Source organism: Lipophrys pholis, assembly GCF_963383615.2.
Source record: "Lipophrys pholis genome assembly, chromosome: 23".
In the NCBI taxonomy this organism is placed as follows: domain Eukaryota; kingdom Metazoa; phylum Chordata; class Actinopteri; order Blenniiformes; family Blenniidae; genus Lipophrys; species Lipophrys pholis.
This window is the reverse complement of record NC_137645.1, coordinates 4,929,478-5,001,120: the sequence shown is the minus strand read 5'-3', so window position 1 is coordinate 5,001,120 and position 71,643 is coordinate 4,929,478. Positions and strand designations below refer to the sequence as shown.

At 45.5% G+C, this 71,643-nt stretch overlaps 2 protein-coding genes across 7 annotated transcripts; both read left to right on the top strand.

The window, feature by feature from the left end:
• Positions 1-31,966: 31,966 nt before the first annotated feature.
• Positions 31,967-50,888, top strand: LOC308127750 (sodium- and chloride-dependent GABA transporter 2-like). Of its 6 annotated transcripts, none has more exons than XM_080493029.1 (16): positions 32,135-32,194; positions 41,245-41,383; positions 43,384-43,628; positions 44,734-44,868; positions 45,781-45,921; positions 46,010-46,103; positions 46,186-46,318; positions 46,447-46,581; positions 47,152-47,255; positions 47,723-47,847; positions 48,765-48,877; positions 48,951-49,088; positions 49,179-49,281; positions 49,523-49,623; positions 49,696-49,866; positions 50,477-50,888. In XM_080493029.1, the coding sequence occupies exons 2-16, from the start codon at positions 41,247-41,249 to the stop codon at positions 50,630-50,632; spliced, it is 2,031 nt and encodes a 676-aa protein (XP_080349155.1). In that variant the 5' UTR covers positions 32,135-32,194; positions 41,245-41,246; the 3' UTR covers positions 50,633-50,888. The 6 variants fall into 6 exon arrangements, with proteins under 6 accessions (XP_080349157.1, XP_080349155.1, XP_080349159.1 ...); XM_080493028.1 differs by lacking the exon at positions 32,135-32,194 and adding an exon at positions 41,070-41,139; XM_080493031.1 differs by lacking the exon at positions 41,245-41,383 and having other exon boundaries at positions 31,967-32,194.
• Positions 50,889-54,779: 3,891 nt separating this feature from the next.
• adamts5 (ADAM metallopeptidase with thrombospondin type 1 motif, 5 (aggrecanase-2)) lies at positions 54,780-70,288 on the top strand. Its single transcript, XM_080492761.1, has 8 exons — positions 54,780-56,050; positions 62,521-62,653; positions 62,871-63,038; positions 63,186-63,469; positions 64,674-64,857; positions 64,938-65,113; positions 65,189-65,364; positions 65,600-70,288. The coding sequence occupies exons 1-8, from the start codon at positions 54,956-54,958 to the stop codon at positions 66,264-66,266; spliced, it is 2,883 nt and encodes a 960-aa protein (XP_080348887.1). The 5' UTR covers positions 54,780-54,955; the 3' UTR covers positions 66,267-70,288.
• The last annotated feature ends 1,355 nt before the right edge of the window (positions 70,289-71,643 follow it).

Genomic DNA, 71,643 nt, shown 5'->3' with positions numbered 1-71,643 from the left:
CCCGACGATGTCGGACCCAAACCTCAGAGAGGCTCCGGGCCCCGAGCTGCAGGTGAGAGTCTCGTCGCGTCAGAGCGATGGAACAGGAGGGACACAACTGAGTCCTCCAACCGTCCCAAAGACTCTTAACGCTCGAGACTCTTCTAGGAAATCCCCGCAAAAGAACTAAGGCCACGTTTACAGATTTGGAAAAACTCAGTGTCTCCAGTTGCATCTAAAAGAAGGGAAGGTGGAGATTTACATCACATTTCATGACGTCATGTTTTATCATGGCTTCATGCTTCTCGTTACACTGCCCCCTACAGGTTTGGCTGCTCATAGTAGCTCTGAACCAGGTGTGTATGTGGGCCCGTGTAAATGAAGATTTTCTTGTAAACACAGAGGTGGAAATATCTGTTTTTGTAAAAAACCCAGGTCCTTAATATCAGTGTGGGATTGTCAAAAAATAACTTATGGAAGCCTTGTTTTGCACAATTTGTGACCTGTTTACGCTTTCCAATAAAAATATTTGAAACAATATCAGTGTGGTGAGACCCCCACATGTAAAATGTTTACTCTTATATCACAATTTCTATATTAAATTTGACAAATTTCCCCCTGGACTATTCTTAAAAGACTTTTGATTACCTCCACCCTTCTATTTATTGTAAAGAATTTGCAGCATTATTCTAAATTTATCAGTATCTTCCAAACTATACGATACGGCTGTTGTTTATTGTTATTTACAAAAGCGTGGCTGAACTAAATGATGCTTTCACTCACTCTGAAAATGCAGAATGGCAGACTTAAAGTAGGAAATGGGAAAGAAAAGAGCAATCGATTGCAATAATATCACAAAAATAGGAGAAAAAACTGTATTATAAAGGAAAAAAAAGAAAACCTAGATGGAGTACATTAGTGACAAGAGAAAGCACACTGTTAGAAAGTATTTAATATAGATTTATCACTGGTTTACTGTGAGATTCTGGCTGAGTGGGAACTATTGGTTGTACAAATGACGACACGTCTCGAAGCGGGAGGCTCCTGTTTATCGTCGTTTATTAGCCTCACAGTTTCAAACCAGTCGGACCTCCTGGGAACCGCGAGCGTCTCGCTCTGGTTTGATGGATCCCTCGCTGCGCCGTCCTGACAGAACCACTGATAAAACCGACGGCAGAGCCCATCTGTCTCCTGTTAGGCCCAACGCCGACCCCTGAACTCACCGGGACCCAGCAGGTTCCGCTTCTTGGGTTATTGTGCGTACATCCTCCGAGCTCGGGAGCGTATCTCTTACACAGACAGCCACGAGGAAGAGTTTACGGCCGTATGCATTGTACTCTGGGATTCGTTTTCAGCTCAAGCTCGGAGGTTGACTGATGGGTCCATTATTGTAATACATCACAGGCTATCAGCGCTCGGGGGGGGGGGTTCTGTTTGTTCAGCGTTCTGTTTGGTTCCTAGAAAGCACAACGCAGAACAAATGGAAAAAACATGGTGGAACCAGGACAACAGACGCCGTGGAAGCAGTTATAGAAGTCGCAATAAAGGAGGAATAATGGAAACAGCAGAGCGAATATAAAGTGGCGAAGATATAACTTTGTGAAATAATACAGATGGCCTGGAACTTGAAGGCACGTTTAAATATTTGCTTCCTGGTGCAAAATATGTTCAAATGTCCAAAAACCACAGCTGATACTTCCTCTTTGAATCTTCTTGTGTGCAAAAACACAACGAATCACTTTGTGCACTATTATTGAGTAATTCTGCAGGAAGATGTGACATTTTCTCTACCAATAACTTTCTAATCAGGTTTTTTTAAATAAGACGTGGCTGATTCTTCGTCATATTTCATGGATTTCTCAGTGTTGATGCTAATGCTTACTAAAGCAGCTCCTTTTAAATGTCATTATGATTTTTATTTTCATGTGACCAAATATGAATTTTATTTGTTTTCAGAGGTTATTTTCTTGATGCTGTGTCATGCTACGTTAACGTTCTCGCTCCTTAAGCGTCAGCTGACTTTCCACCAGGTACTAGAAGTGACCTCATCTCAAAGTTTTCCACTGCAGGTTCGCCGCTGCGTCGATGTTGTGTGGGCGTCTTGGGAGATATGCAGAAAGAAAAAGTCGATACTCCCTCCCCCAATGGACGTCCACTTCATGCAAGGGGTTTAATTAGGCAAATGCATTTTAACTGGGACCGTCCCGCCTCACGGTGAAGATCGAAGGTCAGACACCAACGTCATTCTCAGACTGCACGAGGTTGAGTCAACATTTGTTCAGCTTCACCTCCGATTGGGTTTTGGAGATTCAGTCTAATTTTACCCCCAAAAATCCCTGAAATGCCCAAATAGCAGCAGAAAAAGGCACCAAAGCAGCAAAACGTTGCATTAATTGCTTCCTGTGTGTATTCCGAGTCGCTCAACCGTCAGCGTCTGATGGGATAAACTTCTCTGTTTTTCATTTCTGTGCACCTGCTGCTCTTGGCTGCATCCTGTGGGAGGCTGCGCGTTATGCAAGATTACGTTACATACACACACACATTCGCAGTTGCGAATTTCCATCATTAGTAATGGCGGTATCATGTACAGCTGGGAACGTGGGGTAATGTTGGGGACAAAAACACAAAGCCTCTGCAGGAATCTGACAAACATTGACAGATCGCCTGATGGGCGTTAGCTTCGATTTCAGGACTGACGGACTGATTTCACTTTGGGAGCCATAACATGGACCAAGAAATGGGATTAATGACACTCTGTCCTTAGAGACCTTTTTTTTTTTTTTTTTTTTTTCAAAGTGAGGGATCCGTGATGCGTGATTTTGTTTTCAAGAAAAAAAATTGATTACTGCGGACAATAAAACCTTGCATACTAACATTTGTAGCTTCTAAATATCCGAAATACTTAAAACGACTAAAATTGTTAAAACAGTGTAATGGCAGATATGGTTAAGATGGATGGATGAACTTACTGTTTTAGCTGGTTCTGGAATAACTAACACAGCTCAAAGGCTAATAATAATAATAATAATAATAATAATAATAACAATAATAGTGGGAATACATACATACATGGCGATAACGATTCAAACTGCAGAATGCCCCAAAACTCAGTTCTTAGATTTTATATCTCTCAAAAAATATACACTTTTGGTAAATACATCAAAACATTGGGACTTTTTCTTCATACAAATAGCCACATGAATAACACACACACACACACACACACACACACACACACACACACACACACACACACACACACACACACACACACACACACCAAATTGCCTCGTTTTCACCAGCTAATTCCCTCCGATTGTGTGTTAACGGGCAGCGATCAATGGCGATGGTTAACTGTGCAGTGCGGTGGACTTCCTGTCTCACAGGATGTGTCTTAAAGCTCCAACACTTCCCCCAAACAACAAACTCTATTTCATGTAAACCTGCCACCTGGGAGCAATGAGGAAAAGTCGTTCGATTAACTCTTAATACAAACACTGTACGTTTAACAGCTCCAAGTGTCGCTCATGAGCTCAGGTCTGAGTTGCCGTCGTCGCCGGTTCAGCTCCACGGTGGCGCGAGAGAGTGGAAACGGCAGACATTTTCACACACACACGTGATTCAGCTTCTGGCTTTGGAAGGATCTTATAGAGGCGCTGGGGATCGCACGCTATAAACACATTGTAAACATCAGCAGCAGACACTTGTAATAAGAAGCAGAAGCTCAGATTAAACTCCTTTACTCGGGGAAAAGTACTCAATTGCAATCACATGACAACGAGGGAATTATCACATTTATTTCCCTAAAATAAGGAGCAAATGTTCAAGATTAAATAGTTGTACTCGGACGCTGACCCCCCGCCCAGCTTCCTGTAAGTAATTAGGACCAGTTAAAAGCTCTAAAACAGATGATAATCACAAACTAAAAGCCTATTTAAATTTCTCTCAATACCTGAAAAGTAAAAACCTCCTTTCGGTGGCCTACTGTTGTCATTCTAATATTTTCTAATATTTGTCATATCAAGCAGAGATTTGCCGTAGGCTGTTTGGGGAACTTACATGTCTGTGCAGTTAAAACCAGATAGAAGATCCCATCTGTGTCCCAGGTTAACCCAATGCTGGAGAGGGGGAGGGGTTCCCTTAAGTATTTCCTCACTATGTCCAAAGACCAGAATGGAATTATCCCGTCAGCTATTAAATATTAGTGGTATGTTATATAAAATCCCCTGGAGTGGACGCTTGCACTCTGTTAAGTGTCTACAATTCATCCAGTGTGTTTTACTGCAAAACAACGAGGTGCCAGAATCCTGAAGAGCTGTAGTGCCTGAAGAGCAGGGCCTCGTTCTGGGAACATAGCCTTCATTTTTTCCTCTGGAGTTAACACAAGACATGGAAATAATAGTTGGAATTGGTTTAAGATTTTTTTAAATCTTTGTAAATGATGACAAAGTACGGCTTTAAAGGTCTCAAGGCACAAATACATCAACATCATCGGCGTAGTGTTATAACGTTAATGGACAGTATGGCTTGGTGCAGATGTGCAAATTATCAGGCAGCTGTTATAATTATTTAGAAATAAAAACAGCTGTCGAAAATGCCAGTTTTATGTGTAACACAATCCATTTACAACTTAAAAAATAAATAAATAAACAAACAAATACTTTGCTGCAGTTCCAAGACAATCAGAATGTTGGTTCAATAAAAAAAAACCTACATAGGAACTCATAGATTAAAAATAACTTTATTTGTACCTTGGAGAACCGATACCATCTTTTACAACCATTTTGCCTTAAATTAACATTTAAAAATAAAACATGTGATTCGTCAAATCAAGATGGATCCTCCAAACATTTTTTGGACCAAAATATATCAAATCATCAGTTTACTGCATGTAACATGAAATAAAACTGGACCCAGATGAAGGGCTTTTTTTGTTGTTGTTTTATACATCAACAATGTTGCCAGTAACCATGACAACGGCTGGTAGACCACATATAAGTCAGATTTTCTGCTCTTTTGAGGTTTGAGCTGTAGAATGGAAAATATGCCAGGAAATAAAAACAGATTTCCAGAACGTCAACGGGAGACATTAGAAACTTAAAAAGGTCCCGGCAATTTTGTACGTCATGATTTACGTTGAGCTCTAAACAGTCAGCATGTCGTCTCAAACATGGTTTATTTGCTATAATCATGAACTAAACCACCTGATAGTTTCCATGTGCAGGTGCTGTAAAAAAAAAAGTGGAAAAAAACCCTCCTGTCCTTGAACGTGTCTCCAGGTTTTGTGATTCTCCAACCAACAAAGTCGAGCCTCAAACTTAGTCTCTGCGACTTTGTGAAGGTATTTTTCCACTTTAAAACTTCAACACCGGTGAGCTGCACAAAGCGTCCTCTCCAACATCAACAGATTCCTCGGGACAGGCGGAGGTGTAGCGAGCGTTTTCTCCTCCCGCCGCGTGGGAGCAGCTAATGAAGACGCAGCGTGTCCCGAGCAAGGCGGGTGAGTCAGCGCCATGCTGATTAAGGGATTCCGTGAACGGTGGAGCCATCAATCAGGCGCGCAATCACCGGGGTGTTTATCCAGCTGCTGGTCCCGCGGTCTGGACGGAGACCCCCAGCTCCTGTCCTGGCCGTCCGGCCGAGGAGGGGGGCGGGATATTCATCCCATCGCTATTGTAAAATAAAATGTACTTTAGGACTGGAGCTTGTAGTGGCACGGTGCTGCAGTGGTTGGCTCTGCTGCCTCACCTCAAGGAAACCATAGCTGGATTCTGGATTTAAGCTTCTCTACTTGTGGGAAAAGATCTTCATTGGTCATTTATTTTCAGTTTGTGGTGTTTATTTTGAGCCGGATCGGTGTTCTAATCAAGTTAGCGTGACATATGGTTTCCCTCGTGGCCACAACAGATGATCCGTTACTCGTATTGCATGCTGCGAAGTGGACCAGCTTCCTTTGCAATCTGCACGTTCTCTCTGCAACCGCGTGTTTTTCTTCAGATACTTCACCCAAAATCCAAACACATGACAGAAGTACTGGCTTGTGATTGGCTTTATGCCATGTCTCAGCCAATGATGGCGTTTCGGGGCGGGGCTAAGACTGCTTCAGGACGGAACAACGACCAAAATGAAGAAGCAGTGAAAATTTGAAAACAATCCTGAAGCGTTATGAACTGTGTTGCTTCAAATGTGAGATAGTAACCCTAACCCTGCTTCCTGATCATATCACACTTTTAAGCAGCTTAACATTAATGCCCTGGCAGAAGAAAGAAAGCGGGGAACTTTAATTTGACGAGGTTCGAGAGTAAAAATGAGCTGAATGAGATGAAGTCGGCAGAAGGTTTGAGTTGGGCCACATAGCTGCTTCATGGTGTCCACTGGGACGGCAGGCACAGTAAAGCAGGACGATACAGCCACTCACTCCCATGAAATCCCCCAGACTCTTCAGGAAAACACTGCAGACGCTGGGCAGGGTGTGCAGGAACGTTCCTCCGATTTGAAACAGTGATATCCTTCTGCTCATTAATAGCGTGGCCGGCAGTCAAAGTGTCAAGAGTTCCCGACTGTATAAATCCCACCCAGCAGCTGGGGCCAATATTACACATGTCTGACAGAAACCTGGAGAATTCGGATGGATTATATCGAGATATAAATAACTATACTATCCAATATGCCACCTTTTGGTACCAGCCGGTATTACAACACAGTTTGGGCTGTCGCTAGCTGTTGAGCTCATTCATAACTCCACTCCAGAGGAAATCAAACCTTGATCTTTTCACCGTGAGGGAACATTACGACTTATTTAAGTGGCGGTGTCAGTCGTGATAGCACGGAGTGTCTCAGCAGGTAGCTTTGCCTCCACACACACAAGCTTCCACTTAAAAGCTATTTTTAGCCTGTGTAAGTAGCTGTTAGTCTTGGGTACATTACATCCCCCCAAAGTGTGTTTAGCTAAGCAAATTAGTAGGTATAAATATATTTTATAGGTGAAGGCTTTTTTTTGCCAGAGAGATTTTTTTGCCTGTTATTTCATTAACACACACAAAAGCAGCAGACTGATGTGCACCGTCAGCAAGTTCTCACGTCGAACCTTTGTGTTTTCAGACTTCTCCGACTGCGAGCGGTATTCTCAGATCCCACCCTGAACCACACACACACCACACACACACACACACACACACACACACACACACACACACACACACACACACACACACACACACACACACACACACACACACACAGACAAGAAAACACACATTTCTGTACCTCAGGAAGACTTTTCTTTTCCCAGCCTTTTAGTGGGAATACAGCAGCGGTCTGACATCACTCATGTTACTCATTGAGACGGACAGCTGCTCCCACAGGATTAGTCTGGTGTTTCCCACATACACACATACACACATACACATACACACATACACACACACACACACACACGTATATGAATGTGAAAATCTTCCAGTAGACATGCTCGCTTGTGCATATTCACGTTGGTTTTCTCGTTATGGAGAAAGTCTGGGAGGTCACTTGTTCGTGGAAACGCTCTGCGAGTCTCGGCAGCGAACACCTTCAAACTGTCGTGAAGATGACGGTTTATTGGATGCGCTTCCAAAAAACTAATTGCTGAAAACGCAGGAAGTTATAATGAAAAAAAGAGGCTAATTTTATGTGCTATGAAGGTGTAATTACGACGTAAAGATAGTTATTGTGCATCAGAGTGTGGCTAATGCAGGGAAATGTAGTAGCTATTAGAGTCTTTAGTAAATCAAACTTTTTATTGGCAGTATTGGTGGGTTTTGGTGACGTTACTATTTCCTTCTAAGGGATTTTTCTCCAGAGTTGAGGAAGTCATTTGGCCTCTTTAAACTTACACGACACCTATCTTCACACTACTGTAATTTCAGTCGGGGGGGTAGTATTCTATCATCTCCCTCCAGTCTCCCTTTTCTCTCTGTTTTCGTTCTTTCCCTTGTCGCGTCTGGAGAAGAGATTAGAGCGAATGTTCACGTGTGCATATCTATTCTTTCGTTTCTTTCCCCCTCATGTTATCCCCACCACGGTTATTTCCCATCACCCAAACATCCAGCCTAACTCATGTAGCAGCTACTGCTGTTTTCTTTTTTTTGGGGGGGGGGTCTCCGGTTTCGGGCTGCAGCGCTTCACACTGTATGAACTGACCTTGGTGACTGTCTGTCTGGCTCAGCACTTTGTTTTGATCAGGACCAGCCGGATGATTGTAGAACCAGGACACACAGAGCTGACATTGAGGAATGAGTCTGAGATTCTCAACCAGAAAGTAAATCCCTCTGGGCTGTGTGTCTGATGGACGCACTTCTAGGGACTTTACGTCTATGTCTGCCTTGTAAGCTTTAATCAAAGGTGCCGACAGAGGAGTTTTTAGGTGTGTGTGTAGGGAGGAGTAATTCCCAGGCATTAATGGGGCCTCACTGACAGACAGGGATGAATCTCTGTCAGTGCCTGAACGACCAGGGGAGACCGAAAATACTCGCACATACATGAGAAAAGACAGATACAGATCTATGATACACACCTCCAGGAGCTGCTCGCAGGATCAAGCCTGCGATTGTGTTACGTGTGAAATATGTCGGTTATCTGTCAGCAACCTGCTCCCCCCCAGCAGTGCATTTCTTTAAAATTCCTCTTCTTTCTGTCGCTTCCACTATTTGTCGGTGTCATTGTTGAGTTTAGCTCAACATCGAAGGCTAGTGACCTTTACGAGTCACGACAGAAGCACGAAAGAGATGGAAAGAAAGTTGGAAGTCTTCTAAGAGACAATTAGAACTGATTATAGTCCAAATCATAGCAGCAGAAGCCCGACTCCCTAAATCCCTAAAGAAACTTTTGTCTGATGTGCTACTTTTAAAAGATAGTCATTATTGTGGCCAAAAAACACGAGAACCCATTAAAATATAAATTTTATCATAAACTCCAAAACCCTACACTGTTTTTTCTTTAACCCATTTCCAAAGAAAGTGATCTTTTCTCACATGTCGAACATAGAAGTGTTTTGAAAGAGCAATATCGTTTTACTTTTGAGATCTCAAAGTTATTTGGTATATATGTTGGGGACAATAACCTCAGTTTGCAATTTGTGGTGTTTTTTTGTAATTGCATGGGAGCAAATTGGTAAAATTAAGACTTTAATCACAAGTAAAGGAGAAAATTATTTAACTGTGTTGAACTTCATCCTCAGAAGCAGAAACGCTAAGATCGGGTCCTTTTTTTTCTCTCCCTGGATAAATACAACTTCAGGGCCAGTGTATACATACGTCCACACCTCTTCCATCCCAAACGCCGTCCGTCTCGTGGGCTTTAACCCGTGCCAGTCACAACTAACCTCTCACCCTGGACAATCTCTCAGGGACACTCCCTGCTTGATTAGATTTCCTGCTGCAGCGGGAAAACTGACAGAAACATGGCCGGGGAAACCAGCGGGTCAAAAGGAGAGAGGCGAGCGGAGAGGTAGCGGGATTGTGCACCTTCTTCCACCTCGTCGTCTTCGTTTGAGAATATAGGTTATAAAAACACACCCTGGATGTGTGTGCTAAACGGATTTCGGAGGAGGAGATCTGAACACAGTTTGAATCACCTATTTAACAGTAGCAGCAGTAGTCTGGCATCAAATGAATAGAAGAATATCTTGTACGCTGACGATGTTTTGTTATATCTACGAAATCCACATAATAATTCATTGTTACACATCAACTTTTTCATATTATACCTTGAACACTATCCTGCCACTTAACCACAACAGGTTCTATTGTTATCAGAGTAGAGTTAAACGGTAAATATGTTCTTATATCGTCTGCAACTGTCGACACTCTCATGGGTTTGCGCTTAAGCTTAATTCATCATTTAAAATCACTGAAGTTCTGAACTCTAAACATTTTTAAATGCCACATTTTCTACTTCAACCTTCAACAACAACTGTGATTGATGTTATTGCTGCACGGGTTACTCAAAGATGAAATAAAAAAAAATATATATATAGATGCAGTACATGGCCTAAATTCAGTGTTGCACAATATAACAAGACAATACAATAAAATGTAATATGTACCCGAGATAAAAGAGGTTATAATTTGACTCTTTAGCCTGACCGACGCTCCGATCACAGGTTATGATTATCAACTAACGACAGGAGGTAGAAAATGAATCATTAACCGCATCACGTTGAGCAATACTTTCCACTATAACGGACTATCTAATCCTTACATAAATCACAGCAGACTCCCGTTGAGCTTCAGGATTCTCGGGCCAAACCAGTGCAGAGTCCCGCTGTGTTCACAGCTCACATGTATCACATCAGAGCTAATGATGGATTGGACTCCGTAACGTTAACGCTTTTTCCCCCCTCCCTCCAAATAGTCTGAATTGAACAGCAGGAGGAGAATTGTTCGTTTTTCCTCCTGCAGGGCGTGTGGATGTACTGTAGGTTTCCTCCCAGGCCTGTGTTGTTGCACTTTACTGTAAATCAGCCACTCCAAACACATGTTGCTTTTTCAGCCTTCGTACATGCAGTATACCACGTCGTGATTCATTATTCACACTATTTCCAGTCTGGGCTTTGTATCCCACGCCCAGCGCAAAGCAATGCAAACCCCCTCTGGTCCACATTATCCATTCTGCTGAACTGTTTTTGATCAAATTCATCACATAATTACAGTTTCAGGCCAAGTCTTGAATATTATTCCTATTAACTTTCAGCACACATACGTTACGATAAAATAAGTCGTCCGTTTGGTAAGGGGCTGTACTTCTTATTAAATTAATGTAAATAACTATGTTCTTAATGGCTGTTGGAATAAGTAATTAAAAAGCCTTATTATCGCTGGTGTGGTAGTTTGAAAGCGGATTTAAACACCCCAGAAAGCGATTCAGGATTTCGGCGTCAGTCCTCAGATCCCCTCATTTTCAACATTCTTTCTCAAGTCAGTTTCCTGGATCCATTGTGTTGTTTACTGATGATTGTGCTGTTTTCACAGCAACTAGTTAATTACCAAACTTGGCCTGATGTGCCCTCTGCAGTGAGGAAGACTCTTGAGGTGATTCTCGTGTTGCAGGCTGTAGCGGACCATCAAGACGTTTCTCACAAATGGCTTCACAGAGTGAGTCACTGTCAAGGTCATTACCCGACATTGCCTTTCGCCATTCATGCCTTTGTGGACGATTCCTCCCGGTAGAGTGAGTCTTGCTGCCTGGATTTGTTCAGTCGATGGGGAATGTCGTGATAGGACGTTATTAGAGGAGGAGGCTGTGATTGGAGCGTATCTGTGTGTCATTGGTTTTCTACTGATGAGAGATAAAAATTGGCTTCCTCTGCTGTTGTGCTTTGTCAATATGGTCTTTATTGACTCATTGGATCGTTGCCTGCTGCTTGCTAACAAACATATATATATCTATATAGTCGATGTCTATTTGGGCAAGACGTTGAACGGGTAAATGTGACTGAGCATGTAAATTTGTGCATCTATAGCAGAAGTGGTTAAAATGTGTGAACAAAGTGAAGGTACCAGATCACAGAACTTCAACTTTGACCTCAGAACAACACAAACCAACATCCGGCTCCGCTTCCTTCACCCACATATGAATGTAAGAAACTCTCAGCCTGTCAGATAAAGAAACAAGCTCACGACCTTCAGTCGGGCAGTCGGTGGTGTTGTTGATGTTAAATGTCTAGTTGACATGAACCATGGTCCCACTGCCATGTTTCACTGGGTGCGCTGGTGATTGTGTGTACGCGTTAAGTGTTTTTTTTTTTTGTTTTTTTCAAACAGCTGCTGTTCTGATTTATTTAAATCAGCAAGGTCAGAGGATGTGACAGAGCAAAGTGGAACACAGTTTTCACTGACACTCAATACGTTATTCAAGATATTCAATTGACCTACTTCACTGGGCCTCGTGCCATTTTCATTAGAATTGCAACTCAGCTGGAAAAATCACATGCAAGCCTTTAATTTGAGTCCGTTTTTTGAATTATGTCTTCATTTTCTCTGAACTGGCCCTCTAAGCCGGTGGTTCCCAAACTCTTTCATCTGGAGAACAAATGCAGATTGCTTCCAAGAAAGGCTGTGGGTCCTCATTACTTTACTGGGGTACACCAAACTACACAATCAACGAAATAAAAGTCAGACAATGTTTGTAACCACATGGGTAAAACAAGTATTAAACCTCAAGAAAACTCCAAAAGATTATCAAACTTTGGTCACCGACACTTTAGGTTCTCAACCTTTCTTGTCAAACCCCAACATGGAATCTGATTGGCCCAGACATTAGGCCAAACCCACTCTTGTTTGGTATAAATTTCATTTTGACAACATCCAGTAGAAACAGTTGGGCCCCCTTATAATCTGTTGCACCCTTGTGAATTGGTTCCCGGACCTCTACTCTCAGCTTTCATTTCCTCCTCTTTAAGATTCTCGCCCTGCGTGAATTGTTGTGAATATTGTGGTGCTACGTTGGCAGGCTGGTCGCCACCCTGAGGCACTGACCCACTTCTCTAAAATCTGGCCGTTGTTTCGGGCCCCTCGATGGTCCGTCCCAGGGTGTTGGTGGTTTTTCATGCTCGAGTGTGTCAGTCTGTCAGTGTGTCAGTGTGTCACAGTGCGCCGCGGCCAAGTGACACAGTTTGCATGCAACATCCTGTCATCAATCTCTGTCTGACTCGCGCGCACACACACACACACACACACACACACACACACACACACACACACACACACACACACACACACACACACACACACACACACACACACACACACACACACACACACACACACACACACACACACACACACACACACACACACACACACACACACACACTTAGGGAAATGTGTTGATGGACACAACAAAGCGACCTCTCACTCTGAGCACAAATGGCTCCCACCCTCCGCGCTCTACTGTACTTTAATCCAACCCGACAGGAGAGTCAACCTTCGACCCCGAGGTCATTGACCGTGAGATCGAGACACACAACAACAGGAAGTGTGTGTTTTACGGGTTTGTTTCCCCCCCCTCTCTCGCTGTCTTTCTCTCAGCAAAATCAGGCCAACAGACGCTGGTCAGCACAAGCAGCGAGTGACCACGGCACGACAGCCCGGCAGAATCACAGCACTCAGCTCCAGCTGACTGCAGGAATACACAGAAACACTTCCTCCACAACCTGAAGGGTGTCATGATCACATTTTACTCATGGTTTTGTGTATCTGCCTTTTAATGCCTAATAAATACAACCAGAGTTTTAATGCAACAAATCAGGATCAACATTATGACCCATGAGACCACATAAAAAAAAAAGATTCTTCAAGTGCATTGTAATTCCAAATGGTCAAAGTAATGAGAATTCTCTCAAAATAACACATTAACTTGAATTTTAAAAAAATTCTGCAAGTTTCTGTTATATAGGCTGATGTTTTCTAATTGGCAGGAACCAATTCACAACATAAAGGATGTCAAATGTCCAGCTATCCTTCTTCTAAACCACTTTATCCATCTCAGGGTGGCAGGGAGCTGGAGTTGATCCAGGCAGGCTACAAGCTGGATGGCTTCATACAGAAATTCCTACACGACCAGAATCAAACAGGTGAATGCTAACCGCTGCACTGCTGGGCCACCACTACCAATTCACTAAACTGGTTTTTGTTTTTTTGCCAAGAATGTGCCATAAAAATTAATTTTAGTACTTTTATAGAGCTTTATGAGTCATTCAACATGTTTTAAAAATTGAAGTGCCATATTCATTTAACAGATTCCAAAGAACAATATTTGTATTACAACTGACTTTGTTGAATAATCGCCCTAATTATTCCAGGTCATTGGCATTTATGGTCAAAGATCATGAATCTCAATGAGACACTGACACTCACGTTCCTCAAAACATCATAAGCACACATCCAACATAAACCACATTTACTAAAACAAGAACCCTTCACAGAAAAGCCTCATAAAACAAGGTTAGAAACCATTATGTCGAGAAGTATATTAAATAAGTGGTCTTATCCAGAAGCATGTTGGTGGAATGCTCGAGGCTTTGCCTGATCTGAGGTCAGCAAAAAAATCTCAATCTTTCTCAAATTTGATGCTGACTTCAAAACGGTCGTGGTAAATAATGATCACAGATGCAATCAGAGGGGGGCTCCAGGGAAAAGAACTCGGGGAAACAATGCCTTGAAGCAAAGTCCAAGGAGACAAGTGAGCTCATAGGATGGTACACGCAATGGACAACGCCCCTAAACATCCCTGAGTGGACGTGTAACATTTTCCAAAAAATGTATTGAGTTTCCCGGCCAGCGTGGGCGACACAAAGAAAACTAGAGTCTTGTCATGACGTCTTGGTGAAGCTGAGCACGAAGGGATCCTACCGGGTGTGTTTGGGCCGTTCTGTCGTTCGTCTGGGGGGTATTAGCCAGGCGGGAACATGATCCCAGGGGCTGCGGAGCATCACAAGCCATTAAAGCGAGGTGAGGAAAAACAGAGCGCAGCCTCTGGACAGTTTCACTGGGAATACATACTGGAGGAAGGGAAGCGAGGAATGAGGGGAAGAATGATTGTGCTCCTCACGATAAGGCAGCTCATAAAGAGGGAACTGACGTACTAGATTGCTACTAGTGGAGAAAGAATCCAATAATATTTTGGGTTGGATTGATTGATTTGGCTCGGAGGAAAGGAAACACAAGTGCTCCAAGCCATTGACACACTTTGGGATGATGCCACACTCCATTAAAGAGTTCAGACCTCGCAGTGGCCATATGAAGAGAAACGCTAACACCAAACGACCTTTCGGCAGGTCTCCAAGGACCGCCGAGTGTGAAGCTGTTCAGGGTTCGTTGTGATGCGAGGTGGAACCGGCGCTCGCGGTGAGGTCATGGTTGCTTCCAGGATGAGAACATGTGAGAACAGCTGCAGCCGGTGACCTCGTCCTCTGGCCCGCGTCGCTGCAGCCCTGCCGCTTACACAACCCCAGCTGTGAGAACTCTGGTTTGGCACCGGAGGCCCACATTGCCACACCGTTGAAAAAGAAGCAAGTGTATTATCTTCTAGAAACGGCGCAGGCGTACCTCAAGAAGATTGAGAAAAAACGAGGTAAATCACCTTCAGTTGGCCAATAATTATGAAAATGATGTAACGGTCTTTCATCGGTGGCGTCAATCATAACCAAAGCAACCCACCTGCCCGTTGCAGTCATGGGACTGCGAGAAAACGCTCGCTCCGACTCTCTGGCCAGCATCCTGCTTCTCAACCCCGTCTGCCCTCGTTGAAATCTCCACAGTCAGCATGTTGAACGACACAAACACACACAAGCACATGCAGAGTGCAGATCGTCTCCAGATGTCTAATTGGTGGGAGACATAAATAGAGTAACAATGGATGGGGGGGGGGGGGGGGCATTGTATGTGTTGTTAATTTAAAAGTTGAGTTGACTTTATCCTTATATAGTTATAGTGGTACATACTATATACCACATTCCAACTGCACTGTGACCATAAACCTTAATGTAAATGTAAAGTTCAGGATATTACTTCAGTCTGTGTCTGGCTCTGGAAACATGCTGTATATTATCTCTGTGTGTGTGTGTGTGTGTGTGTGTGTGTGTGTGTGTGTGTGTGTGTGTGTGTGTGTGTGTGTGTGTGTGTGTGTGTGTGTGTGTGTGTGTGTGTGTGTGTGTGTGTGTGTGTGTGTGTGTGTGTGTGTGTGTGTGTGTGTGTGTGACTGGCTTTCCATGTGCATCCATCAGATTTTTTAATCCATTCATAACATATTCATCAAGTCTTCTTGATCAAGTATTCTTTCATTCATTACATTCATCCATCCACCCTTCCTTGAAGCCATTTATCCATCAATTAAACAAACTAATTGGTTTATCCATCCATCCATCCATCCATCCATCCATCCATCCATCCATCCATCCATCCATCCATCCATCCATCCATCCATCCATCCATCCATCCATCCATCCATCCATCCATCCATCCATCCATCCATCCATCCATCCATCCATCCTTGTCCCTGCTGTCATTGGGCAATAGAACAGGTGCATAATGGAGAGTCCACCACTAAACACCACTGCTCACTCACAGAGACACGCCAATAGTTTAGACTTATTAACATAACAAGCGCGGATTCCGATTGATAGACATATAAAGTAAACATCATCACCCCCTTTGGGAAGTCTTGGGCGTAGTGCAATGTTTAATTGCTCCCAAGATCAATACAGCAAACTCTAAGTTCAAGTTACAGAATCTTTTCCAGCTAAAAGACAGTCACTTGTTCTCTATTTGGCTCTTTGGCATCGGGAGTTTTCTTCATATTCAGGAAAAGGACAAAATGTTTTTGTTTCATGACTGGCTGATCGTGTACCTTCTCCATGGTCTCTGGAGCTGGAATACCTGAAAAAAAACCAAGGTAGAACACGTAAACTCTGTTGAACGTGAGTCTTTTTGCATCATTTCTGTGTCACTGCTGCTTGTTTCACAGCTCAAACAGCTGAATTTCATATATCTGGAGGATTCGCCCTTGTGCAAGGTGAGAGATGAGAAATCTGAGTTTAGAGCCTATAAAACCAATAAAGACACGAAGCAGAGTCTTTAAACGTCACATTTCTGACTGACAGTTACCGTCTCCAGTTTAAAGCTTTTCTCCAGCGTGCTGTTGGCCTTGCTGTTGTAGCCTGAGGCCTCAGGAAGCCGGAGCAGTAACCCTACCCAACAATTAGGAACAGAATCCACGATGGAGCAGATGTGACAGGCGGCCAAATGTTTCAGAGCGAAAGAAGGACTCATAATGAACATGCTGCCGGGCAAATAGGTTTCCTAAAAATCCTATCTGGCAACGCAGATTTGCAGTTTACGAGCCAGACATCGACCCCCAGCCGGTGGTGGATGGAGAACACGCCGGGGTTATCTCTCTGGCCGACCGGCTCACATCCCGCTGAGGTTCTCACAGATCGTATCTCGGTGGGAGACAATGAACTCTCCCTGCAGTGTCAGACTGCCTCCTGCTCCAACTGGGTGTTGCTTTCAAAGGCCTCCTCCCACAGACCCTGGAGCCCCCCGTCAAATTTCTATGAAAACAGTCTGCCAGGCTACATTTGGTACACCTTCTTCGTCTTGTTAATTTGGCTTCTGAATAAAAGACTTTAGATTGAGTGTTTCCTTCTCGATCAAACATTTCCAAACTGATGTTGCTGTTATGTTCTTTAAGCTCGACATGATTCTCAAACGGCAGAACTCGTCAAGTCAGTTTGCCAACTCTATCGCACCGTCAACGCGGAGACGAACGAGCGGCGGTAATGTGCTCCAGCTGTTTGCGGATTGTGACTGATGTGCCACCCGGCCGCGACGGTGAAGAACTGGGAGGAGGAATCCACATCGAGCATCGGGAGGAATGAGCAACGGATGAATGAAGAAGAGGCTCGCGGGGTATGGGAGCCGGATGCCTCCTCTGACGGGCATCTGGAGAGACGGATGTGGATCATCTTTTTCCTTTGTCTTCTCGACACCTGCCGGCCCAACGGCGTCTGGAAAAACGTTGCGTGCCTCTTCGGCAGATGTGGCAGAAATGAGAGGAAAATTGCCAAATCGGATTGGAATGAATCGGATATGATGAAAGGAGCTGTCACATACCTCTGTATGAATCACCACAGCTATTCAGCATCGATGTTACTTCCACAGTCTCCGAGATGAAATACATCTGGTTGAGTTCCAAATATGAGACTCTATAGTTAATCTATAGTGTCTGGACTCCAGGCCCTGAGGAGGGAGAAAACATAAGAGCTTTCTTTTTTCTCCAATCAATCATTAAAGGGGACAGAAAAAAACAAAAAAAACAATAAACCTGAGCAGATATTGGGCAGATACACATTTCTTGGAGTAGGTTAGTGGATTTAGATTTCAACCAGAGGAAAAAGGACTTCGGTTTAAAAAGGCCAATGAGCTCCATGTAATAAATTCCCTTTCCAGCTCCGTAATTGTTAAACTGCTACGGCGACCAAGAGTTAAACGTGAGAGGACACTGATTAAATAAGGGCTATCGCTCATAACGCTCATAAAAAATTAAGCTGCCATTTCATCACGTTGCTCTTGATATTCATCATTTTAATTGTGACATTCCTTCTGACTTAAATTGTTCTTTCGAACATTTGCACTGCAAAACAGGGAAAACGTAAAAAACCATGAATTTTCACATTTCAGTTTTTCATTGTGGAAAACAAAAGCAGAAACATCCCCAAATAAAATCAAAAATGTAATCTACTTTGAATAAGTAGCTATTCCCAATAACAAATCACAAAAGAATTAAGAAAATGCAAAAACAATAAGCAAATCCATTCCCACTCGAATTCCAAAGCGTCTCATTAGTATCTGCTGGTATGTATGTCCTTTAATGGCTCCAGCGTGTTTCAGGCTTCCACCTGTTCCTAATCACACCGGTCACACTCTACTGCATCTCTGCTCCAGCAAGCCGACTCCGTAACCAACCGTTAGCAGTGAACCGGTGACCGCTGGCTCACGTGTGAGGCCGTCGTCATCCTCGCCGTCATCACTGGCATCATGCGAAGACATTCTTCTCAGGATGGCGGGGCAGCGTGGACCGGTGGACACTCCGCCACGGCATATCTTGCAGCCACTTCCCAGAACCAGAAACCAGAACCACATGCAAAAGATTTTTTTATTTTTTTATCCTGTGGAAGGTTTGGAAGAAAAAAAGTGACGACATTTTTCACTGTCATCGGGGCGAGTCGGGCTCAAACACGCCTTTCCATGTCACGCAGGTGTCATTCACTGACACACGTAGGATGTGGGCGGGGTTAAAAGTCCAGGCGGCTTCATCCTCACGCCTTCTGCATTCACTGCCGCCTCATTTAAAGACGCTAATATTTAATGGCGTGTTGTTTTTACACCAAGACTCAGACTGTCTGCTTTCTGCACACTCTGGTTGTGATTTTTTCAAAATATGTATTAATCTAAATGTAGAGCAGCACGAGGTCAACGGGTCCTGCACCCTGCAGCTGAAACAGCGCGCCCCCGCCGTCCGCAGCTCCCTTTTGGACCCAACGCAGATCAAACACAATGTGGGTGTATTGATATTGGCCCGATGTGTGTGTAGAAGGAAGCTCCAAGCGAGGGAAGCAGTGCGTACAGTGTGTGTTTGAGGATCTCGCCGGCAGGGCCCAAGTGGACCCTCCCTTCCATGCTTTCCTCTTTCCTGCCCATCGCCCTACGGACCTCCACCCGGGCCGCGCTTGACTTGTCGCCCAGACATGGGCAGCTCTTCCTGAGAGTTTTCTGACTGTTCCCATGGTGGTTCTTCTACCTCATGCAGACCGACAGTACGAACGGTATGTGTTTGAGACACATACTCATCAGACATCTTTAACCTTTTGTCTCTCCTACTGTTCAGCTTCACACCGTGACCCACACGGTATCGTTTCCTTCTCGGAATTCACGCAATGTTGCACAGTCACTTCCGCTGCACGTTTGCTGACTCACTCGAAGCTTTTCTCAACGAGATCAGGAAGATTTCCTCGCGGTGGTACGGAAACAAATAGTTAAAATAGGCTCACGCCAATTTTGCATTAAAAATGAAGCTATCCTTCCCTAGAGCAGTAAATGACGTCTCTTCCGTCCTCGTCGGGTGACTGATTGTTGTTTTGAAGGCGTCCAGAGCAGCCACGTAGGTGGCTGCAGACTGATTGATGGTTCAGGGTACAGTGTGTATTTATCAAAACGACCCAGAGGGGAGGAGAGGCTCAGAGAGAGACTTTTACCACTGCACTCTCACACCACACGTGCCACCTGAAGGGGATTGTGTGTGTGTGTGCGCATGTGTGTTCGTTCGAGGCTGTGGGAACTCCAGCCGCTTAACATTCCTCCTCTCACGCCCATGGAAACCAAGGACAAACTTTATTTTCCCTCTGTTTTACGTCCACCACACACATCAGGACTCTCTGTAGTTAAAGTTATGTAAAGGTCCTTCAAAAGCACGGAGACAATGCCAGTTTTAGGTGGTGCTTTAATTGAAAGTTTCTGGATGCATAGCGTGAACATTTCATCCATGTGTGTTTCATTAGGCTTGTTAAAACAACAGCCCTGCCTTCAGCCCCTCCAACACAACAGCCAGCTGAGATCTACCAACTCAGTCGTCAGCCGCTCTTCTTCCTTTGGACCAGCTGAGAACTGATTCTGAACTAAACTACAATCCCAGCGACAAGTGACCCATTGAGAGGAAAAAGCCAAAAATGGTACAGTACTGAAGCATTCCTGCAGTTTGGAACGCAGTTGGAAACGTGCCAGTAAATACCAAGAAAAAACTACAAGCTTTGTTCTTTCTTCTACACGTATGGACACATGACTGTATTTTGTTGCTCATAAACTTCCCAGTCTACGCTAACAAAGTCAGATTTTTTTTTTTCCAAAGTCCATAGACATTTGCGATAACACCAACTTGTCAAATGACGTCACATTGGCATCTTCAGTCTCTTTAAATCTTCCAGTATTTCCCAGTTTTATCGTAGTTTTTCTCAGTTACAGCCAGTCTCCATTTGTCCTTTTTATAGTCTGTTGCTGTTGGCACTCGAGTGTCGTCATCTTCTTCACTGTACTGCTCCCATTAAGTCCCATTAAGTCATAATTCCCTCCTCTTCCCTGAGGGTTTTCTTGAACGCCTCAATTTGGGTCTGATTGGCAGCGTGTCCATCAAAGAGCTCGTTCTTGATGAGACTTTTACGTTTTATCCTGTTGTTATACTAGAATCCAGCCACATCACAAGACAGTCACATCATACGGTGATGACACAAAAATATATCTGCAAAACTTCAACAGACCTCTTTGAGTTTAGGTCCAAGTGGTTTACGACATTAAATTCTGTTGACCGTTACATTTTTCATAAACAGATTATTCCCCTCGCCGGCATGTTGACTTTGGTTTTTGTTTATCCCCTCCCAGCACTTTAAAATGATTAACCTCTCATGCTGGGGCAGGTTGAAGTGCTTGAGGTTGTGGCTAAATAATTCAAAACATCGACCTGATTCAACAAATTTTTCCCCTAAAGTTGGCCGAGTTGAACTGGTGTTAATTTAACCCAGAGTGCGGCGTAGTTTACCGAAATCGGACCTCCACCTTTCATCCTCACCGTTATGTAATCAGTGCTCATGAAGAGATTTTTAAAAACCGTTTTAAAACACAAACTAGGAAAATGTTATACTTTTATGGACCACAGCATTGGGTACACTTTGGTAGACTGGAATCTCCCACCTTTAAGATTTGATGCCTGCAAATCTTATTCCACCACTTCCCAAAAGTGCTGAGCTTTAAAGTGGAACAGCCCAGCAGGATTACCTCATACGATACAGATGAATGGGTATTTGAAACTGTAAAACACTCCAGTAATCCCATGGTAACCCATTGTTTCAGCTTTCTTAGTTAACAGGAAGTGACTCCGGTTGTCGTCCTCTGCCACAGTGGCACAAAAGGTCCGCCTTGTTACGTGAACGTCAGGTGAATTAACGGACAGTCTTCGTCAGATTGTGTGTCATCTTCAACCTGCTCATTCTCCTCCGACATTAACTAAACCAGAAACCTGCTCACTGCGTATTTTCTAATCCTCACGTCATCCTCTGGAATATCGTTTTGTGAGGAAATCCTGAAAGATCAGCAGTTTGTGAAACAAGCCAAAGTAACTTAAATCCACTTACATCTCATTACCTGAGGTTTAGTCTTCCGCAGGCAGACCGAATATTTCAAACACATCTAAACATCTAATTACTTTGTATTGCTGACTGGAAGAAGCAGTTTGAAAGATGGACCGTGTTGTGTCAAGAAAGCTTCGGGCATTCCAATGAGCTGGTGGTGTTGTTTCACCAGTAGCTGCTGGGCTGTTGTTAGGTGACCTTTCTTGTCTCTTCTTCATTGGTTCGAGCTTTGGTGCTTGGCCAGTTTCAGTTGTTCCCCTTCCCACCCTCGGCCCCACTGCGTTTCCAGAGGTTTTGTTGACATGAAGGGCAGGGTGCATTGAGTTCTGCCAAAGTCCAGGGCGGTCACTCGGGCACATACTGCAGCTCCTGTGACGAAATGTAAGGTCCTGGGCCACCTTTAGGAGGGATATGGGGATTGGACATTTTTGACATATGGACAGATTGATGGAAACGCCAAAGTTGCCCCGAACGTCCAAAGAAATCAGCATTCACAGCGTTTTCAATCTGCTTCGACGGGACTTGAAATATTGAGGGTGACTGAGTGGATGAGACCTGACAGCAGGGTGCCAGTCTTCAGGTACAGCAAAGCAGGTTTATGGGTTTTCACACCTAAAAACTCCTTTATAGTCACACATTTTGCTTGACAGCAGTTCCAAAGAAGCCAAAGAAGCCACTAGCAGACAGTGAGTGTGTACCTGTTTGCAGGAGCGTGAGTAAACCCGTTGTACGTGCCTTTGAGTCAGAGATCACACACATGTGCTGGCACGGCGGCGCAGTGCAGCAGGTCACGAGAGCGTGTGTGGGCCCGGGCAATGGATGGCTGAATAATAATGTCAACGGGTTGATGTGGTGAGGTCTGTCAGAAGAGCGCTGTAGGTTCGCACCGTCAGCTGGGCCTCATCAGGGAAACCCTCACCGCCAAACCTCCCTTCTTCCTCCTGGTCTGCACCGCCGCTTCACTTTCCAGCTGGCTCCTTTTCCCCCTCTGTGATCCTCGGCCTGTTTCCCTTCACCCAGATGCTCCTCGCTTTCTTCCTTCTGCACAACGTTTATCAGCCGTTTGCTGTCTAAAACATCAAACTTCTGGAACTTGTCCTACATTTGTCTTTCGACAAGTATAATTAAAATTCTTCCCCCCTTATCCTCCTTCTGTTTTACACATCTTTAAACTCTCTGAAAGCTTTACCTGAAAGGCTTTTTACGGAACACTCCCAGCAGAACACGAACCTGGATCCTTCCTTGGGATGAAAGCAGAGGAAGGGAAGGCCCAGTCCTGGTTCCTCAGAGGATGTTGCAGCCCTGTTTTTCTCACGGTGGTCTGAGCTGACCCAGAAGCTGGCACGGCTTGGCACGGCTTGGCTCAGGAAGTGGCCGCCTGAAGCCCACAAGGGAGTCAGGCCAGTTCCATTTCCTGTCGAACATCCTCCCACAGGAAAGCAGCGCCGGGACATTAGAGACATCAGCAGTGGCGGGAGAAACACAACTGGACTTACTAAATGATTAACTTCATTTAATATCGAGCAGCCTCAATGTAAAACCAAGACTGTGTACTTCATTTTGATTAAGAGTCAATGTTCCAGGTCCACCAAAATTACAAAAACACATTTTATTACCAACTCTGATGCATTGCCAGGAACATAATTGGGCTTGCTGTTTCTTAAAATGAGAACTTTTACTACAACTCCACTAGCAGCTTTGTCAGGCCAAATGAAATTATGCAAAATTGCACAATTATCCAGGTCACATAGACCTGATTTGCAGTTCTTTGCACCAAGAAAATGCAAGTCAAGAACAGTCCTGTCAAACACCAGGATGATGACGATGTACCTGAATGTCATGAGTGTGTAAAGTAACACTACTGACACCGAGAGTCAGACATGAAACACGAATGTCATCAATATGCTCACATTGTGCACTTGCTTTAATTTCAGCTTACTGGCTGGTTGCTGGTGTTGGGATAACATGGGATCATTTTTGGGCCAACTGATCTTTAAAGTTAAAGTTGGTCTATTTGTTATTACTATTATTTTTATCAACGGTGGCACCAAACTTTGTTTTCTGTAGGATTTAAAAGCACAGCTGCAGGAATCTGTAATAAAAGAGCAAAGAGAAGCCAATATCCTCTTGAGTTACTGTTGTTTTCTTCTCTGAGCTGAACGCTGGGATATTCATGGCACTCCGTTGCATTTTCATGGTCTCGTGTTCCACTTGGTCTCTTTTTTTTTTCCCTCCCTCCATCAGATTGTATTACACTGCAGATAACCTAAAGAGTTTGTGGTTGTTTACTTAAGCTGTGTTTGTTTCTCCCAGGGTGAAGCAGCTCTTCTGTGGTTTATACATTCGCTATCTCCCTCCGCTGTCTGGCTCTATGTCGCTCTGTCTCCGAACTTCATGTTTTTTGGGTGCGGGCCAGGCGGGACGCAGGGCAGAGTTTGCCTCTGCGGTTCTCGGTCATGCATTCTCTTACACAGCATTCCAGACAGATCCTCTTACATCCACACATTTAGTCTTTTTTTTTTCTTCTTCTTCTCTTTTCACCCCCCTTGCCTTGTCTCAGAGGGCAAATAATTGGCCGTAATGACTGAAGCGTTTGAGCCACCAAATAAGGAAAATGTTCATGTAATTTAAAAGCTACATGAAGGTATTCTTGGGTTGACACATAAAAAGAGACGGAGCTGTAAAGCCTCCAATCAGAACATAATTACAAGCTGTAATTCAGGTTGAACCCTTCTTAAGTGGGCTTCAAGGGAATTCATGAAGAGAGGCGATCTTGACTTGAACGTGCTAATGCCAGGGAATGTTATTTGACCGACAGGAAAGAGGCCCACAAGTGCTGGAAGATAAAAAAACGAAAAGACAAAAATCTCTTCTGGTGAGGCTCGAGATGTCACGCAAGGTCAACTTGATTATGAGTGAAATGTGAGCAGTCGGTGGATTCTCCTCATGTATGGCTTCCTTCTGAGGGCATTCCATCGGGGTAAGGCAATCAAGCGCTGGGTTTTATCAAGAAGAACAAAGGCGGCTGTGTGGGGACACTCGCCACTGTTTTCCAACAGATTTATGGTCGTAGCATCAAAGGAGACTCCAAAAGAAGATTTGGAAAAAAATAGATCGAGCCAAATTTAAACCCAAGTACTGAAGCAAAAGTTCCACTTCTGCTGGCCTTGAAAAGTGACACTGGACCTTGAAGAGCGTCTCAACAAACCCGTCGGATGACAGCGGGTGCCTGTTGTGTCACGGAGCGATTAATCACGAAGGGAAGGTAATGAAAACCTGGAGGGGACGCGACAGGCGATTGTAAATCCAGCCGAGCCGCAGTGACCTGCGGGCCAGAGCACTAACTCAGCTGCGATGTGCCTCTCTGTCAAAGGCCAAGAAAGTGAGATTGCGTGTGTGTGTGTGTGTGTGTGTGTGTGTGTGTGTGTGTGTGTGTGTGTGTGTGTGTGTGTGTGTGTGTGTGTGTGTGTGTGTGTGTGTGTGTGTGTGTGTGTGTGTGTGTGTGTGTGTGTGTGTGTGTGTGTGTGTGTGTGTGTGTGTGTGTGTGTGTGTGTGTGTGTGTGTGTGTGTGTGTGTGTGTGTGTGTGTGTGTGTGTGTGTGTGTGTGTGTGTGTTGGAGAGAAGTCTTTGACTCAGGGAAGAAGATGAGTTACACCCAGTCAAAGGAATGGAGGTTTTTATTTCTATGTATTGGTGCATTTGTCCAATGATGTAATGGTGATCAACAGTTTTCTGGTTTCACTAAATGAGTTTATTACTGAACAAAACACAGTAGCAGGAAACTGCAGCTTATCAAAGCCATGTTTTTCATCAGACGTGTTCATATTAAGCCAAATAGAGTAGAATCCATGGCTCACGTAGTGTATTCCAAGGTAGACTTAAACATACAAACAAAATGCAAATACCAAAAGTTAGGAAAAGATGCTGAGTTCAGCATCAATACTGCACAATGGGCAATAATCTGTACACTCATCTGTTGGGCTGTTACGACCCGGCTCTGCTAAGAGGAGGATGTAGGTGTAGGAAGTAACATTAAGCAGGTGAGTTTAGGTGAAGTGAGGGTTTTATTGGTGCTTCTCAGGTGTACAGTGATTACACAGAACTCCAAAGACAATAATATAACAAAGGCGAGCCAAACAGGTATTTCCCAATAATACAAAGTAATATTAAAATAATATTTACTATATCAGAAAGGCAGCTTCTTCACTAGAAGGCCGTGAACTAAGGTTTCAACCAAGACAAATTCAGTAACCAAGACAGTGGCAAAAGGGAAAACAAAACACCTAATTAACATAAAAACAAAACAGCTGGTGCCGTCACCAAGCTATTGTACTGAGGTTCACGACAGAATAAAGGTTAACGAAATTCACACTGTCAAAGATCAGAGTGGAGCCGAGTTCAAAAGATCTCACACAATCGAAACACACACCAAGGTTCTCGAGGCAGACTGAACAGACACCTCCTGCACCACCTTAGCTGGTGGGCAGAGCTGAGCCATTCAGAGTCATCCTCCAATCCGAGTGCTCCACATCAGGACAGGAAGACGAGGAAGGCGGTGAGGATACCTCCTGTCATCCAAAACACAAAGAAGCAGAGGCGAGGCCATACAGCCTGTGGGCTGTAACATGGGCAATTTGGTTGTGCATTGTCATCTTGAGGAAGCAAAATGCAAAAGAACTATTGAACAACTAAAATCTGATGCTGAAGTCGACAGTTTTGTCCCACAGCGGCTGAATCTGTCACTTTCACTACTGCTCAGCAAATCTCATTTCAGAAATAAGGTTTTACCACAATGTACCAGGACATTTCTTTTACTTTGCTGGAAAACCTCTCCTTGGAATTATTACCAGAAGAAGCACAACCTTTCAGAAATATGTGTTGGACTTTCGACAAAGTTTTCCAGCGTTGTTGACTCGGACACTCCCAAACACCCCAGTTCCTGGGCTTTCAACGTTTCACTGTCGAGCATTAGAATAGGTCTTGTACTTGATGAAAAAGCATGTTCTGATCCTGATGGCATCAAGGAAATTGCTCTCATACTTGAACCTTCTTTGAATGAATCAATTTTATGATTTGGTTTATTATCAAAGGACCAAACCTACACAAAGAATTTCATAAACGACGTCCCTGCAGACGCTAATGAGGTTATGTTCAGAGCTCTGGAGCAGAGCAGTGGACCCTCCCTTCGGCCCGATGAAAACTTTCCTCCGGCTTCTCGATGAGTTGACATCCTGTGAATACATCGAGGGTCACAAAACCCACTTTCTTCCTCCAGAGGTCCCTCGCACTACAAAGTCAGTCAAATATGCAGGGGGATTAAAAAACAACTGGAAAGTAGGCTTTGCCCGTTGCCAACAAACCATAAACACATGCCTCATTCCATGACACCACCGCACAGCCCTCCATTCCCAGCTCTTCTTACGATCTGCAGAGTTTTCCAGAAGAATGTGAACTCAGCGGAGTCGTGTCCTGGCATCGGGCCTGCAGTTGTTGATCATCGCCCTTTTTGTTTACAGCTCAGGAATTCAAACGTGTCACTGGATGGTGAGGCCGGGCTCCTAACAGGAACCGTACATGCTGCCAGAGTCCTCTCCTCCTCCTCCTCCTCCTCCTCCTCCATTAAATAAGTGGCTGCTGAGAGATGAGGGGTGTAACAAAGGAATCAGAGCTCTGCTCTCCTCAGATGTGGTGTGTAAATATTTCAACATGAGCGAATGACTTCTGAGACATTACAGGTGTGCAAATGACTGAGGGAATAGAGAAGTGCAGCTCAGAGGCGTCTGGACTGAAGGAGGGAAAAGTGTCCCTTCTTTAAGTCATTACTCCACTAAATGTGTGGATTAGTAAAGGTTTAATTCTGGATTTTCAAAGGATTGGAAAGATCTTTAACCCTCTCTCTACCTCCCAATGTAGAATGTGGTCCAGAATGTGACCTAATGGGGCATGAGCAACCCCAGACAAGAAGATTGAAACTGCTGAAATGTATAAATGTTCTTCAGCTTCCCGCAAAGTGACGAAGCAGAAGTTAAGATTGAACTTCAGTCTCTTCACCTTGCTGCCATCCCGTTGGCACATGTGCAAACGTCCAGATGGGCGTGTTTGACTGACAGTGACAAACTAAACTATCAGATACCAAGAACTATGCTTGCAGGTCAGGCTTTTCTCATCTCTTTCATTCAGTCTTGCACATATTTTCGTCCTGTTAGACGCTCGTTGTGGCCGATTGTATCAGACTCACAGTCACCATCAGATTAAAAGACATGTCAGCATGTCTGGCTTGTTGCATCCTTCCTCTCGTCAATCCAGTACTTAACAGTCATTGTACTTACAGGACCTGTGTTTCAAAAAGTTCCTCTTTCAGGAGGCCTGGTCTCATGAGGAGCTTTTCAAGAACAAGTTTATTGAAGAACTGGAAAGATGGATTGGTTACTGGGCCATCGAATCATGTGGAAATTATAACAATGTGTATTAGATTAACGTGCTGCTAATGTGTTCCATGTGTCAGAGCGTCAACTTATTGATTGCCCCACTGGGCGGGTTTGGAAAGACTTTGATTGCTGATTGTGATTAAAACATAACGACACACGCATGACGTGCTACTCAGAGTTGGACTTGTGAGCAAAAGCTGCTTGAATGATTGTGACTTTTTATTATATCTGAAAAGCGTAAAGCAGCAAAAATGTAACTAAACAAGCAGAAAAATTCATGATTCTAGGCTTCATGAGTCGAGGGCCGTGGTGCAAAGAGGCTTGTCTGCGATGGATTTTGATTTTAACCAGACTCCGCGGTTCATACTCGACAGTGAAAGCCTTTGTCGCCACTGTATGAAACAAACCACACAATGGTTGCCACGTTTTCCCCCTCCTGTGCCTCCTTGTGGCCTTTTTACTAGCCAACCCAGTTTCCCTGTGTGTTTTTCCCCCCTTACTTCAGTCTCTGCCAGAGCAACGTCGTGCCAAATAGGTTTCTGCATCGGGTCTGTCCATCCTCATTGGAGCTCTATGACCCCAAACTGCAGTGAAAAGGCTGATCCGCTGAAAGGCTCAAGCAGCACAAAGACCTTCGTGAACCTCGATGATTCGTGTCAATCATCATGAAAATGTGGTTCTTTTGTGCAAAACAACTTGTGGCCGTTTATGAAATGCTGCGTCAAACGCATTGGCTGGACAACAAGGGGATAAGAATGTTCCCATCAGCACCAGACAGTGAGTGTGCAACTCAGAAGCTGGGAAGCGGGACGGGCCCACGAAACCACCGACTGCAGTTTCAAGTATCAGAGTATCGGCAGGTCGGAGCAGCTCTGGCCGACACCATCTGCAGACAAACTGTCATCATGTGAAAAACTAAAGTTCTCGGGGGAAAAGTTTGGGGAAATACTTTCCTCAGGAGCAAGTGTCTGTGTTGCACAAAAGTCTAACCTCTGCTACAGTGACTGGGAAAGTCCCTCTTCATTTCACAGACTACAACAGACACCAACTCGGAGCAGAGGTCGATGATGCGGCCCTGCAGGAATGAGACAAAGAAATGAGGAGCTGAACGGCAAATTAAGTTTCTGAGGACTCACGTCGATTAATAGTTGTTCAAATACATCAAACACATCAAACATATCAAACACACCCACATTAGAAATATGTATTAGTGTCACTCTGTTTTCACGTCTCGAAAGCCAAACGCCTTCCAGCAGTGTCTCAGCAAACCTATTTATACTTGTTTTTCTAGTTTAAGTCCGACTTGCAGCGCGGCTCCAGTTGGTTAGTCCGCCACTAAGAAGGAGCGAGTCACCATGAAATTGTCTGCAATCCATCACGGGCCCCGGAGAGATCTTAGTGGTTGACCTTCGCTGGATATTTGTGCATTTGAGTAGATAACGCTGGCATGAGTCACAATCCACTTTGCCAACTGTGAATGCAAAACAAAACCGTTCCTGACCTGAGCTGGAGGCTGCGACCCGCTGAGGTACACAACAACACAGAACACACACATCTACTGTCAATCTGTACGTGAGTCCTTGACGATCTGGCAACACATTAAAGTGTTAAAATTAATGTAGTAATCCCGATCTCCCCTCCCGAGCAGCGGGAGTACAGGCCCGATCGCCAACATCGCGTCTGATTTTCCTGTGGTGTGGGGAGTGTTAAGAGTGATTTTATCCGGTCCAATCCGCTTGGAAGGAGAGATCGTCGATAATGAACATTTTCAATATTTGAGAGTCCTGAAGCACCAGCGGGTTGAGGACAGGCTGCGTAACCAGGCAGGGTGTCGAAGGAAAGCTGCTTATTAGAGCATGTTGGTCTTGTTTTGATGGGGCCCTGCACTCTTAATGACAGACCTCTTTGGCTTCCATCAGTGGGCATCTCTCTCTCTCTCTCTCTCTCTCTCTCTCTCTCTCTCTCTAGCTCTCGCTCTCTCTCTCTCTCTCTCTCTCTCTCTCTCGCTGGCTTTCCCAGAAAACTACTGAGGTGAAACAGATACAGGCCTAATTGGGTTTTTTTTACAATCGTGTACACATTGTGCATTTGGCTTGCATGAGCTCCACATCCAACTCCAGCTCAGGAAGGCAAAACGCAGCGGCAGCAGAGGCCGGCCGCCCCACACCCCCACCCGCCACCAGCCACCCGCCTCCGTCAGCCGCAGCCCCAAAACCTCCACTTTTACAAACATAAAGGATTGTGCCAAGGTTTTGCCTCGGCCTACTACCTGGACCGACGAGATAGAGTGGTGTTTACCCGAACCCAGACGGGGCGAGGGGCTTTAGAGGGATCACCAGCGTGCGACAATCATCCGGGATGACAGGCCCATGAATGACAGGGGACCAACCATGCAGGCTAATGTGGACCAGGGGAATGTTAGGGCCCCACCCACTTTTAACACTTTGTCTCTTCTGCTTGTTGCAGAGTGTTTTGACTCGATGTTCCCATCATGAGTTCCCATGGTTGCATGTCTTTGTGTTTGTCCCGTCCGGTGTGGTAGAGCTTCAGCCCGACAGGAGGGAACGTGACACTTCACAGAGCTGCTCGTCGACCTTACATGACTCGAGTCGGACTGGGACTCAAGTGATTCATCCAAGAGACCAGACCCCATCATTTTTAAATTCCTTCCAAATCTAATTACGACCCGGCGCGGTCAGCAGAAAATATCCTTTTCTCTTGTACCATCATATCTTTCAGAGAAAGACATTTGTTGTTGAGCAAAACTCCATGATCTGACCTCAACACATTTATTACTAACTATGTGAGTTAATACGACTTTAATGCATGGAATCAGATTAATCCATGAAAAAATGACTGGAAGTAAATAGATTAAAAGCTTTTCAATTAGCTGCTTGTAAAATATGAATAGTTGTTCCTGTTACACACATTGAAGAAAATATGTTGTTCTGACTGTAAAATGTTCTAAAAACCTACGAATAGATGAATGAGCTGACACTGAGGTCCCGAACTGTGCATTCAGTGAAGGGGATGTGAAATAGACAATAAACATTGTTTATTTAATTCCAGATTTAAGCTGCAAAAATCCTTTAAAGTATATAAAGTGTTTCCCAATCCGGATCAATGATGAATATGTGAAGTAGTTTTTCATGTTCTTGTCTAGGACATTCAGGGATTCATTGAAATCCAGTTTCCACAGTTTTCAAATACGCATGTTTTTAACCTGCATGGTACAGTGCCAGTTTGAGCTCTTCAGGATACAGATATAGTTTCTTTTAGAGCAAAAATATTAGTAGAAAAAGATGAGGAAGACTACAGATGCAGCACAAGCATGTCAGTTAAAAACCATCTTTCCGACTCATTTGTTGCTTGAAAAGAAACAATATCCTAAGTTAGGAACGACAAAATGAATATAATCCAATTATTTAAGGATATCGTGAATATAATATATAATGAAAGGTGTCAGAGGCTGTGGGAGCAGCGTGACTTGTTGCGTCTCAGAGGAACTAAAGATGAACTTCTTCATTTACCACCCAGTTTGGGCGAATTGGAGGCGAAGTGCACCGTGTGCATGGAAACAGAAAAACAACAAATGCTCTGTTAACCTAATATCTTTCCGTTATTAGTAGAAGAATCTAGATTTTAGACTCATTCAGAGCATTGCTTCATATTATTTTATTGACTTTTATCCCTCAATCATTATTACACAAGAATCCACATACAGATGTTCCATTAGCCCTTTGTTCCACTACACCCCTCACCAAACAAAGAAGTTATATGCCACATATGAAAATATGCCACACGCTCCTTATCAGCTCCTCCTCCTCCTCCTCCTCCTCCATTCGGTACACCTGTGAGGTGTCACCTGGACGCCGGCTTGCCCACAACATGAACAAAACTCATCGGTTTCTCACAAAAGAAAGCAGGTGGAATCAACGCGGATGGCGGTTGCTTATCTCCTCCTCCTACCTGACCCGTAACTATAAAAACAAAAGACTGCTCTGCTTCCAGAGGGATTCCATTGGCTCAGTGCTTGAGAAGACGACAAGAGCGAAGGAGCGTCAAGTTACCGCTGGTAGGTGGATTCCATTCATACACAGGTGTAGGTGTGTGTGTGTGTGTGTGTGTGTGTGTGTGTGTGTGTGTGTGTGTGTGTGTGTGTGTGTGTGTGTGTGTGTGTGTGTGTGTGTGTGTGTGTGTGTGTGTGTGTGTGTGTGTGTGTGTGTGTGTGTGTGTGTGTGTGTGTGTGTGTGTGTGTGTGTGTGTGTGTGTGTGTGTGTGTGTGTGGAAATGTTTTTTTCTTTTTTGCACGTCAGTTGTGGAGCCAGATCTCTGGATTTTCTCCAAGGCAGTAATAATGTTATCGCGCCTCGGGGGAAATATGATATTTAAAATAAATCTACCGGTTAAAATAACGACCTTGTTGTTTTTGGTTCCTGATTGTAGCGTTTCCCTGTGTTCATTCACTACCAGCCCACGCCTGCATGACATAGCAGAAGTCCTCTGATAGTAAGGCGTCACTCAGGTGGCAACAGTAACGTGACAGAACAAAGACCTTTGGGTGACACGGCCACTTTTAGAGGGACGTGTTTAAAGGTAGCAGTCATACATTCCAGTGTTTTTAGTGAGATCATGGTGGTTAAACCTCACTTTTGTAAATGTCAAAGAAAGAATTGCAAAGAACAAAGACAATATTACAGAGGTTTTTGAGCTTCTCCGTGTCAGTTCCCGGCTGGAGAATATACTGCAAAGTCATTGTTATTGTGAGACAAACACAAGAATGAGAAAAAGACTTTAACATCATCTACGTAAGTGTTTGGATTCACGTGAAATCGTGTCTTTACCACAGCCAATCGAAACACATCTTCTAACTTTCAATTCACTTTCTTAATTCAAAATATCACGGTTTTAGTCAGAAGCAGTCCCGGCAAAGGGAAGCTGTAATTTAGCAGTGTGTACGGTCTAATCTGATCACTCCCTTCAAGTTGACACACTTGAAATGCTTGAAACACAATAAAAAGTGTCCGTACCCGCACATTGGGATTTACTGGAAGGAATTAGATTGAATGTCATTAATAAGTAAGGCTTTCTTTGGTCGTTATGTAGCAGACATGGGACCAAGTCACACATCCAAGTTTTTTTCTTCAGCAAGTCATGTCATGTCAAGTCATAGGTCAAGAAAAGTTGGGGAGAAGGTTATGTATTTGTCTGAGTGTATTTCTTTCTTTCTTTCTTTCTTTCTTTCTTTCTTTCTTTCTTTCTTTCTTTCTCTTTATTGGTATGTATGTATACCAATGTCAAACCAAAGGCCAAGGCCAAAACCTTCGGTTTTCAATTCCCTATCCTGACCATGTTATGACGAAAATACCCCCAGCCGCTACCTCGAGTAATGACATCACTGCATCATGTGGCATATCAGAGGATAACAAAAACATAACTTGCCCCAACTTTCATTGGCGAATGTAATAAACAGATGTTAAAACAGTCCATGAAAATAAAGTGACTTGACATTAATTGACTCAACTTGACTTGACATTACTTGACCTGCCCAAAAAGAAATTACTTGAGACTTGTATATGTGACTTGCTCCTATATCTGCAGTGTAGGCACCTGAAACCAAGAACTGTAATCTTTAAGTGAGCAACGATATATTTTGCAAGTGTCGTTGTCATACACATGGATCAAACCAAAGTGCTTCTGTTCACTGTGCCTCCACACTGGTAAACTCTTATTTTTGCAACAACCGATACCATGTTTTCTTGTTTTTATTGACATTTGCCACATTGTCCTGAGTCTTGGGGGTATATTGGGGCCGGGTCCCTCCTCTCTGTGCTACGACAGAGTGATGTCATCTCGCCATGTGTATTTTATTTGGAGTTCTTATTTAGCTGTGTGGACTTTGTAGCACCTGCCAGAAGTGACCGCACATGTTTCCAACCCTTCTGCTGGGATCCGACCGCAGTGCTGAGGCAGCTACTTAAGTTTGGCAAATGCAGGTTTCTGTCATCGCCGTGTGGCCGGGCTTTGGCCTGCGTTGAACAATCAGCTCCCTTTTGATGTGTTGCTGGAAAAAAAATTAAAAAGAATAATTGAAAACATGAACATGGACCTTTTCTCCCCCCCTTCATCATCAAACAATCACCAAGTACTTTGTAGTTGTAGTGTAAGTCACTAGGACACAGTCAAACCTGATGTGTTTAGGAATTTTGAACTTTTACTCATGTAAGTGTAGAATTCTGGGCGGGTTAATGAGTTTACATCAGAGAATAATTTCTACTCTCTGTCATCCTCCCATGATGGAAATATACTTATTGGAAGCACATGTGTCAAAGTCTAATCTGCGGTTGCTCTCTTCAAACATCGTGCTCACTATTTAACGTCTTGGCCTGCTCTCGCTCAGATGGATGAGCTGCATGGTGATCAAGCTTTTTATGTTGTGAGGAACAACAGATTAACTCACAGGAAATCACTCATCGCCAGAAATCACGTCTTTCAGGCAGACCGGGGTGTGAGCAGTGTCCTCCTTTAAAATTCAGTTGTTTCCTGTAGGAATAAGTTAACTTTGAAAGTGATAAAGTGAGATATAACCAAGATAAAATTCATCAGACAAGACAATGTCGTCAGCGTAACGTGGATTTTCAGGCCAGCCTCTGTCAAAACTGAGAACATGAAGATGAGATTCACAACAGGCCCTAATATAGAACCCTGAGGGAAGCCAATTTCTGCATTTCCATGCTGTGTTTGTTTTGTAAGATGAGTGTTTTTCACACCTTTCGGATTCTTTGAAACTATGTGGCTTCCTGTGGACTGTTTAAGAATTCCCTTTGAACATTTAAAAGACTCCTTGTTGGGTTCATTGGTCATTCCCTTAGTGTCCTTCATACTGGCCTCTAGCTCGGGTTTTAATTGTCCCTCACCTCAGCGGTGATTTGGCTCCCTGCTGGCTGAGCAACAAATCGTTCTCGCATAAGCTTGGCGTTTATATCCTAATGTTCCTGTCTGGAATCTTTCCTCGCAGCATAATTCCTCACTGTGCCGTTGGTTTCCTTTAGCCGGAGCAGTCAGGAAGGTCAAGGGGCCCCCTCGACAAACCCCCGGTGGAGCGGCGTGGCCCTCAGAGCCCCTTGACCAAGATGCTTAACCTCAATTAAGTGTCTCGGCAGCCAAGCGTATGAGCCGGCCGTCTGCGGAGTTCAAGACCTCGTTGGCCGCGGCTGCCAAATCAGCAAAGAACGTAGTAATGGAATAATGAAATTAGCTTCTAATGCACGCAATGGCCTGTGATGATATAATTACTGTGCCCGCACCCTGGGACGCTGTCGTGCACGTAACGATAAGAACATGCGGTGGAACCGGTCGCTCGTCCGCTGATCGTTAATCATTTTGCCTTCAGAGCTCGAAGGCCACTCAGTCATGCTCATGTCTTTGACTCTTCACTGGGATGAAAAACGGTCTTTCTCTTCACTGTCAGTGGTGGCAGAAGCGAGACGCTCTTTTTTTTTTTTTTTTATGTTTCCAGTTAATCCAGAGCTGCATTCCTCCCCGGGGCGACGCGACCCCAGACTGCTAAATTGTTGTTTAAGAGCCAGAATAGATGGATCAATCACTTTATAGCGAACTTGCTACATGAATGCTTGACTTTCATCGTTCGGTTTATTCTTCTTCTGCAAAAGCCTCTCGAGTGTAAATTTAGAAAAGCTTTCTGGTTGTCACATTGGACAACCGCAAACGTAACTCTGCTTGTATTTTACACATAAAGTCTGATATTGTGTGTGTGGCTGGAGGGTTGAGGCCATGTCAAGTGAGTCCTCATGCACCCGATATCCCGACTTATAAGAGTCCCATGATATGAGCATTTAGCCTCCAGCTTCAGGCTCAGTGAGCAGCAGGAATCTGGGTTTGTTTAGCTCCCCCTCGGTTTTCCCGGAGAGCCCGGTTCAATGCAGGCAAAGGCTCGGATGAGCAGGGGGAGAGAGGACGGGGTCACTTTTGTGTAAAATGATCCGGACAAACAGGCTCTTAATTAATCCGGCTCATTAACGCATTACCTGGAGAGCCCAGTAAGAATCCACATCCGCAGCCAGAGGTGAGTTCACGATGAGGACAAGAGATTTCACCCTATTTTAGCACAACACGCTCCGGGACGAACTTTTATATCGAGCGAATGTTTTCCACTATGATGTGCGACTAATCACGTGTTGAGGCAGATTGGGAATTCCAAAATTGATCTTGAGCGAAAATGTTGCCAAAATAACTTCCAGTGTTTCTGCAAAGCAAAACTTTAGCGCAGATCAAGATCGGTTAGGAGGACGGACCGCCCTCTCTGCAGCTATCTTTTTATATTCGCTCAATTATCTATGGCTCTGTCCATTCAGGGAACTCGGTGGTCACTGTGTTGTGAACTCGCTCGCTCATCGACATGTCGATTCTCTTTGTTCAGCGGTAAACGGAGTTAGAACCAGTCGCCTCCATTTGAAAATCTGAAGGCAAACTGGATTAAGAAGAATTACAGCTGAGCTGAACGGGCCCAAACTTTCCAGCGGAGCCCCCTCGGCATTAACAAATCACATGACTGCCCGCTGCGGTTTAAAGACTTGTGTAGGGAAACTTTCTCATAAAATCTCCAGGAAAGATTATCAGCAGCAAATATGTGGCCCGCCGCAAACCCGGGGGGAGCCCTGGATAGTGTGGACACCAGGCCATGTGCCAGATTTAAATGAGTCCTCTTTTACGAGCCCTGTTTTTCACACAGGTTGGGGAGGAAGGGAGTTTAGCCACAGGAATGTTTACCTATTTAGGACATGGGAGGCAGAGCAAGAGGAGGTGAGGAGCTGCAGGTCTGACGGCTGCCGCATCAGGACCTTAAAAACACGAGGTCAAACCAGTCCAAACTCATCAAATAGGAACACTCAAGTGACCAAAACAGCTAAAAGCTTTCAAAATGTCTATAGTCCTTACATTTTAAAACCCAAAGGCTGTATCTGCTGGTTCATGGTCGCTTCTCATTTCAGTTTTCTGCTGCAGATTAACCGGAATCACATGTAAATGATGCATTTAATCCACAAATAACAAAGGATCACTACGCTTGTTTTTTTTTTTTTTTTATGGCTTTTATCAATTTGTTTCACTATAAACACTGTAAATACAACTTCCTTTCTGTTAAGATTGCTTGACGCTGTTTTAATGTGTGTGTTTATACTGTAGTGCCGTCAAGGTGTGTAAATGATGGACACCTGAGTCTTACAACATGATCTGTTAGTCACAAGTATTAAACAACAGCATTCTGCAGGGAGTGGTGCCGTCAGCCGCTACACTCTTCATAGTGTTATAACACTTGTGATCTGATCACAGTGACCAAACGATAACAGTAACACCGAAACAACAGGTATAACTACAGAAAACATTCACCTACCTGGTGAGATTTGAAAATAAAACATCCGACGTACAGTTTTATAAAGACGGAGAGTCTCCGAGTCTGAAATGTCTTGTCATTGATCCGTCTCGTTCATGTGCTTTATGCTTGACTGACGTCACCGTATGACTGTTACATCTGATTGTTGTGTTTGGCTTCTTGACCGTCGCTTCCTGTCGCTTCCTCATCATCTGGGAACTCTTTCTGGCCGCGTTTGCTTCTAATTGTTTACATTCGGGGCAGAAGTCTACAAGATAAACAAGCTCTGATGGAACGGCTGCCAAGTGCCATGACTGAGCACACTTTCCAAAAGGTGCAACGTCACCCCGTGAGATGAGACACATCTCACGGGGTGACACAGTCAGTCGTATGAAAAGCCGTTAAACTTTCATGTGCAACCTTTTCATTCCACCTCTGACTCAAACAAAGTCGCGGCTTTTGTCGACGTTGTCCCGTTGAAATGGCAGCTTCTCTTTGGAACGCGTTTGTGTTTGTTACCATTATTGTCGTTAAGTACACCGCGACATGACGTGACAGGTGTGTGTGTGTGTGTGTGTGGGCAGGCTCGTCATACGACGGCCGGGAGCCAGATGCTCTTGCGGGGAAACGTGCGGGCAGGTATCGGGTGTCTCTTGAAGGGCGATACGTCGTATGGCGTCATGAACCCGACACCTTCCGTTTACACTGTGATACCCACGGTTCGGACAGGAGGCAGGACCTTGGTTACTATTACTGATACTCTCTTTGTCCAACACACGCCGGGCTGGAATATCACCGTCTCCGTGTCGGCGTGTGGTTTGCACAGTGACTCTGCTTGTAGACGCTACAGGAAGGACAGACGGGTGTTGCAGGATGGAGACAGGATCCTGCTCTACCTCAGTGACCCACTGCCCCGGATCGTAGACGCCAATAAAATCAGCCGTAAAGCATTTAGAAACTGTGCGTGGCTACGCCTGGTCTGAGTTACACGCCGTGGCTCCGCCGTTAAAGAGGCTTCAGGTCTGTCAGGACGGAACAATGGCGACTGTATCGAAGGACCCTGCAACGCTGGGGGTTTTATTTGCCCCCGGGGGAGGGAGGAGGCGGGGCAGAGTCTGCACATACAGGATACATACCCAGGCTGTGCATGTAGCTGAGGAACTCGTGCATCGTGTATGATTGCAAGACTTTTTTTTACCACTTCCTGACTCTTGACCTTTGACTTCTCTGGGTTTTGGGGTTTTTTTTCTTTAGGGCTGAATTTCCTCAGCTAATGAGAGAAGCTGAAATAAACTCTAACATAAATCCACGTCAGGACGTAAACTGAACATAGAAATCCATACAAGGTATTATTGTAGTTTTTATGCTCGTTACCTTTCACAACCTGGACCAAACGAGCAATTCTTTCCAGTTCAGTGTTGGATGTCATAAAGGTTCAGGAGAGTTTAGTAAATGTGGCCCAGATGAATAAAAGGTAGAAGTCAAACAAACTAGAGAATCGCAAAAGTCCAAAATGGAACAACTTGGCCACGATGTTGTGAAAACTCAAGACAACTGTCTGAAGTCGTCCTTCACTGAGTTTCATCGTTGTCCTTCAGTCTCAGATCTTCCTGACAGAGGTTTTCCTTTCAGGAGCTCCAGAGATCCTGTGAAATAAAACCACACTGTCTGGACTCTTGTGCAGCTCTTGGAAAGATTTAAAATCTTTTATTTTGAAGGCTGATGATTGTACAAAACAGTTCCAGGCTTGTAAGTTCATGTTAAAGTCTCTTTTTGGTGATTTCTGGAGGGGAATCTGTTTAAGTGTCTTTCTCTTAAATACTTGGATATTTTAGACGCAGCTGAAATGACCTTCATGTGTCTTCTGAAGTGTTTTTCAAACAAAAGCTGATTTTCTCATCCTGTAATCTTCTCCTTTCGTAACGTGATGCGGCTGTGATCACACCATAAAGCTAAATCAACTCGGCTGTAAAAGCCGATAATAAACTCACAATCAGGTCAAAATGTCTTGTTCTTCACTATCCCCGGCTGACTCGAATTCAACAACACACTGACTTGAATGCCAAGGAACACGTTACACATTCTCGCAATAATTTTACTTTTAAGTGCCGTTAGCTTCACTTGTTCCTCTGAGCTGTTGATGGAACTAATTTCCATCATCAGGGTTAATATGTTGAATCAAGTAAAGTGAACTGGCCCGTTTAGGGAAGAATAGACTAAAGTTGAAACGCAGAGATTATTGACAAAAACAGGTAGAGGTCTTGAATAGAATTTGGTCGTGTTTCAAGCAAACGTCCCTGGTTTGTATGCGATTTACATTCCCAGTAATGTGACCTAATACATCGAACCAGTGGAATGCACTTTAATTTTCTGAATGAAGCCAGCGAGGCCGAGTGCTGCAGGAGACCATCTTGTTTCTTAAAGCGGGCTCCATAAACGCTCCACTGAATGAGCCCGGGCAATAACACGGCCCGTTAAACAGGCCGAGAGCTGCTTTAGGTGGCCCGGACCGTTGAGACGCCATTACGAGGCTATTTAAAGAGCGAGAGTCCACAACATGCCGTCTCGCATTTCTACAATCTGAAATAAATTGTGAGGCCGACGAAACAAAGAATTGTGTGTGTTTCAGGCTGTAATGGGAAACAGACACCGCTTGAGCATCTTGAGTGCTCTCCTCTAACTGGATTGGTGTTAAATGGCCACCATGTTTGCAAAAACGCTCAAGATTCACTGACTAATAGCATTAGAGAAGCATTAAGTGTCCAGATTGTGGTCATTTTAAGCCAACTGTGCAAGGCAACACAGGAATTCAATAATCACAACAGTACATGTTGATGCATGAATACTGTTGAATCAATAATAATCTAATAATGCCGTATTAGCTTCCGGGAGCTTTAAGAAACACCTTGTGAACTGTTCTCATTGTGAAACACACTTTAATTCCTATGCACACACGTTTGGTTCATGGGAACAACAAGAAGATAAATGTGAGGGAGTGAATACACGGCACTGACATCGGCAAGTTTATGAAAAACGAACGCCCCCTCCCTGTCTTAACATTGATAATAGTCATTTTCTGTAATGAGTGATTAAATGGGTGGACACACCTAAACCGTCCAGTAGAATTGTGGGAGAATTGCAGAAAAACCCACACATACGCAGGAAGAACATGCATACATAGAAATTCAAACTATTATTTAATCATATATTACTGTGTTTCTACCTCAAGTTTGTTGTTGATTTGTAACTTTTTTAATGTCCTTTTGAAGTATTTCCATTTTAACATCGCATTGAGTTGTGAAGCATAAAACACATTGAATTTTGTGTTCTGAAAGCAAAACCCAAAAACGAAGCACTATCTATAGTACCTGTGTGTTTCTCCTCTTTCGCACAATTTAATAACTGGAGCTAGGCGAACAGCAGCAGGCCAAAAGTAAAATGAACCACGTGTAAATCCAGTTTTTCACCTTTCTGCTCCATCACCTGTCCTATCAGTGTTGTCGCTTCCTGTCAGAAAGGTGCATTAAACAGGAAGGACAGGAATTTTAGTAGTGCAGTCAGCAGAATTAGTCACTCTGATTCAGCATCTTGTAAGAAGGGAGGCGTGTGTGAAAGACAGCATGGAGCAGGTGAATGCCCCTCTCTCTGTTTTTTCTGTAAACAATATGTAACGCCAGTTAAAACCTCAGTACCCATGATGCATTTGCAGTTTTGTAACCCTGTTTTTTGTGTAGTAATGTTGGAGGTGGAGGCGCTGCACTTAGGCTGCAGCCCCGCACACACACAGACACACCGAGCAGGGCTTGGACCGAACCATTCCGCCGCCGGTTCACGGGGGTGGTCACGGGGGGAAGAACGACAGGAAACGCGGAGGTAGGCGACATAACGTTGAATTCTCCGCTTTTTGAGCCCTCGCACGACACAAGGAGCGAGCATGACTGCGCGGTTTTAGCCGTGTCTATACGGGGGGCTTTATTTAGTGAGCATCCCCGGAGTTAAACACGCCTCTGAGGTCCAGCGTTTAAACTGTCACTAAAATACATCGGTAAGCTAACACGAAGTGTCTCACGTGCTGCTACATTGTCCCGATTTGTCTCCCTTTCCCTTATTATTATTATTTCTTTTTTAGAATATTTCTAGGGTTTATTACAGTGGAGATCGGGGTGGTCGTGCAGTGTGTTATGTATGTGTTCACATGGCTACGCAGAGGACGGTGTGGCGGAAGCAGAGTAACCCAGGGTCAGAGAGCCTCCGTGGGGGGAGCGCAGCTCCATCCAGGAGACACACCGTGGGAAACAACGAGCCAAAAACATGATTTATACAACCTCGTAGCAGCACTGCAGCACCACGAGTGAAACACCCCGGGGTGTCCTTGATATGTGAAAATATATTTAAAATGCTCCGCTTTAAAGGCACTCTACAGTGGATGTTTACCGGGTGGCGCTTGAGGAAACTGGCCATGTTTGATCGCTTTCGGTTTTACTTCCTGTTTTATAACAAAATAACTGGAAATCTTAAAAAAAAAAAAAAAAAAAGCAAAGTTAAAATTGCAAATGTCTTATTATTGCAGTATCATAAATTTAAAAAAAATTACCTATAATTTTCCAATCACATTGTTTGTTTAAAAAAAAAAAAATGTGGGCAAAAAGTGACCAAAAAAAAGATCAGACTGATGAGTTACGGGGCAAGAGAGAGAACACTGTTATGTACAACAAATACAATGAAATCCCCGACATAACTTGCTTTCATTGCAAGTCTTGAGGTTTGGTATTTCGACACTCGTGGCATATAAACCACAAGGTTCCAAGATTTATCCATGATTTGAACTATCATGCTGAATCTTTCATACATAATCCCGAGGGACTCAAACTGATTTCTTACTGCCGTTGTTATTCAAACAAGAGTTTGTATTCCAAATGTTCCATCCTCACTTTGTTTTTCAAGTTCAGAACTCCGATCTTCAAGAAAGTTCAATCGTATTTTTCCATTCGTATCACTTGTAGGCTTGCTTTATATGTAATAAATCTACACTGTCTGGAGGTTTTCCCGTTTTAATTACAGAATTCATTTAATATCTGCTTAAAAAGCATCAGATTTTTTTGCAAGTCGATGTGTCTGATTGCTGCTTTTATTTCAAAATGTGAAAAAAAACAACAACTTTGTTTAAAGCTAATGTTTATTCAATCAGAACGACTACATCCGGTATTAAATTCCTGAGGGTTTTCTTTAAGGACGCTACATGACAGCTTTATATCTATTCACCTTTGAAGCTCTTCAGCAGTGAGTACAAGAGAATAAAGGATTCCAGACTGATCGCGCTGGATTTGATTGTGCTAACATGAATAATGTGAAGCTGTTTGAGGGATCGGTGGCCTCTCTGGGCCGCGACCGGCTCCACCCTCCACAATGAAAGTTAGTGTTGCGGGTAAATCGGTAAAGCCTCCATAGCTTAGGTAGCTTAAAGAAGGCGCTCACTTCCTATCGGGCAAAGTTATTAACAAGAAATCTCAACTGGGTCAGAAGATTTTGTCTGTAAAGTACAAATCCAAAGTGTGTGAGACCCCCGGTGGCGGGACAATAAGTGCATTGTATTTGGAGCAGAATTGTGGAGGAGATAACGCCTCACAGATGCTGGACTTGACAAATTTAGCCCCAGACTGCCCTGGACGGTGCAGATAAAGGACACACACCCACAAAAACACGACCCCGAGACGCACATCTAAGATAAGTGGGGCAGCAAATCCAACCGTCGGATAAAACTCGCTCGTAGTCAGTCGCTCGTCGCCGCGAAGATGTGAGTGCTCACTGGATGTTTTTTGTTGCTATTGTGCCACTCGTGTTTTCACTAACTTCTGCGTGAACGACTTCCTCAGGGGTGTGTGCGTTTCCCTACCTCAGCCGGTGATGGCGGATCAAGCGCAGCCGCGTCAGACCGACGCACTGCTGAGCAAGCTGTCGCCGCCGGGCCTCCCCAACGGGAAAGACGCCACCAAGGACGGACTGCACGCCAGGGGGCAGTGGGCCAGCAAGGCCGAGTTCCTGCTGGCCGTGGCGGGGCAGATCATCGGTCTGGGCAACGTCTGGAGGTTCCCTTACCTCTGCTACAAAAATGGAGGAGGTAGGAAAAAGGTGTTTTGCTGTGGGAGGGAAATGTTTGCAGGACAGTTGATTCAAGTGTCTCAGGCCTCGTTTACTCAACAGTGTTTCAGAAACCCTTTGTTTCGTAATAGTTTCCCGTTTACATGGCAATGTTTTGAAAACGATGCAGTTAGCACGCCGGGCCACGAGTTGGTGTTGTTTGTTTTTGCAAAGAAACCACACACACACACAAGCAGCAGAGAACAACATGTTATAAACATTAACAAAGGGAGAACGCAGACATTCAAGTGGACAGACCACCAAGTTGGATTGTTATTACAGTGACTGTCAAAATAAAAGGAGAATCCCAGGAGAATATGGACTGGGAGTCACTCTGGAGGAAACATTGTTCTGATTGTCTCTACTGAGCATGTGCAGACCAACTAGTCAATATGGCCGTGGTGCGAGTGCGCATTAGCAGCGTTTCAGAAAAGTGTTTCAAAAAGTAAAGTTTTCCTCCGTTTCCACAGAGTTGGAGCGTTTGCAAAAGGTTGGTTGCAAGTCAGAACATTTTCAAAAAGTTGTTTGTGAGTTGGAGGCTTTTTCAAAAAGTTGCATTTGCAACATCAGAACATTTTCAAAAAGTTGCATTTTTCCCCATTTCCATGGCATCAGAACGTTTTTGTGTTTTTTTTCCGTTTCCATTGCGTTGGAAGGTTTGCAAAAACTTCTGTTTGCAAGTCAGTGTTTTCAATAACTTGTCTTTGCAAGTGTGGAGCATTTTCAAAACAGTTACGTTTTTCCCTGTTTCCACGAAGCTGGAACCTTTTCAAAAAGTTTTGTTTGCTAGTATGATCGTGTTCAATGAGTTGCATTTTTTTCTCCGTTTCCACGGCTTCGGAATGTTTCCAAAAAATATTGTTTTTCTCTGTTTGCACGGAAACTGAGCGTTTTCAAAAAGTTGTGTTTGCGAGTAAGAACATATTCAAAAAGTTACGTTCTTCCCCGTATCCACGGAGTCGGAGCGTTTTCGAAAAGTTCCAGTCGTGTTCTCAGTTTCTCCGAGCGCCGTTGTCGTGGAAACGGCCCCCCAGAACGCCGTCGGTTGAGGCGTTGTGTGAACGGGGCCTGGAACTGCGTTGCAGGAGTCTTCTTCATCCCCTACCTGCTGTTCCTGGTGCTGTGCGGCATCCCGCTCTTCCTCCTGGAGACGTCGCTGGGCCAGTTCACCAGCCTGGGGGGGGTCAGCGCCTGGAGGACCATCTGCCCGCTGTTTGGAGGTACTGAACACGACATGTGAAGAATTCCCTCCGCTTTAAGAGGAAAGAAACTGTTTATTTAATTGTCGTTAGAGCTAATCTTATAAAAGCCTTAAATCCGTTTGTTATTTAACAATTATTCCAGCCAGGAGTTACACGTCATCACACACACGTGCAAAGTAGTACCAGTCACCAGATGAATGAATATCCCGCCTGTGGCGTCACACCTGCCGGTGTCACTGCCAAAAAAACCTTATTGTATTTTGTCTCGCTGCGTAAACAACAGGTTACGGTCGAGCTGCAGGAACTCCCAGCGCTCGGAGCGGTGAGCTTCATTGAGGAATGAAGGAAGGCGTGACGAGACGGAAGCAAACCTTATCTGATTTGTAACCGCGTCTCCACGGTGGCATAAGACCTACGTTTCATAAGTTTCTCACCGCGATGCGTTCAATGACTCATGAGAGCGTGGGTCATCTGTGTACAATTAATCATGAGAAACCTACAGACCACAGGAGTTTATCATGAACCAGTAAATGTAGATAATTCAATCTGAAAGGCTTCTTTACATCATATTTCTCTAATTATGACCAAGAATTTAGCAGAAAACAGTTGTTTTATTCTTTACAAATTTTTTTGACCCTGAAACTTTATAATTAATAGTCCTCGATAGTCTGAGCTGCTTCGTCACTTTATCCACGAGTTTAAGGGTTAACTTGGTTTTAAAATTATTTGAGCCTCAAACAATTTATGTATTATTGTAGTTTCAGATTTAATCGATTGTAGATTCAATAGTGGCGTTAAACCATCACCATCATTCATCATCGGACGCCACTCAAGGCTGGTTTTCCTCCGTCACAGTGACGGTGTAGAAGCTGCAGACTGCCTGCGAGCAGAAGTGTCAGCGTGTCTGATGGAGCCTCCATCTTGTTTCAGGACTCGGCTACGCCAGCCAGGTGATGATCCTGCACGGCTGCGTGTACTACATCGTCATCCTGGCGTGGGCGCTCTTCTACCTGTCCTACAGCTTCCAGGCCGTGCTGCCGTGGTCGCACTGCAACAACACGTGGAACACCCGTCAGTAGAAACGCCGTCGCCGCAGGACGCCGCCGCCGCCGCGGCTCCACCCTAACCCTAACTCCACCTGTGTGCGTTTCTCCCGCAGCGGCGTGCGTCCTGTTCGACTACCACAACCAGACGGCCAACGCCAGCAGCGGCCTGCCCGTGAACGCCACGTCCTCCGTCATGGAGTTCTGGGAGTGAGTGTGGCGCCGGCGCTGGGAGCGGGAGCGGGAGGCGGTTCGTCTTCAGCCGTCTGGAATGACCTCTGTGGTGTTGCAGGCGGGAGGTGCTGCGGCTGTCCGACTCTCTGGACAAGCTGGGCCCCATCAACTGGAAGCTGGCGCTGTGCCTCGCCGTCGTCTGGCTCGTCTGCTACTTCTGCGTGTGGAAGGGCGTCAAGTCCACCGGAAAGGCGAGTCGTCCGGCGCCAGGCGGAAGTGGCCGGCGGGTCACACGCCGCAAACAAATCGCTCTTTTCTATTTGCATGTTTCCACTCATTGTGAGAACACGCCGTGTGTGTGTGTGTGTGTGTGTTGCAGGTGGTGTACCTGACGGCCACCTTCCCCTACGTCATGCTGCTGGTGCTGCTGGTCCGCGGCGCCACGCTGCCCGGAGCCATGCAGGGCATCGTCTATTACCTCAAACCAAACCACACCCGCCTGGCAGACCCTCAGGTAGCAAAGCTCGGGACACTTCCAGACACTTTGTCTTCACACCAGCTGCCTTTGGCTTTTTGGTGTTTTTTTAATTTCTTGATTTTCGTGTTTCCTCTTCTTCCGCTCTGTGGGAACCAGGTATGAAAGAACGTCGTAGTCATAAAGCGAAATACGGAAAATAAACTTCTTGTATGTTTTCTGCCGCGGTATGGTTAGCTTTAGCCTGATGGCTACTATCTCGCCAAACTCCTGTTTATCGAGGTTCACTGGTGGATTTCCTTCCTTTTTAACACTCCTTTATCTCGCCACACTTGATTAACTTGTCTTGACTTCTCTCCGCCGAAGGTTCAAGGTGAGTTAACATCCAAGGTTAGGAAGTTGAGTTAAGATTGAGTCCGATTTCGCGCCGTGTGGGATCGTAAAACGTAAAGATAACAGGTGACCTACTTATCGTTTGACTTTATTGCTTTTTCTTTATTCCCTGACCTGTGTAGTTTATGTGACTGTCTCCCGGCTTTTATCGCTTCTCTTTTAACCCGAGGCGGCAGATAAACTGATAAAGTTCTGTCTCTGTCCTCCTCTCTGCAGGTATGGATGGACGCAGGTACCCAGATATTTTTCTCTTACGGGATCTGCTTGGGAAGCCTCACAGCCCTGGGCAGTTACAACAAATACAACAATGACTGCTATAAGTGAGACACATTGTCACACACACACACACACACACACACACACACACACACACACACACACACACACACTCAGTCCCACCTCAGCACCTCCACTGCAATGTAACATGTAAGCTCCCAGCGGTCAGATGGCTTTCAGAAAGAATGGCTGGAATGGAGAGAGAAAACACTCCGGCGCAGCCACACCTCAAAGAAAAGCGCCCGCTGCCGTGTTTCCCACACTCCGGGACGCGCAGCTCCCCGCTTCTTGCTTGTGTTTACTGTAACAAGCGCCACAGTTCCAGGCCGCACGCTGAAGTCTCCGTATTGTCTTCCAGCTCCGCAGAAGACTCGTTCACACACGTCCTGCTGCTTCTCTCTGGTGTTCATCACAGTTCTGTGTGTGTGTGTGTGTGTGTGTGTGTGTGTGTGTGTGTGTGTGTGTGTGTGTGTGTGTGTGTGTGTGTGTGTGTGTGTGTGTGTGTTTCCAGGGACTCCTTCATGCTGTGCCTCCTGAACAGCAGCACCAGCTTCCTGGCCGGCTTCGCCATCTTCTCCGTGCTGGGCTTCATGGCCGAGGAGCAGGGCGTGGACATCGCCTCCGTGGCCCAATCAGGTGAAACAAACGCCGTCAATAGAAACACGTTGCTGCAGGAAACGGTGGCTGTGATCAGAGCAAAGGTCTGAAACACGACAAATAATAACTGAAAACGTGACATTTTGAAGTTTTTTCACCTAAAATAATCACAGAAAAGTTTGAAGAATCCCCTGTAATTAAGGGTGTTTTAGCTGTTTATGAATTTATTTCCATTTAAAGATACAATACATTTTAGTTTGGAGTCATTCACACATGTACATCAATTTCAACAACAATTTGAACCATTTTAAATGTACTAAAGCCATTAACATAACTGTTTCAATCACTTAAAATGTAAAAAACGACATTATTTCAACAATTTTAAATGTGATAAAGCCAATAACATAATCATTTTAATCATTTTAAATGTAAGAAAGCCATAAACACAACAATTGTAACCATTTTAAAGATTATAAAACAATTAACGCAACGGTTTTAATCACTTTAAATGCAAAAAAAACCGACATAATTTCAACCATTTTAAATGTAATAATAAAGCCAATAACATAATGGTTTTAATTGTTTTAAATGTAATAAAGCTAATAACTTGACATCGATGTGGCAGAATAGTAAAATTTTAATAATCAGACTGCAGAAGGTGCAGAAAGAGCCTTTTCTGTCTAAGAAATGCAGTTGTATTATGACAATTTGTTGTAGTTATTACGTTGCTATTGAAGAAGCATTTTAAGTGCCATTATAGTGTAATAAGTTGCTTAATTGGAGGTAAGATGTTATGATATCAACTTTATTACATTCAACGTGTACAAAATTGTGACATTATAGATTATTACACAGCCGATCAGCCTTCTTTTTTTTTGTTTTTTGTTTTTAAAATGAATTCCTGATGTCCATATTGACTTGGACGTAGCTGATCCCAGTAACTGTGCCTCCTTCAGGACCCGGCCTGGCCTTCATCGCCTACCCGCGAGCCGTATCCATGATGCCGCTGCCTCAGCTGTGGGCCGTCTGCTTCTTCCTCATGATCATCATGCTCGGGCTGGACACGCAGGTACGCACAGCCTCGGGTCGTTTCCCATCGCTCGCTCCGTCAGCTCCCGCCCTGACCCCGCCCTCTCTGTCAGTTTGTGAGTCTGGAGGCCCTCATGACGTCAGTGACCGACCTGTACCCGCACCTGATCCGCCGAGGCCACCGCCGCGAGCTGCTGCTGCTCTTCTTCTGCTTCGTCTGCTTCCTGGTCGGCCTGGTCATGGTCACGCCGGTAAACTCACTCAGGAGTGACGTGTCCAACTTCTCCTTTTGAGTTTTGTTTCCCCCCCAATGTGTGACGGTCTTCCTCTCGGGCGTGCAGGGCGGACTCTATGTGTTCCAGATCTACGATCACTTCTCCTGCAGCGGCGCCAGCCTGCTGCTGCTCTCCATCTTCCAGTCGCTGGCCATCGGCTGGGTCTACGGTATGACTACTCCCTCATTTCAAAGTAAAAGACGAGTGAAAACCGGAACAAATAAAAAGCCGACGGCTCACATGCCATCAAAGGCTAAAGGGAACGGGGAACATTATTTTCCACAAAAATAACAAACAAAAAAATCAATGTGTGCTTTTGTGTCCAAAATTGCACATAGTTCATGTAATTATAAGAGAAATGTCACATGTGATTGATGATCTGGACCTTTTTGTTTTTGTTTTGGCCGCAGGAGCCGACCGCTTCAGCGCCAACATTAAAGACATGACGGGCTACAGCCCGCTGTCCGCCTTCAAGATCTGCTGGAAGTACTTGACGCCGGTTGTGTGCACCGTGAGTACGACGGAGTACCGACACATCGGCGACTCGGAAGCTGCTTATTTATGACCTTCCTTCCTTCCTCAGGCGACGTTCGTCTTCTCCCTGGTGTGCTGGTCTCCGCTGAAGCTGGGTAAAGGTCTGGTGGCCCCGGGCTGGGCCACCACGTTGGGCTGGATCCTCACGCTCTCCTCCGTGTCCCTGCTTCCCATCTGGGCCGTCTACGCCCTCGCCACCACCCCGGGAACCCTGCCCCAGGTGAAACCCGCACGCCGGCTCATCAAGGCGACGACGTCTCAAGTGAAAACGCTTCGAAAAAAAAAAGTTTGGCGTCCAGCAACTCGGCATGCGCAGTCGCGGCGTTTTCTTCCAGTTGTGTTTTCAGTGGCTCCGAGCCGCGCTGTCGCGTAAACCGACACCCAGAACGCAACGAAAGTTTTGCATTTTCACTTGAAATCGCTGTCATCGTCGTAAACGGGGGCCTAAAGCATGCTGAGATACTCGAATACTCTCTGAAACACACGTGAAATAAAACTAAAATCCTACAATTTTCCTCTGAGCTGCATCTGACTGTAACTTATGATCAAAAAGTGATACAGTAAGTTATTCAAATGCTAGTTTTTCAAAATAAAAGTAGAAATGATAAAAAATAATAATAATTAGAGGTAAAACTATGAATAAACTCATTAAAACACATTTTTCTTACTGAATGTGTCATAGTTGTAATTTACCTGAATTAAAATGATCAAATCTGCTTCAAAAATCAGTTTAAAGACGATAGCGAATGAATGCAGGTTGATTTAATATATGCAAACACAGATCTGTGATCACTCGGCTGACCCAGTCCTCTTCTCCACCCCCCCTGCAGCGTTTCCGACGGCTGTGCAGCCCCGCCGCCGCCCCACCGCTGGCCTTCCACCACATCTCCACCAACGGCTTGGCGCCGCCCTACAGCCCCACGCTGCCGCTCGCCGAGAAGCCCAAGGAGCAGCTGCCGGCTCTCGTCCAGGAGCACAAGACCTGAGGGGGGGCGGGTACCGACACTCCACACCGGACGAGTCGGAGTTAACGCTGCTGTTGCCTAATCCAAGTGGCTGGATTCAGACCGCACTGGGGTCAGACGTGCCTTCATACCCGGCCTTGTTTCAATACCATTAATACCACGGACTGGCCAAAAGTAGTCGTTAGTCACAGAAACGCCTTTAGTTTCCTTCAGTCCAGCCACAGATTGGGACACAGCTTGCTTAACCAGCCTGGCGCCTCGATCCCAGACTGATTTAAAAAAAAAAAAAAAAAAAAAAAAAAAAAAAACAGCAGACACTCCTGGATCTTATCTCTTAACTTTACATCCTTGCCTTTTCTTTTTTTATTATTATTATTATTATTATTTCTAACTTAAACAGCTTCACATTTGGACCTGGCACTCACTCACTCACAGCCGCCGCAGACGTTTACTGGATGCGGCCGAACATCGACCCCCCCCGTTCCGTTCCGTTCTGTTCCCGTTCGCTCTCCATGAGAGACCCGAGAGCTCCGCCACTCTCCTCCGCTCGTCTGCCGCTGTGTCTGGGTGCGGGTCGCCGGTTCGAAATGGCTCCGTGAGTCATTGACATGCAGAACAAGCTGCACTAACTTCTCACTGCCAATACATCAAAAGTGCTCGGCGCCGTCAACGAGAAGAGAAAGACAAACGGAGAGTTTGATTTCTCGCATGTGCAAGTAGAGTTTGTAGAGAGGCATTAGAAAACACATCTTTATCAACTGTAAGTGGGCAAACATGCACTCATGTTCAGCCAGTGGTTTTCAAAGTGGGGGGGGGGGGTTCTACTGTTATTTTACTCCTTTGTGACCTTGCGTCACACAGATTTATCAAAATGATTAAAGAAGGCTTTGCTGACTCTATATATAAAGACTTGCCAGATATTTTAAATCAACGAATTGTCTATGCATCCTAACAGCCGTTAGCAATATTTTATAACGTGAGAATTATGAGGGACTCTAAACACGAACGCAGCAATATGTAGAAAACTGACCGCGCTTTGCTAATTTCCTGTGTTCCTTTGGCTTATCGGATCGTTTTTAGGATCTACATTAATGATTACTTGAAGTTTGGGCCGTTGACTGGCTCTGATGCGTCACTGCCGCAAAGAAACACTCGCAAGCTAAAAAAAAAAAAAAGCTTGTAAACAATGATGCTCCCAAAATATTACTTTTGTAATACTTTATTTGTCCAGTTGTTGTTTTTTATCGTCCCGGAACATTCACGTAAACGGTGAAGCTGTCGAGAGAGAAAAGTTATGGTTCACAGCACCACCTAGTGGACAAAATGGAAAACGGCGGTTTACAAAGTGATCCTGCGAGCGGGATTTCAGCTGCACGTCTGACACTGATCGGCAAAAATAGCCAATTTATAGTTTCGACACAGAAAATGCTGAGCGAAGTTTGAACGTTGTCTCATCCTCCTCCACTTTGAAGACCTCTGATCAATCATATGCAATCGAGAAATGTTCACACAGACTCACAATATCACTGCTGCTCTGTAGTAGACCATGTTTTTTGTTTTTTTTAAATGAAGTACAGATGCCTTTGTATCACTCCATCTCGCCGCAGACGACGCTAACTGTAACATTTGATTGTGATCTCCGCGCTGTGTAGAATGTTTGTGATTCTCGGAGGAATCGGAATGTAAACGTGAAGCAATGGTGTCGATGGGCAACGTGTTTCCTGTCTTTGTGTCTACCATCACAGTCAGTGCAGGCCTCCGGCACCAGACAGGAGAAGGATTTAATAATTTACCCTTTCTGAATATTCTGGGCGTCTCCGATGAGATTGCGATGTGAACTCGCCGCCGAGACGGCTGTACTGTAACTCCGGGACAGAATGTGCTCGTCCGCAGCCACGTGGGCGAGCGACACTTTATATGTCACAGAAAATGGGACTTTTAATGCATTTCAAGACGTTTCTGTAGGGGGGGGGGGGGGCTTGAAAGTTAACTGCTCTCATATTTCCATTAAAAGTGCTCCCAGGAGATTAAATTAGCAGGAAGTGTTACACCCATCTGGTGTCTGTTGAAAGACTTTTGGTTTACTTTGGGTTGATCCTCTCTGTTTACGGGTGTAAATATCCATACAGTGTATGTATCTCTTTTTATTTACCGATGGGTTCCTTGTACCATTATTTACTTTTTTCTAAATGAAGACATTGTGGATAAAAGACCTTGTGCCGACTGTTTATTTCATGTGGAGTGCGAAGCGTTGTGTGTGTGCAGGTGTGTGTACCTGCAGTTGAAACCCCGGAGACTCGGCTCCCTCGGCGCCATGGCAACGGATGCTGAGGAGACAGGAAAATACACTCAATCAGCTGTTTGACAAACGCTGTGATTGCTGCTTTTTATCGGACGCCTTCTGATGGGAATGACAGATTTGATAACGTCCGTGGAGGGATTCAGGAGGAGGAGGAGAGAGGATGGTGACTAAAGATGGAGGACAGCAGCAGCAGGGTGGGGGGGGGGGGGGGGGGGGGGGGGTGTTCTGACACCAGCACTGAGACTGAGCCTGGCGGTTATGTAAATGGCTCGGCTTGTCAATTAACCGTATCGGATTCCCTCCATCGTAGGCAGCGTGCGCCGCCGCCCCCCCCTGCACACGTGGCTCTGCACGCAGAGGCACACACCGACTTGTTTTGGTGACGATACCATAACGGAGCCTGCTCTGCACGTGTGGGTGGGGGGGGGGGGGGGTTGTTAATGTCCATATGGTTGCTCTGGCATACATCTTGATTCCTCATGTTAGAGCAAGGCAGGGGATTAAAAACGATCCAATGGGGCAGAGGGTGTGAGACTGGAGGAGGGAGGGGGGATGTCAGTCAGTGCCACTTGTTTTCATCACATGCAACACACACACACACACACACACACACACACACACACACACACACACACACACACACCTCCAGCTGCATCCCAAAGTGATCGTGCAAGAGCTGCGAAGATTCATTCATGGACGTGCACGTCAATCTCTCTCTCTCTCTCTCTCTCTCTCTCTCTCTCTCTCTCTCTCTCTCTCTCTCTCTCTGCAGGCGGTGCACTCTTCACTTTTGGTGTAAAGGAGAGGACAGGAAGCAAAGCGAGATGGGCAGTGGGGGTGGGAGATGCATTGCATAACAGCTGGGTGACTTGGATGTGAAGTTGTGTGCCAGAACAGGGCCGTAGCAACGACTCCCAGAGCACCTGGGCTCCCCGTGAAAAGCCCCCCCACGATAACGCACCAAAAGCTTGGGTTTCCTCTGTGGAGCGTACCACGGTGGGATCTGATGGGGGGGTTGCCGAGGCTCATGGTGGCGGCACACGGTGTTCCCTTCATTTTTGGCCGCAGTGTCCGTCCGCCCACTCCCTGCTGCATCCTCGCACCCACGCCGCTCGCACTTCGGATTAGGGATCTTGTGCGACCACGGCCTTTCTCGAGCAAAGGTTACATGACTCAGCAGACCTCTGGCGAGCCACGCACCACCACACGTCCCTCCTGGGACACTAAATAATTAAGTCCCTCACTCTATATTTCTCTTCTCTTGACTTTGTCATACCCAAGTGGAGCAACACGGCACCTACACTCAGTCTACACACACACACATCATTGAGAATGGCTATAAATTATCTATTCCCTCCTTTAGTTTGCTGAAACTCGCCACTTTTTTCCAGTCTTCAATTATTAAAAGAGTCAAAGTGGGAGAAAAAGTGTAAAAATAACAGGCTGGAGTCCCACGATGAGACGAATGCTGCAGGCTACAAGTGATGCTGGTGTCAAGAAACTGTGAGGATTTGAGATTAGAGGTCTTTAAGCTTTAGTCCCAAGCAGAAGTGACTCAAAGTGATGGTTTTTGCTGCCTCTCTGGGAGATTTGGCGACAGGAGGCAGTGGGAAACACTCAGCATTGTTCTGGTTTTCTCTCCTCCAGCACTTGACTTTCCTCTGATTTGAGGAAGAGAGGCAGAGACAGAGAAAGAGGGGGTGGAGGAGTGGTGATTGAGCGCAAAAGGGGGCAGGACTTTTTCTCTGCGGGTCCTATTAAGAGCAAACTTTGTGTTTTTGTTCTCCAAGTTCAGCTCGGTGCTCTCCAGCCTGCACACAGTTCCTCTCTCCTCCTCTCACATTTTTTCCTCCCCTCAATGGTTGGGTTTGCTCGCCTGTTGGTTTCTGCTCTGTCTGTTTTTGTTTTTTTCTCTCATGGGGGATCCGGACAGCGAGAGGATGCGCTTTTTGGAGGAACAAACACCTAAAGTTGTGTCCTCGGCCGGTCCGCGCTCGTGTTAGTGGATCTGTCTTTAGATGTTTTGCGCGCTGGAATGAACAATGGTGCGGGTCCTTGGTGCTCTGGCCGGGGGCATGCTCTGGTTTCGGGTGCTGCTGCTGTGCGTCGTGGAGTTGGAGCAGGGCGCGGGGATCGCTACTTTCCAGGGTTTCTACCTTCCACCTGCGAGCGGGTCGCCGCTCTCACCTGCCCGCAGGACAGACGGCGTGGTGCGGACCATTGACCGGATTTATCACGGAGGAGGGAGGGTGGGCTACCTGGTGTACCTGAACGGGAGCCGCTTCCAGTTGGACATGGAGCGGGACGAGTCGGTGCTGTCGCATCATTTCAGCCCGCAGTATGTGCGCGCCCTGATGGGGCAGAGCTCCGCTCCGGCGCAGCGGGAGTGCGCGTACCGGGGGACGGTCAATTCCAACACGGAGTCCCTGGCGGTGTTCAACCTCTGCGGGGGTGGCCTCCAGGGCTTCTTCGCCGTGGACCACGCGCGCTACACAATCACACCCATCGTCAGGGCGAGGGGACACGAGCACGACGTGCGCGCGCTGCAGGACAAGGACGCGGAGAGCGCGCTCCACGTGTTCACGCGCGAGAGTTTCAGCTTCGAGGCCATGAGCGAGGGGCGCGAGAGCTGCGGGACGCGCGACGGGCGCAGAGGGCGCAGGGATGCTGCCGGCAAGAGGCGCCGGCACCGGGATCACGGGGAGAAGGGGAGACGGGACCGAGAGGACCCGAGAGGTGAAGGTGACCACGGCGCGCACGGGAGGACGCGCTGGAGCCGCTTCACAGAACCGGACCGTGGCGCACGGCGCAGGAGGTCCGTGTCTCGCGCCAGGCACGTGGAGCTGCTCCTGGTGGCGGACGAAACCATGACCAAGAAATATGGCAAGGACTTGAACCACTACTTGCTCACGCTGGCCTCCATCGCGTCCAAGCTGTACGGACACGCCAGCATCGAGAACCCGATCCGGCTGTCGGTGGTGAAAGTGACCGCGGTGACGGAGAAGGAGAAGGGGTTGGAGGTGTCCAAGAACGCGGCGGCGACGCTCAAGAGCTTCTGCAAGTGGCAGAACCAGCAGAACCCGCTGGACGACGACCACCTGCACCACCATGACGCGGCCATCCTCTTCACCAGGCAGGTAAACAGACTCCCGCTGCGCTTTTACGCGCATCCCCCCGTGCGCTCACGTTGCGCGCGTGCCGGGGCTCCGAGTCCGCCTGTCGTTCCCATACGGGTGGTTTGGGCAGGAGGCTTTAGAGACCCACTGTCTGCCTACATAGTGATGGTGCATACTGTGGCAGCTTCTGCAGATAGAGTACCTTCGATTCTCTATTTTTAACACCAGAAGTGACCTCATCACGCTTATTTTACATCAAACCCGTCGTAAAACAATCATTTTTAAAAGTATAAACACGACACAAAGTGCTTCCTACATGTTCACTCCTTAGATGTTGATTTTCCTCCATCCTTTCTGCTGAATCTTGCATGCGTAATGCAGCGCAGCGTCAGTATAAAACGACCGCGAAAAAAAATGTATTTCCTGCGCCTGGTGTTTTTGTAGTCTGGCTCTTCTGTCTCCAAGCCTCCCCCTCCCAATCCCCTGACAGAGCAAAAGCCTGTGTGTGTGTGTGTGTGTGTGTGTGTGTGTGTGTGTGTGTGTGTGTGTGTGTGTGTGTGTGTGTGTGTGTGTGTGTGTGTGTGTGTGTGTGTGTGTGTGTGTGTGTGTGTGTGTGTGTGTGTGTGTGTGTGATGATGCGCGCTCCCGCGGCCATGCACGGCACATTCTTCCCAGCAGGTTTGAAATCAGCAGCAGAGATCTCCCTCCAAACTCCCCAGAAAAGTTTTAATTAGGCAGCTGTCTGTGTGCGTCTTTCCTCCTCTCTCTCATCACTCCGGTCTGCACATTTATTTTCCCCCTACTTACTTTTCCAGTGTCTGTCAGCCGGGGCTGGGAGCTGTCAGAAAAACAAACATGTCCACCCTGTGAGGAGCTGTGCGCTTCACCCAGACCACACTCATCCATCCCTTCTCTCACCATCACTTTCTTCCTCCTCCTTCCCCCCTGGTCCAAAGCCGCAGGGCAGCAGCAGATCTGCATGCTTTCTTGCCTTTCTTTTTTTTTTTTTGCACCTCTCCGGGTGTGGCTTCAACGGTGGTCAGAGCCACATCATGTGTCAGATTGCTTCTTCTTGGATTGTGGTGCGTTCAAGTCATGCAAGGTCTTGTCATGGCTTTTCATCGCGACAAAGAAAAGAAGCCTTCCATGTCTTGTGCATACTTGGCAGTGTCGCACGTTGGCAAGGCCAGCTGTAGTGCATACCGGAGGTCGGCATGCTGGCAGAGCGGCTCAGTCTCTCAGTGCCAACCACCTCGTAACCCATTTTGCTACCACACCTGCAGAGAAGAGACCAGGCAGGAGGAAGTGGCGTCCTCAGCAGTTGGGTTTGGCCGGGCGGGCAGGGTCAGCCGGTCATGGAAACGGCCGTTTAGGCACCAATAGGACAGAAAGCTCTTATGACTCAAAACAGAAAGCACACTGTGACGACTCTGCCGACTCTTTCATCTCGTTAACATACCCACACTCACTCTTGGGTGTCTTTTTATCGGCTTTTCCTCTCCTGCAGCCCGTCGCGCAGCTTCAAACATGTAGCCACGCTCGCATCCCAGAGCTGTGCCTTCACCTGTTGCACCTCCTGCGTTATTCACGAGCCTGTCCCCCGGGCCTGCTTTCACACATGTCTCACCTTCTCTGAGGAGTTAATCTGTCACCGGGGGGCGCAATTCGCTACAGCGGCCTCCGTAACCCAGTACGGACCCCGGAGCAGGCTGTGCAGCACGGGGTCCCGGTGGACACATGAGCCGGCTAAATGTGGTTAGCATGCAGAATAAGCACGTAGGTAAGAGCATGACCCGGCTCAGGGCGGGTCAAGATCTTCAAAAGCTGAGGAGTGCAGCCGCCGCCGCCGCCATTCTTTAATCTAACCTCTGACCCCTTTCCTGGCTATTAAAGGCCATTATGAAGATTTTGAGTGACTTTATCTCAGTGGGTGTTTGTTTGTTCGAGCGCAGCTCTGGAATGTAAAAAGCCTTGTTCCTTTGTCCAGTCATGTGTGTCCACGTCTTCTCCGGTCTCTGTTGAGGAGATGCCATGAAAAACCATTAAAGATGCTGACATCTTGAAGAAATGCCCATGCTCTTCGGGGGCTATAAATCATTGTGTAAGAGTAGCTGTCAGAACACCCCTCAAGACAATGTTAAGAGCTGCACAAATACAGCCCGTTGTGGTTCCTCTGACAGAATGCCAGTGAGGAAATAATTTGATTTGGCTCAGGTACCTCATACCTGGCTGCGTTTGGAGTTGAAAAAGAGTTTGATATATAAACCCTGTTAACTTCTCCCTGCTTCCATAGGAAAATAGCTGAGAGCTCCAGTGGAAACTTAACAGGGAAAGACAAACTCAGACATAGCGTTCACTCAGTTCACATGCAAACGCACGCGAAGGCATCGAATGGCTGTTTTTATTTTGATCCTGATTGTTGTGGAGCTGCAGCGACTGGAGTTGTGGAGTCAGACCGGCTCATTGTTCCCACACGCACAGTGGTGGTTGGGGAGGGGGGGGTGGGGGGGGGGACACTCAGTTCGACTCTTTGTGGTTGGGTCCAATTACTCCAGCACCCCCATACCCGTAGTGAGCTGACCCGTGCACCAGTGTCACCAGTTCCTCACATACCAGCACCCGGGCCGGGACAACGAGGCACATTGAAGGGGGACGTTTCTGTACATGACATGTTGCGAGCCGGGACAGTGAGACAAAGTCCTACTGTAAAGTGGCCGGAGCCACTGTGAAGACTCCCACTGACGTACTGCGGGGAGTACTCCGTTTTTTTTTTCTTCAAAATATTTGGACAGGCTTTGCTGGCGAGTATCTGCGATGTCGTCTCACCTGTCCTGTATTGACCCTCCGCCCCAGAGAGATGAGACCACTTCCACAGCAGTCGGGTCACGGGTGGAGGAGGACACGTGGAGTTCAGCCGGGGGATTAGATCCCAAAACACATGGAATAAATGTATTTTCAAACTTAACTTTGGAGGCGAAACTAACTGCTAATGCTGCAAGTCCACATTGTCTTTATTTACACTTCGCTTCAAATAGTCTAGTCAACAAAGTCCTGTTTATATAAGTACAAGTTTATTGAAAGATCTCCATCTGAACAGTAGAAACCTTTCGGAGACGCACATGAACACTACAGTTGCAGTTATTGCAGTAGCTCAAAGCTGTTAGTGTGAACATAAACTATGAATAAGATGGATGGAATGTGGAGAATATATTCCCCTCTGGGGATTAATAAAATCTCTTGACATTTTCTGCACCTGTGCGAGTCGACTGTCAACAATAACGATGGCAGGTTGTCGCCAAAGAGCATTAAAAACTGTTTTAATAACCTTGATTGCATCAAGTGTAAAACAACATATCGATGATTTCTAAATAAGGATGTGCCAAGAATATCATAAAAACGCATCCCTGAGTCGCTGAGTTTAAGCTCCTCGAGGAGTTATAGTTGAGCTAATGTATCCACGGAGCTAAGTTAACTGCTAATCTTGGTTTGGGATCCATACGCTCCATTTATACCAGAGGAGCCAAACGGCAAGAACAAACACTGCGAGTTAACCAGATCCGGTCTAGAAGAAGATAAAAGTACGTCAGTGCTCCCATAAATAACCATAAACCATGAAGTTTGACCTCTTCCTTCCCTTGTGTTTTTGAACTCCTTATTTTGGTCTTTCCATCCACGTCCCTTCGTCGAAGTGTACATTTCCCGGCTCTCGCCTCCATCCCAGCTCGTCTGTTTGTTTTTGAATATTCCTGATATTTCACACATGCTAAGCTCCGTCTGGCGTATGTTGACATCCCGCAGACAGCCCTTCGGATTCCCCCAACACTCCGACTAACCCCCACTTCCCCTCGGCTCCTCTCCGGCTCACTCCCTGCGTTATGCAACAGGTCTGAGACTTGGGTCAACGCCGGAGGAGCAACGGGAGCCTCGCCCTGTTCACACTGGGATCCATCAGTGACCTCACAACACACTCCTGTTTCCAATCGTGGCTTCGGTGCACTTCAAGTGTTGGCCTCTGGTCAGCTTATTGTCCAGATCAACAAAAATCGCTGTCTATTCAATACAACCAGTAATAGATTCCTTTTCCAATTAACTAATGAATGACAAATCAAATATCAAGTATTTCTGCTTCCAACAGACCAATGAAAAGTCCCTACAACTGATTGTGTCTTTGATCAAGCATGACAAGACAATTTGTCACGACACTAGACAAGATTAAGAGTTTTATGAACACGACCAGGGTAAAAACTATGTCATCTTCTAGGCTATCAAACGTAAACGTGGTATAATACCAGAATTACCATAACTGTTTGTTCTCTTCTGTTCATCCTGATACAAGCTGTTCGAGATGCCCTCTCTCCGAAGATTTGTGATTAAAAAACACTTCTTAACTTAAAAGACGCCTCTTTTTTTGCATGGTAGTTTGACACCAGATTCACGATCTTAGAGGTTGTTGCTGTATCTTTACTATGCCATGACGAAAACACCTTAAATTGTAACGGTATAGATCAAAAACATTAAGGGATGACTGTTCTGAGTGGTGATGGGGTTCAGCTCGCCTCGTTATGAGCAAATAGCAACATTAGTGTCTGCTGCTGTTTTCGTTTAGACCAATTTATGTTACGTCTTATCATCTGGCAATCTGTCAGTGGTTTGTAGGCCCATCGTGAGCGACCTGACCCGTCAATGGTGCCTTCTCATTTGTACCGAGGGAGCTAAACGCTCCCAGTGAGGCTTTACTGTGTGTGTATGGTTGTTTGGTTAACACACGCCTTGGCTTAGATCTAAAGTGGTCTTGTACCTCACGCACACACACACACACACACACACACACACACACACACACACACACACACACACACACACACACACACACACACACACACACACACACACACACACACACACACACACACACACACACACACCACAAGCCCTGCTCTCTGATCGTCTCCTGACCTTTACAACCAGCCCGCCACCTGTTCTCCTGTTTTTTCTGCTAATATTACTGTAACTCGCTGCACTCTCCGGTCTTATGGTCTTCCAACTTTCCCCTCTTGGCGTCGAACTCCTGAACTCGTTCCTCCTTTTCTCCTCTGCCACGGGTGAAAGAGAGCTTTCAGAGCGATTCGGTTTAGGAGACGGGTAAACAATGGCCGAGCAGAATGAATTCCAGAGCTTCGCCCCTGCACAGGTGTGAATCACAATTGCAAATCTGACTGGGGATCTCCCACTTTCTTTTCCAATCCCACGTTTCCTGTTACACAAGGTTTTACCAAAGAAAATAAATTGGAGCGAAAACAGCTCTCATGCCCGAGTCTGGGAGGGAATGAATGAATAAATAAATGAAAAATGGTGGGAAAATGAAACCAAACTTACCCGCCGATTAAAACGAATCTTCTGTTTTCAAGCTCACCAGTTAAGGCTCTTGTGAGTAAAAGTAAACTTTCTTCTGATTGGCTTGTTTCCAGGAAGTCCATTGTGCTGAAACATCCAACATGTAGAATCAAGAGCTTGTAATTTGACAACAACTTCATTGTCTCAGTGCCTCCTGTGCTTCAAATTGACTTCTTTAAAAGCGAACTTGCCTGTGATTGACTTTCATGTAGAAAGCGTCACTTTCAATTCAGCTAAACCGGCCAGCGTTTAACATCAAAAGCTTGTAATTTCACACCAGCTTCATGGTGTTAGTGAGTGCTGCACGTTATTTCTCTTCATTTCAAAGCAAAGTTGTATCTGATTGGCTCGCTTTCTTTAAGCCCGTCTTACAACCGGCCAGCATGCAGCATGAAGAGGCAGTAATTTGATACCAGCCTCATCTTCTTTGTGGCTGAACTTAACATTTTAACATGATAAATTCTTTACGTCTATATGTGACAGAAAAAGAAGAGTTTTGTGTAGCATATGTTGAGTGCTGTGTGTGTGTGTGTGTGTGTGTGTGTGTGTGTGTGTGTGTGTGTGTGTGTGTGTGTGTGTGTGTGTGTGTGTGTGTGTGTGTGTGTGTGCGTGTGTGTGCGTGTGTGTGTGCGTGCGTGCGTGCGTGCGTGCGTGCGTGCACACCACAGCGTCATGTGCGAAAGCACTCAACACAAGGCGGTTTGTTCCAAAGCGATCGGTCCGGAACGGGTAAACACCCTCCCCAAAGAGGCTCTCTCACAGCACCCAGCGGGCCTGTCAGCACCACTTAACACCACAATTCATCCTCTCCGCGGGACATGTGTGCCATGTGTGTGCACGAGTGTGTGGGAAACACATTGTATTGAGAGCATGCATGCAGGGCCCGTACTGCAGGCGTGCGATTAGCTGATCGATCGGGGTCAGGCTGCATGGACATGTGTGGGAATGTGAACAGAGATCGATAGCATGTGGCATCAGGAAGACCAACTGTTACTGTTTTACAAAATTCTTGTTGACTGGAAGAGGAATGCATAGTGTCTGTGTTTGAGCTCTTATGGATCGTGCGTTAATTGTTGATTTGAACCTTCTTCTTGCAGGACCTCTGTGGACACCACTCCTGTGACACACTGGGCATGGCCGACGTGGGTACCATCTGCTCTCCGGAGAGAAGCTGCGCTGTCATCGAAGACGACGGGCTCCACGCTGCGTTCACGGTGGCGCACGAGATAGGTATGCATGGATATATATTTACACGCACACACACACACAGGAAGCAACGCAGTGATATCAGTGTTGTGTGACGCCATCCCGAGAACCGGCTGTGTTCTGTTTGCTCATTCTTGCCGCAAATCTTTGACAAGTCCCGTCAATTCCCATGTGGCCGCGACTCTGAGCATCAGCTCGCCGTTAAAACCTCAAGAGATAAAAATAAGTCTCTCTGCCTCAGGCCACCTGCTCGGTCTCTCCCACGATGACTCCAAGTTCTGCGAGGAGCGCTTCGGAGTCAACAGCGACAAGAGGCTCATGTCATCGATCCTCACGTCCATCGACGCCTCCAAACCCTGGAGCCGCTGCACCTCGGCGACCATCACCGACTTTTTCGACGACGGCAATGGTGAGAGTTGTCCAGAGAAAATATCCGGGAACTCTTTCCCACTGTTCAAAAATTCATCTTTTTGTAAAAACAACATAAATTCAGCAGAAAATATATAGTATTGGTGGAAGTTCATTTGAGTCTTTGGTTAATACTGATGCTCCACAGCCGAGTGCCTCCTGGACTCCCCCCGGCAGGCCCTCCTGGGCCCCGAGGAGCTCCCGGGCCAGAGCTACGACGCAGTCCGACAGTGCCGCCTGGCCTTCGGCCCGGAGTACACCGTCTGCCCCGGCATGGACGTGTGCTCCCGGCTGTGGTGCGCCGTGATCCGCCAGGGCCAGATGGTGTGCCTGACCAAGAAACTGCCGGCGGTGGAGGGAACGCCGTGCGGGAAGGGACGCATCTGCCTGCAGGGAAAGTGCGTGGACAAGACCCGCAAGAAGCACTACTCGGTAAGTTGGGTACCGAATTGGAAAGAGGACATGGAGACACAAAAATAAACGTCTTTTTATAGTTCAAAAACTGATATTTTAAGCCCTCAATGCTCAGTACATAAGCTTGTTCCTGGAAGACAAAGATAAACTAAGAAAGGAGCAGAAGAAGAGCAAGAAAGGCAGACTGATGCACTTAGAGAAGGAAGACAAACTCTGAATGTGACTCCATTGTGTGATCAGCTTTATTTAGGGCTAATCTGTGCGATTTGTTCCCCCAGACAGAACTAAATTGAATCTGGCCTTAATGAGTTAAGGGACTTAATCTGTCAATGCTCTCTGTTCATCAGAGGGGGGTGGGGGTGTGGGGGGGGGGGGGGGGGGGGGGGGGGGGGGGGCATTTTGTTTGTGTTTGTTTGTCACATGACTCTGGATAGGGCTGACTCGAGCCTTGGCAGACGCTTGCGTGCAGTGGATCCGGCCCAGCTTCAGACTCGAGTCCTTTTCGCTGCCTGAGGATGACGAGCAGCTCCCCCCCCCCCCCCCTTAATTTCTAGATTGTGGAGCCTTTTTGCCTTTCTGTAATTCTTGCAGATTAAGTTGCTTTCACTGTGGAAAGAAATGCTCTAAAGCCTCAGCAGTGGCGCGAAGCGGAAAAGACTTTTCCAAAGAAGGCTTGCAGAAATCACTGGTTTTTGTGTCATAAAATGCAAAACACTACTTAGCCAGTCTTTTTGAATTACTCATGACTCATCCACCACTGGCTGGTTGGAAAAGCCCAAAAATAAGAGAGCTACCTGAGGATTTTCATTCAGAAGGAAAGCATGTGAGCTGTTACACCACAGCTCCTGCTACGCCCGCCTAATGAGCGGCTTTGAACACTCTTAAATTATGATCACATGAATGTAGTCTCCTGCTCTTTCTGTCTGTCTGTACAAACCACAATGAATACCACACTTTTAACACTATCTATCACAGATATCTTTCTGAAGGGATTTTCCGATGACACGTGGTTGGCTGGTGTTCGATAAGAGTTTGTTGTTGCCCTTAACCTCCTTTTATGGTTTTTATCCTTTATCATCATCCCTCTTGCCATTGGTGGGGCAAAGAGTAAAGGAGAGAGCTTGTACCAGAAACACCGGTTTAACTTAACACTGCTTCTATCTATGGGATGGGAATAAAAGTAAACTTCCAACGCCTTTCCATCTCTTATTACTTCTCCCAGGCATCCAATCATGGCAGCTGGAGTTCTTGGGGTTCATGGGGTTCCTGCTCAAGAACCTGTGGAGGCGGCGTGCAGTTCGCCCAGCGTTTGTGCAACAACCCACCACCAAGGAACAATGGGCGCTATTGCACGGGGAAGAGAGCCATCTATCGGTCTTGCAACGTCACACCGTGTCCTGTTTCCAGTGAGTGCGACCCAATCGCGCTATTTTGACTGTTTGAGGTTTGGTGAGTTTATTTAACACTCAAATAATCTCCTTAACAGGTAAGAGCTACCGCCAAGAGCAGTGTGAGGTGCGCAACGGTCCTCAAACAGATCCCAAGGGGGTGAAGACGTTTGTTGAGTGGGTGCCGAAGTACGCGGGAGTCCTCCCGAAGGACGTCTGCAAGCTGACATGTCGAGCAAAAGGAACGGGATACTATGTGGTGTTCTCTCAGAGGGTGAGTCAGTAAACCATCAGATGTCGATATGAGTTGATAAAGACAGGGATGATGATCGTGGCTGTCCGTGTTCAGGTGGTCGATGGGACCGATTGTCGTCCGTACAGCAGCTCGGTGTGCGTCAAAGGGAAATGTGTTCGGACTGGCTGCGACGGTATCATCGGGTCCAAGCTCCAGTTTGACAAGTGCGGCATCTGCGGAGGCGACAGCACAGGGTGTGTCCGGGTGGTGGGCAACTTCACCAAGAAGAGGTAAGACAAAGAAACGTTGGAGTTTGTGTAATAGACCCATAGTAATACAAGAGCCAAAACCTATGAAGTCAACTTTGTTCAATATCCTAACCATTCATGTGCCTAAATACATGAAGTAGGTGCAATGCAATTGGCTGATGATATATTTGCATTATGAGCAAATGATTACTTGATGTTGTGGTTGCAATGCTTCCATTTTCTAATATAACAACTCTACTTTACTTTCTACAAATAGCAAGGGCTACACAGATGTGGTGAGGATCCCTGCAGGTTCTACTCACATCAAGGTTCGTCAGTACAAAGCCAAGGACCAGACCCGCTACACCGCGTACCTGGCCCTCCGACGACCCAGCGGCGAATACCTCCTGAACGGCAAGTTCATGATCTCCACCTCCGAGACAATCATCCCGCTCAACGGCTCTGTGCTCAACTACAGTGGCTGGAGCCAGAGGGACGAGTGGCTCCACAGCATGGGCCCCGGCGCCATCCAGGAAGCACTGGTGGTCCAGATTCTAGCCACTGACGCCAAAAAGCCCTTGGATTTACGCTACAGCTTCTTCATGCCTCGGCCGACTCCGCCACAACAGCCGTCTGCTCCCATCGTCCCCAACACAAAGTCAACGTCTTCCCAGACGACGGTGCCAACCACAACGAGGACCACCACCACAAGTCGCTCTACTACGTCTTCCTCAGCTCCATCTTCTATAGCTCCAGGTCCTCCTCCCCCGACCCCGGGGCCGCAGTGGGTAATGGGGACCTGGATGACCTGCTCCAGAACTTGTGACACTGGCTGGCAGAGCCGGACGGTTCAGTGTAAAGACCGGGACGGGAAACTGTCGAAAGGCTGCGTGCTGGGCGCTCGCCCCTCTGCCTTCAAACACTGTCTGGTAAAGAAATGTTGAACGGACTTTTGCGCCAATGTGGTGGAATCCGTACATCTGATAAACGTCTGAAGTGCTGGATGTAGGACTCTAATGTACTCAAAGCAGTAGAACCTTAAACTGGACTGTGAATGTTGCCGGAAAGCGCCAGAACTGGACACAAAGAGACTCAGAGACTGATCTGAATGGACGTACCTGGAATCAATGTAGCTATGCAGAGCATGAGTAGAACGTTTTCCGACAGTGACGAGCATCATGCCGGCACAGCTAAGAACTAAGTAGCATGTCACTTCCATGTGGACAATAACTGATTGTACATCAGTCTCCACAGCGTGGGGCCTTTGTGTGTGACGCCCAGTATCGGCATGCGTGTTGTGTTTTTTTGATGCTTCCTTGTGGATTTGGAAGTCAGACCCTTTAGTCTTTTGTCTTGAGGACCCTGGATTGTCTCATCCTGCGTTTTGCTCAGAAAGTTCATAGGACTGGATCATTTCTGTCTAGATCCAGCAGTTATGACATCACAAATCACATCCCTTTAAAGGTACAGCACGTGCAATTCCAGTAATGCCACTTTTGTGAATTAGCAGGAAGTTATAATTCCATCCCGGCTAGCTCAGTTGGTAGAGCATGAGACTCGCAATCTCAGGGTAGTGGGTTCATGTCCCACGCCGGGCCTTAATCAGTGCAATGTGAAATGAGTGACAGTGCTCAGACTGCCACCCCCGCGACCCAGAAACGGGTAAGCAGGAGAAAATGGATGGATGATGATTCCATGTGGCGTCTAGTCTGTCCTCGGACCACAAGTTACTTTTTAGCTCTAGCATTATTTGGCATGAGTTTCAGGTACTTCTCCATCTATGAGAACTAAAGGCCCCTGCATACTCCCTTTTTGAACCCATAAGAACAAGAAGAAAATTCGTCAGTGACGTCAGCCAGCTGCTGAAAAAAAAGCTTTTTCGGCAGGACTGTTCATACTCCAATAAGAAGCTGCCGAAGTCGGAGGCCACGCCCCCTCACTGCAGCCACACGTCTGTGATGCGCCATTTAAACTTTTCAACTGCACAGTTTATTTCTCGCCTTCAGTGCTTTCAGAAATACATTTCTCTGAACTTTTTCAGTAATAAAAGAGTTTTTGTCCGAGCGCCATGTTGATCCGGTGTTAACTACAGGAGCTGACAGCTGTTCGTGATGCGTTCAGGTGCATCATGTAAAAGCCTGCAATCCGACATTTTAACGAGCTGCGGTGCTCGTACAGTAGCGATGTTACAAGCTAAATATGATTAAAATATCACTGATAGTCATGAGCGAACTGGAACTGGAACTGGAACGCATGCGCAGCACACGGCAGTGCAGACTTTTCAGCAGTGCGGATCCCACATAGTTCGGCCAGGGCTGTTGGCATAGCCGAAACAAATTCTTTCGGCCAGAGGGAGCTGGAAGAAGGAAATGACGTAATTTTGTTTGGCAGGACCCCGCACTGCCGAACTTTCGTCTTGTACTTATGGAGTATGAAGAGGCCTTAACACCTGCTACGTCTTCCTCACTGGTTAGGATAAACTAGAAGTATGTGTAACTCACCACAAGCGTCTGACTCACTGTACTGCCTTGTGGCATTTTAGTCACAAACGATCTTAAAATAATTATGGGAATGTTGTTGAGAAGCCTAATCTAGTCATAGCTACATCAGTCTTGTAATACCACGCTTCGCCGCAAGGTGGTGCATTGAGTTGGTATCATTTTCCCTGTGTTCATTCTGAGAACAAATGCGGCAACAGAAGATTCTGACTTTCTTTAATGGCAACAACTAACATCGAATTCCTGAAACTACTAAGTAACAGTGGCTCACTACTGCCACCCAGTGCACAAACGTGGCATTACTTAAATCTGACCTGTCGTACCTTTAAGCAAGACATTTTCCGTAATGTACCGAAGAAGGCTGATTTAAACAATCACCTGTACAGTGCAGGAACGGTAGCATGCGATCATGGAAGACAAATCTACAAACGGGCAAAGTAGCCGCGACGCTCCTTCATTTAAATGGAGGTTAATGACGACTCACAGGTTTTTTGGGGTGAAGCTTGATTTTTGTGCCTGTGTAGCGTGTAAGTCCGTCTCTGTGTGTGCATGTGGCACGCTCACACATAACGTGAACCCCAGGCCTGTGTTTTCAGCACATACTTGTTTTTGTTGTCCACTGCGTCTTGAAGCTCCTTCCCTCTCAGCGCCACTCGTATCAATCATTATACTGGTGCTGGGTGGGCTGTCGATTGTGTGTGTGTGTGTGTGTGTGTGTGTGTGTGTGTGTGTGTGTGTGTGTGTGTGTGTGTGTGTGTGTGTGTGTGTGTGTGTGTGTGTGTGTGTGTGTGTGTGTGTGTGTGTGTGTGTGTGTGTGTTGGTTAATATCTGTTTGTATGTTTATTTGAAATGATGGTAATTTGACAATGTGTGCCCTGGATACTCGCAACGACAGCAGTCATTGTCCTTTTGCAATTCAACTCTTCTTTTTACTCATTTTCCAGCTTGTATTTGTCATTGATTTATTTTTTTCCTTACACTGATGGGTGGGGTTGGCCATGGTACTGATAGTCTGAACACTCCATTAGAGCGAGATCAATAGTGTTACATTTGGTGGAGGGTTTCTAAAGGTCACCAGAACTCATTTTGGTTTTACGCTCCCAGTTTTTGCTGAATAACATTGTGTTTTCAGAGCTTTTAAATGTGTTTTTTCACTTCCTGTATACCTAGTTACTAATGCTTCAGGCTTTAAGACAATCTTTTGACTTCACTGTCTTTTCAAATCCAGTTTTACTGCAAAATATTGCAAAAAAAATTCTCAAACAAAATGATTTTCCCCGTAAATAAGCTCAATAGCAGTCTTTTGACTCAGGATAGACTGAAGAGATTCAAATATGACAAGTACCGTCTCCAAAATTTGTATAATCATGCAAATTTTGTTTAGTTTTCCAGACTTGACCTGAAAAACTGTGGTTCAGCCACTCTTGTCTCTATAATGCTAAATTAAGCTAGCATGCTATCAGTTGGAGGGTATATACACCTGTTTGTGTGCGTGCGTGCGTGTCAGTGGTCTCCACCTTTTTCTCAACATAACAACAAAGGAAGTCATTTTTACGAACGTGTGTTTTTAAAAGCTGGAATCACGCTTCATCACCCTTTTAGAAATGTTTCCTGTGTTAATGCTAAGCTATGCTAACTGGGTAGCTGCTGAAGGGCCTGCCTGTGTGAGGTATCATTCTTCTCAGCTTATTCTCAGCAAAACAGCAAAGAATGCCTTTTTTTATGAATGTAGAACTGTTTTCAAGTTTAAAGTCAAGCACACTTAAGAGTTAGACTGCAGTGTGTATACAGGCCGTTTAAAACCTTCCACCCTCACTCATTATATTATGTCTCTATTTCCCTTGTATCAAGATTTTTTCTTACATAATATTGTTCATGTTTGTATGAAAGTTAACTAAGAGCATCCCCAAAGCTCCGATGGTAATTAGGCACCAGCATTACAAAATAACGTCAAGTACGCCGTTAATGGACTTAAAAATACTTTCCTGTAATTGTGTTAAAATGTCTGGCTCTCATTATGTTGTTCCTGTGTGGTAAACCTCACCCATCTGGCATCTGCAGTTACAAAACAAAGCACGAGAACCATTTTCATATACTAAGTGACCCGGGTCAGCATATCAAACATCCCCTTTCCACTCTTCATTCACATTTCCAATTATTTACACAATGTAGCTTGTACAATGAAGAAAAAAACAACAACTCATGTGCATATTCAAATCTCTTGGGAGTATTTCAGACACACACACTCCACAATCACACACACAAACTACTCTGACAGTTCTGGCTGAATGACAGAAAACACAGCACTGAACTTGTAATTTATTGTTTGTACAACTGGTTATGTGTGAATAAAAAAGAAACAATGAGATGCGTTTTATTTATTATAGTAATTTTGTATTGAATTACTATTTAACTTCGGAATATGACTGTGCAGAATCATTCCATTGTAAGAATATAGTGTTTTCTTTTTCTAGTCATCCACATGAATATATGTATATAAAATCTATATATTTAAATATTCTTGTGTTTGTGTCATTACTTTTTTGGTATTGAAGATTTTAGTATTACCATGTTTGTCCACTCTGTGGAATTAATATTTACTGTACAAATTACTATGCTATTTTGATAGTTTATCATGTATTGGTTTATCACTTGTTCTTGTTGTTTTACTTTTAGATTTTCAGACAGATTAATAAATAACTTTTTTCATATCATTTTGAAGTTGTAAATGTAGAAGGCAAAGGTAACAGGAAGAGGAAGATACTTTTAGGGGAAGGGCACACAGTCACCAAGGACAAAAAAACAACTTCCTCCAAGTAAACCCAGGTATGTTCAGCTCTAACTTCCCTCAAATAAGCTTCCACTAAATAAGAAGACTGGACATTCTGTTGTGGGGTCTGTGTTGGTTCACTTCTACTCCACCTGTACAAGAACTACGAGATGCTGGGACATTTCATAATTGTCCTCATACTGACTTTGCTCTCAGAATTCACAGTTTGATTGATACAGTCACATTCTGAGGGATCAGAATCAGTTTTATAAGCATCCAGCTTTGCAAAAGTAACGTCATTTCTCTGCGTGTGTTATCCGATCATGGCTATTGAATTTTACTTTCAATGACTAAATGAGTACTGAGCTGTCTCTTGTTTTTGAGTATTGTAAACATCATGTAGACGCGTTTAACTTGGATCCATATGGTCACGTCAATATTAGACAGTGCAGTTCAAGCAAACCCCTTGCTTGATGTACAGATATAAATGTTGCATTGAAAGATACTCGGAATTCATAAGAGGGATTTTACATGAGGTGAAAATTAATGATCCATGATACGTTTAGAAAAATCTTTCAGTTTTGGGATTTAAGGGAAAAGTTTATTCAAGTCTCAATATTTTCCTATTTGAGTCTGAAATCATCAAAATACTCTGCTTTTGACGTTTACCTGTTGCATTGACAGGACAGGAGGACAATACGATAAACAGTATTTCAGTTGCTTCCAGAGACGACAAAACATGTAAAACCTGTGGACGGAGATGAAGCAGCGTCAGATTTACATTTACAGCAGAATGTCAAACAAGGTACTTTTTAGAATTCTTATTGATTTGTGATATTATCAGCATGGATGGGGACCCACTCCTCCAGTGCATATGTAAAGAGTGTTTTAGTGATCATATTTTTGTGAATTATTTTAGTTATTGTACCAAATCTGATCAGAAAGAATCAGCAAGTCGTGTAAATTTGTTTAATTTGATTAGATAAAGAATAATAATAAATATCTTGACCAGTTTTTGTGCTTCATTTATGTTAAAAATGAGATGGCTCTGTG

Bases quoted from the DNA above. Each gene is read 5' to 3' on its own strand.
- adamts5 (XM_080492761.1), top strand. From the start codon at position 54,956: ATGGTGCGGGTCCTTGGTGCTCTGGCCGGGGGCATGCTCTGGTTTCGG. The intron at 63,039-63,185 runs GTGAGAGTTGTC...GATGCTCCACAG, and splicing joins CTTTTTCGACGACGGCAATG to CCGAGTGCCTCCTGGACTCC. The intron at 63,470-64,673 runs GTAAGTTGGGTA...TACTTCTCCCAG, and splicing joins CCCGCAAGAAGCACTACTCG to GCATCCAATCATGGCAGCTG.
- LOC308127750 (XM_080493029.1), top strand. From the start codon at position 41,247: ATGTTGGAGGTGGAGGCGCTGCACTTAGGCTGCAGCCCCGCACACACA. The intron at 46,582-47,151 runs GTAGCAAAGCTC...TCCTCTCTGCAG, and splicing joins CCCGCCTGGCAGACCCTCAG to GTATGGATGGACGCAGGTAC. The intron at 49,624-49,695 runs GTGAGTACGACG...TTCCTTCCTCAG, and splicing joins TGACGCCGGTTGTGTGCACC to GCGACGTTCGTCTTCTCCCT.